Source organism: Pristiophorus japonicus, unplaced genomic scaffold, assembly GCF_044704955.1.
Source record: "Pristiophorus japonicus isolate sPriJap1 unplaced genomic scaffold, sPriJap1.hap1 HAP1_SCAFFOLD_622, whole genome shotgun sequence".
In the NCBI taxonomy this organism is placed as follows: domain Eukaryota; kingdom Metazoa; phylum Chordata; class Chondrichthyes; family Pristiophoridae; genus Pristiophorus; species Pristiophorus japonicus.
In genome coordinates, this window is record NW_027254534.1 from 17,121 (window position 1) to 89,209 (window position 72,089).

The following is a 72,089-nucleotide window of genomic DNA, read 5'->3' on the forward strand; positions in this document are numbered from 1 at the left end:
TTTTTCCAATGTTTCAGAAAAGTATATGTCCAGTATTTCTGTTTGATTTTATCCTATTCTTCAGATTCCTGTCCCGCCCGTCTGGACTTACAGAAAATCACCAGAATTCTCCCCGGGTTACACACTGACTAATCTCACTGGGCCCATCCTCCCCGCGTTACACACTGTCTGATCTCTCCGGGCCCCCGGGTTAGACACTGTCTGATCTCACCGGGATCCCGGGTTACACACTGTCTGATCTCACCGGGCCCCCGGGTTACACACTGTCTGATCTCACCGGGCCCCCGGGTTACACACTGTCTGATCTCACCGGGCCCCCGGGTTACACACTGTCTGATCTCACCGGGCCCCCGGGTTACACACTGTCTGATCTCACCGGGCCCCCGGGTTACACACTGTCTGATCTCACAGGGCCCCCGGGTTACACACTGTCTGATCTCACCGGGCCCCCGGGTTACACACTGTCTGATCTCACCGGGCCCCCGGGTTACACACTGTCTGATCTCACCGGGCCCCCGGGTTACACACTGTCTGATCTCACCGGGCCCCCGGGTTACACACTGTCTGATCTCACAGGGCCCCCGGGTTACACACTGTCTGATCTCACCGGGCCCCCGGGTTACACACTGTCTGATCTCACTGGGCCCCCGGGTTACACACTGTCTGAGCTCACTGGGCCCCCGGGTTACACACTGTCTGAGCTCACTGGGCCCCCGGGTTACACACTGTCTGAGCTCACTGGAAGTTTCAGTCTATCTCCCGCATGTCCCCAAACCCTGAGCTCCGGGGCTGTGTGTTCAGTCCGGTGTTTTCTCTCACAGACTCACCGCACCCTCCCTGCCCGCCGGCCGAGCGCTCTGCCCCGGCCCCAGCCACCCACCATCAGTCCGGTTCCCTGCGGCCCCCGGTTCCCCACATTGTCCAACTGCTGGTTATAGCAAACTGCTTGGCATCCGGGGACTGGGGGTGGAGAGGGCGGCACCAAGCATGGGCAGTGCCGCCACGGAGCGCCTTCGCTGCATAAATTAATGACCCTTAGAGAGTCCGGACCGTCTATTGGCTGAACGCAGCAGATTGTCAGCCACGCCCACCAATAGGAGTCGGCAGCGCCACAGAGCCCCGCCCACTGTGTTGAAGGCGCGCTGGGCAGCTCGGGGGTCACGTGGCTCCTGATTTGAAAACCGTTAAACCGCCTCAACGCACGCCGAGCGGGTGACGTAACAGCCCCGCCCATATCGCCCTCGACGTTCCTGGTCGCGTCGGTGCTGAGGGGCGGTACCACTCGCAGTGCGCCTGCGCCGGACTCCCAGCTCACTGAATCCCTCACTCCTGCACTATTAATAATAACTTTTCTTTATAGAGCGCCTTTAACGTAGTAAAACGTCCCAAGCCGCTTCACAGCAGTGTTACAGGACACAACACATACATTTGACATCGAGCTACAAACGAAGAAATTACGGCAGATGACCAAAAGCTGGGTCAAAGAGGTAGGTTTTAAGGAGGGTCTGAAAGTAGGAAAGAGGCGGAGAGGTTTAGGGAGGGAGTTCCAGAGCTCGGGGCCCAGGCAGCTGAAGGGCCGGACACCGATGGTGGAGCGATTATAATCAGGGATGGTCAAAAGGGTAGAATTTGAGGAGTGCAGACATCTTGTGGGCTGCAACAGATTCCCGAGATCGGGAGGGGCGAGGCCATGGAGTGATTTGTAAAAAGTGATTTGTGATTATTAACAGCAACAACTTTTAACAGTGAGTCTTGTTTATTTGTACATGGGATGTGCTGGTAACGGAAGAATGACCATAATATGATAGAATGTTACATTAAGTTTGAAAGTGATTTCATTAAATCCAAAACTAGGGTCTTAAATTTAAACAAAGCAAACTTTTTAGCTATGAGGGGTGAGTTACCTAAGATAGATTGGGAAACTACATTAAAAAGTATGAAAGTAGATAAGCAATGCCTCGCATTAAAGAATTAATACATAATTTACAGCAAACATACATTCCTTTAAGGCACACAAACCCCACAGGAAAGGTGGTCCAACTGTGACTAACAAGAGAAGTTAAAGATAGTTGTAGATCAAAGGAAGAGGCTTATAATGTTGCCAAAAAGAGCAGTAAGTCTGGGGATTGGGAGCATTTTAGAATTCAGCAAAGGAGGACCAAGAAACTGAAATGGGAAAATAGAATGAGAGTAAACTAACGAGAGACATAAAAACAGATTGTAAAAGCTTCTATAGTATTGTTAAAAAGGAAAAGATTAGCAAAAGTAAATGTGGGTCCCCTACAGGCTGAGACAGGAGAAATTATAATATGGAATAAGGAAATGGCAGAGAAATTAAACAAATACTTTGGGGAGGAAATTGCGGTCGGAGGCTTCTTTCGGGCGAATGCCTCCGACTGGAATTTTTTAATCAAAATTAACTGGTGGACTCGGAGGAACATAGGATTGTGATCGGAGTCCTATTTTCGCAGTGCAATGTACAGGAACATGGTCTTCCAGGTATATATTCATATCCTGGGATAACGTGGACCTGGACCACCAATGAACATCTAGTATTCTCATTGATAATAATGGGAGCTCCGGTTGTACGAGCTCCCATTGCTATCAACAACATCAACAACTTTATTTTTATAGCACTTTTAACATAGTAAAATGTCCCAAGGTGCTTGCAGTGTTACAAGACAAAGCAAATAAATTTGACACCGAGGCACATAAGAACAAATTACAGCAGATGACCAAAAGCTTGGTCAAAGAGGTAGATTTTAAGCAAAGTCTTTAAAGGAGGAAAGAAATGTCCAGAGGCAGAGAGGTTTAGGGAGGGAGTTCCAGAGCTTCGGGCCCAGGCAGCTGAAGGCCCGGACACCGATGGTGGAACAGTTCTGATCAGGAATGCTCAAGAGGGCAGAGTTTGAGGAACACAGATATCACGTGGCGTTGTGAGGCTGAAAGAGATAAGCGATTGGGAGGGGCGAGGCCATGGAGGGATTTGTAAACAAGGATGTGAATTTTGAAATCGAGGCGTTGCTTAACCGGGAGCCAATGTAGGTCAGCGAGCACATGGATGATCAGTGATCGGGACTTGGAGCGAGTTAGGACACGGGCAGTCGAGTTGTGGATTACCTCAAGTTTACGTAGGGTAGAATGTGGGAGGCCATTCAGAAGTGCGTTGGAGTAGTCAAGGTAAGTAGAGGTAACAAAGGCATGGATGAGAGTTTCGGCAGGAGGTGAGCTGAGGCAGGGCAGATGCGGGCAATGTTACGGAGGTGGAAATAGATGGGATTTAGTTATGCCGCGGATGTGGCCATATGCTCATTTCAGGGTCAAATATGATGCCTAGGTTGTGAACTGTCTGGTTTAGCCTCAGGTAGATGCTAGGGAAAGGGATGGAGTCAGTGGCTGGGGAACGCAGTTCGTGGCGTGGACCAAAGACAATGGATTCAGTCTTCCCAATATTTAATTGCAGAACATTTATGCTCATCCAGTACTGGATGTCAGCCAAGCAGTCTGACAATTTAGAGACCATGGAGGGGTCGAGAGAAATGATGAAGAGGTAGAGCTAGGTGTCATCAGCATACATGTGGAACCTGACTCCGTGTTTTCAGTTTTGGTCTCCTAATCTGAGGAAGGACGTTCTTTCTATTGAGGGAGTGCAGCGAAGGTTCACCAGACTGATTCCCGGAATGGCAGAACTGACATATGAGGAGAGACTGGATTGACTCGACCTGTATTCACTGGAGTTTAGAAGGATGAGAGGGGATCTCATAGAAACATATAAAATTCTGACGGGACTGGACAGGTTAGATGCAGGAAGAATGTTCCAATGTTGGGGAAGTCCAGAACCAGGGGTCACAGTCTAAGGATAAGGGGTAAGCCATTTAGGATCGAGATGAGGAGAAACTTCTTCACTCAGAGGATTGTTAACCTGTGGAATTCCCTGCCGCAGAGAGTTGTTGATGCCAGTTCATTGGATATATCAAGAGGGAGTTAGATATGGCCCTTACGGCTAAGGGGATCAAGGGGTATGGAGAGAAAGCAGGAAAGGGGTATGAGGGAATGATCAGCCATGATCTTATTGAATGGAGGTGCAGGCTCGAAGGACTGAATGGCCTACTCCTGCACTTATTTTCTATGTTTCGGATGACATCGCCAAGAGGCAGCATATAGATGAGAGATCGGAGGGGACCAAGGATAGATCTTTGGGGGACACCAGAGGTAATGATGCGGGGGCGGGAAGAGAAGCCATTGCAGGAGATTTTCTGGTTATGATTAGATAGCTAGGAATGGAACTAAGCGAGTGCAGTCCACCCAGCTGGATGATGGTGGAGAGGCGTTGAAGAAGGATGGAGTGGTTAACTGTGTCAAAGATTGCAGACAGGTTGAGGGGGATGAGGAGAGTTAGTTTACCTTCGTCACATTTACAAAGAATGTAATTTGTGACTTTGATGAGAGAAGTTTCAGTACTGTGGCAAGGGCGGAAACCAGATTGAAGGGATTCATACATGGAATTCTGGGAAAGGTGGGCATGAATTTGGGAGGAGGCAACACATTCAAGGACTTTGGAGAGGAAAGGGAGTTGGAGATGGGGTGGAAGCTAACAAACACAGTGGAGTCAAGAGCTATTTTTTTTTTAGGAGAGGGGTGATGACAGCAGATTTGAAGGAGAGGGGGACAGTTCTTTTTAGGCAGTCCCTCGGAGTCGAGGATGACTTGCTTCCACATTAATATGAGTTCTCAGGTGAATGAAGTCGAATGCGGGACCTACAGTCTCTGTCACAGGTGGGGCAGATAGTGGTTGAAGGGACGGGTGGGTGGAGTGCTTGGGTTGCCGCGCGCTCCTTCTGCTGTTGGCATTTGATCTCCGCTTGCTCCCGGCGAAGAGACTCGAGGTGTTTGGCGCCTTTTCAGTTGTTTCTCCTCCACTTTGAGTAGTCTTGGGCCAGGGATTCCCAGTTGTCAATGGGGATGTTGCACTTTTTCAAGGAGGTTTTGAGGAAATTTCTAAGTTAAATTAACTCAGGCGGAGGCTTTCAGAGTCGTGCTTCGAGAGAATTTTATTTTTAAAAAGCGAGATATCTCGGAGAGCCTGCTTGGACCGTAGCAAGGCAGAAAACTCTCCTGTACAAGCAAATTGTCCCTATCTTTATACAGAAATAGAAAAGGAATCTTATTCATTAGTTCCGTGAGTACAAAGGTCGTCTCGGGAGGCACACACTCTATCTGTCCTGGCATAGTTTCTCCCTGTTCACAGTCTGATAAGCAGAATATCAGGAGACTCCCTTTTAATACCGGATAGTCATTTAATTACATTTCTAAGTTTCAAGGCTAAAAAGTGTGGGTGTTGTTCTAGTCCTATTATTTCTTCAAATATAGCAAAAACAGAATTTAACCCTTCCCTTTACCATAAGCCATAGATTCATAGATTCTTTCTTCCACAGAGGGTGTCCTTGCAGTGTTTCCTCTGCCCACCTGGGGCTCACATGCCGTGTTGGAACTCCGAGTAGAGCACTTGTTTTGGAGTCTAGTATCGGGCATGTGGACAATGTGGCCCATTCATTAGAGCTGATTGAGTGTGGTCAATGCCTCAATGCTGGGGATGTTGGCTTGAGCGAGAACACTGACGTTGGTGCACCTTTCCTGCCAATGGATTTGCAGGATCTTACGGAGGCAGCATTGGTCCTTCTCCAGTGCTTTGAGGTGCCTGCTGTACATGGTCCATTCTCTGAAGCATATAGGAAGGCGGCTTTCACTACTGCTCTGTAGACCATGAAGGGGACAGTACCTGAGGAGAGAGAACCGTTAACAATGTCAACTAACATGGGAGCTAGAAAAGGAAGTTGTGTGGTCATCAGTTTAGTGGGAATAGGGTCAAGGGAGCAGGAAGTGGGTCTCACGGACAAGATGAGCGTGGAGAGATCAGAGAGAAACTAGAGAAAGATGCGAGTTTAGAATTAGGGCAAGGGGGCACCTCAGAGGAACATTGCCCCCATGGGCGAGGGGAAGGAAGGGAACTGGAAGAGGCAGATGATCGGATGGTCTCAATCTTTGAGACAAAGAAGTCCATGAGTTTGTTGGAGGTGAGTGTGGTGGAGACAGGGGAGAAGGGTTTAAGGAGACGGTTAGCAGTAGAGAATAGTAGCTGGGGGTTAGCTTTGCATTCCAGAATGATCCTGGAACAGTGAGCAGTTTTTACAGACAAGAGTAGGACCTGAAAATGCTTTATGTGGTCGAGCCAGATCTCGTGATGAATGGCTAAACAACTTGTCTGCCACATCTGTTCAAGTCTGCGCTCTTTGGACTTGGAGCAAAGGTAAGAGCTGTACCGGGGGGAATGGCCAGGGTGAGAGAGAGAGTAATAACAGGGACTAGGGCATCAAAGGTGGTAGTGAGGGTGTGGGTGAGCAGATCGGTGGCTACAGAAATGTCATGGTGAAAGGAGGGCCAAAGGCTGGACAGTTGGAGTTGATAAGTGCAGTTGTAAGAGAGTTTGAAGAAAGTATTTTCCCGGGGAGGATGCAGAAGGAAGTAGATTTGGGTGGGGGACGGGGGATGTGGGTGGAGAGCGATACAAGGAAATGGTCAGAGATGGCCTTATCTGTAATTGACACGGTAGGAATATCGAGGCCACGAGAAATGGCAAGGTCAAGGGGGAGGCTGTGAGTATGGGTTGAGGAGTTCACTTGAATTGAGATGGAGGTTGAAATCACCGAGGATGAGAAGTCACTTGGTGCTGAGGGAGGAGAGCAGTGAGGATATATCCGCGATAATATTTTAATCTTACTTGGGAGGGCGATAGAGAACGAGAAATTTAAATGAGGTGAGAGGGGTGGAATAAGGTGAGATGTTCAAAGGAGGAGAAAATGCCGGAGGAGTAGGGGGACAGACCAAGGTGGGATTTGATGATGAGAGCCACACCACCGAAGGGAGGGGCGGCTTCATTTAAAGATAATGTGTCATCATCCCTCAGCCAAGTTTCAGTCAGGGCCATGATGTCGATGCAATCATCCACGATAAGCTCATGGATGACAAGGGCCTTGTCCGCAAGTGAACGGACATTCTGCAAGGAGATGCAGAGAGAATCGGTGATGGCTGATCCACTGCTAGCATCCACAGGGTCAGGGATTGGAGGGGTGAGTTGGACGGGGAGGAGATTGGCAAGGTTAGCCCCCCCCCCCCTCCCCAAGCTGGGTGGCAAGGTCGGTGAGAGGAGGATGGGACAGTTGGGGTTGCTGCTCGTGAGGAGACAGTGACGAGAGCCACGTTGGGCCCTTCGGCGGATGCCAAGAGAGGCACAGAGGGAAGCTGCAGGCTTGTCTCAAAGGGAGTCGAGCCTGGGACGGTGGCAGGAGAGTAGGGAGGTCGGAGAGTAATGAAGGGTTAGGGGAGGGATTTGGGAGGGCAGATTTTCCTAGAGAGGAGAGATGAAAGGCGACATGACGACAGAAGAGATTGGTCAGGGAGGGATAGAGAGAAAAGAAAAAGCGGGAGAAGGAAGTGGAAATAGAAGGGAATGGCTCGGGTCTGAAGCGGCAGCAAATAGACACAGGAAAAACTCAGTTTACACAGTGAATAGGGAATACTAGAATAGGGATTCTATGATAGTACTCTCAGTATAATCAAGATCAATTATATTGAAACAAAATTGATTCATATATAGATTAATTATAAGTAAACTTAAAATCAGAACTTGAGTAATTGAAAAGTTAAATCAGTCTCTAGCTGTCTCAGTAAATCATTAAATCAATTCTTGGGTAGATCAAAAGGCACAATGAGAAGTAATCATTTCAAAGACCAATGATCCAACTTCTGTCCTGTGATTGTATGAACTGATGCTCTCCACTCTCTGTCCTGTGATTGTATGAACTGGTGCTCTCCACTTTCTGATCTGTGATTTGTATCAACTGATGCTCTCCCCTCTGTCCTGTGATTGTATGAACTGGTGCTCTCCACTCTCTGTCCTGTGATTGTATGAACTGATGCTCTCCACTCTCTGTCCTGTGATTGTATGAACCAGTGCTCTCCACTGTTGCGCAAATGGCAATTTCGCTAGTCATGTGACTAGTAGTGCCTGAGTTAAATATCAAATTACACACTAGACAAATGACAGTATCGTTAATGTTTGTTTAATACTTGAAAAGTACAACACTCTGCTTAACTCAACTCTGCAGACAAAGCATTACAAAAGGTGTTCCTTGCCACTCAAAATACACTGTTATCCAATACATCCCGGGTGATCAATCCGGTCCTGACACTGTTCCTTCAAGGGTCGCTCCCTGGTCTGTGCTTCTGTTGAGTGTTGTTCCCGGATTCTTGCTCTGGACTGTCCGAACTTGTCTATCTTTATACCTTTTTTGTCCCTCAGTTAACCATGTGTGTTGCTACTAATTGCCTGCTTGTTTCTACAAGACACAGAGACATTCTGCTGTTATCTCAACTTGTCTCTTGCTTCCAAGAGTTATTACCAAGTGGAGTCTTCCTTACTATGTGCGAACCTTATCTTGATCAATTAAGTCCTTTCTTACCACCCCCTGCCGTGGCCACAACTGGTCTACATTGTAAGATTTATCTGCTTCGTCTCTCTCTCTCTTTGCTGCTAAAAAAAAAAGTTTTAAAATTGATACTGCGGCTGTGTGTCTGCTGAACTGGTTCCAGTGGTTTTTCAGCGCTGTTGGCCTATAACTAAGCTGTTTCACTCGCTGTCCGGTGACTCGTTCTACTGGTTTCCAGCTTTGCTGCTCGCTGGCTTGTGGTTTTACTTTTTCTCCACCACTTTGATCTACAGTGACCTGCAACTTGCGTCTATTTCGCCATCAGCTTCCTTTCCCACCACCGACTCTCGTTCCTACAGTAACAACCTCCCTCCTCAAACTCTGGACTTCACTCGCCTGCTACACCTGTCTCTGAATTTGGACAGCGGTCTGGCAATGCTCCCTGCCGGCCCCATCCTACTTACACCAGCTTTGTCCCTCCATGGGACCTCGGACTTTGACCCTGGTCTCCCCACTATTGTCTCCAACCTGCTGCCAGGAAATATGTATCCCATTAATTATCACATGTAACAAGGCCGATGTAACCTGAGCTTTTCCCGTGTCCATTCATGTGTGCACTTTGGCTGCTGCTCGGGCAGAGTCATTCAATACTTTTCAACTTTTTCCCCTTTTCCTTTTCTCTCTATCCCTGCCTGACCGCGCTCTCCTATTGTCGCACCTCCTTTCATGTCCTCTCTTTTGGATACTCTGCCCTCCCAAATCCCTACCCAATCCTTCATTACTCTTTGACCTTCCTACTCTCCTGCCGCTGTCCCAGGCTTGACTCCCTCCTAAACAAGCCTGCAGCTTCCCTTGGTGCCCCTCTCAGCATCCTCCAAAGGGCCCATCGAGACACTCATCGCTGCCTCCTCAGGAGCAGCAAGACCAACAGTCCCATCCTACTCTCTTGCCGACCTTCCCACCCAGTGGGCCACTGGGGGCTAATCTTGCCAATCTCCTCCCCGTCCAACTCCCCCTTCACCCCCCGCCCCCAGCGCTGACCCTGTGGACGTAGATAGTGGGGCAGCCATCACCGAACCCTTCCACATCTCCCTCCAGAATGTCCGTTGGCTTGCAAACAAGGCCCTTCCCACCCATGAGCTTATCGTGGATGATTGCATCGAGGCCCTGATGGAAACTTTGTTCAGGGGTAATGAAACCTTAAATGAAGCCTCCATGTGAATTCCTCAACCCATATTCACGGCCAGGTTCACCAGACTGATTCCTGGGATGGGGGGGGATTGTCCTATGCGGAGAGATTGAGTAGACAAGGCATATATTCTCAAGAGTTTAGAAGAATGAGGTGTGATTTCATTGAAACATAAAAAAATTCTTACAGGGCTTGACAGGGTAGATACAGGGGCAGGATCTTTCCTCTTGCTGGGTAGTCTTGAACCCAAAGGGTCATAGTCTCAGAATGAGGGGTCAGCCATTTAGGACAGAGAAGAGGAGAAACTTTTTCACTGGTGAATCTCTGGTATTCTCTACACCGAAGGCTGTGGATGCTTAGTTGTTGAGTACATTCAAGGCAGAGATCGCTAGATTTTTGGATATTAAGCGAATCAATGGATATGGAGATAGTGCAAGAACGTGGAGTTAAGGTAGATCAGCCATGATCTCATTGAATGGCAGAGCAGGCTCGAGGGGCCGAATGGCCTACTCCTGCTCCGAGTTCTTATGTAAACACTCGCAGGGCAGGGACTGAACAGGTTAGATACAGAATAAAACTCCCTCTACACTGTCCCATCAAACACTCCCAGGGCTAGTACAGCATGATTTATATACAGAGTAAAGCTCCCTCTGCACTGTCCCATCAAACATTCCCAGGGACGCTACAGCACGGGTTAGATATGGAGTAAAGCCCCCTCTACACTCTCCCAGGGCAGACACTGCACTGGTTAAATACAGAATAAAGATGCCTCTACTCTGTCTCAAAAAAACCCCAGTGTAGGTACAGCAGGGGTTCGATACAGAGAAAGCTTCCCTCTACACTGTCCCATTGAACACACCCAGGGCAGGAACAGCACAGGTTAAATACAAAATAAAGATCTCCCTACACTGTCCCATCAAACACTCCCAGGGCAGGTACACAGGTATGTTACCAATACCTTCCCGGGATCCTAAGGCTGGGAGAGGTACTGTGGAAGGTATGGGAAGCTCGGACTTGTCCAGGAGAGTAACCGATGGTAAGAGAACTGAAATATTCCAGAGCAATGAGCTGTTAGTCGTGGCTCAGGCGTAGCACACTAGTCTCTGAGTCAGTCGGTTCAAGTCCACCTCCCGAGCCTGGAGCATAAAATTTAGGCCGACATTCCAATACAGTAGAGGGGGAGCGCTGCACTGTCAGAGGTGCCGTCTTTCACATGAGACATTCAACCCCATCTGACCCCTCAAGTGGGCGTAAAATATCTCATGACATTATTTCCAAGTAAGTGGGAATTTTCCCTGGTGTCCTGGCTAACATTTATCGCTCGACCAACATCATTAAAACAGATTATCTGGTCATTATCACATTGCTGTTTGTGGGAGCCTGCTGTGTGCAAATTTGTTGCTGCATCTCCGACACTACAGCAGCAACTGCATTTAAAAGTTACTTCATTGGTTGTAAAGGGCTTTGGGAATTCCTGAGGTGGTGAAAGGCACTTTATAAATACAAGTCTTCCTTTAACAAAGGAGAAAAGGTTCAAAAATGGAACAGTCGGTAACAGGACATCAATTAGTCTCCTCTTGGAGAAATCAAGGAATCGACTCACTGTATGTAGGAAACAAAGCTGATTTATTTAACAGTTGTTTGACAGAGGGTGCAGAAAAGATTGACAAGAATGATTCCAGGGATGAGGGACTTCAGTTACATGGATAGACTGGTGAAGCTGGGGTTGTTCTTCTTAGAACAGAAGGTTGAGAGGGGATTTGATCGAGGTGTTCAAAATTATGAGGGGCTGGACCGAGTAGAGAGAAACTGTTCCGATTGGCGGAAGGGTCGAGAACCAGAGGACACAGCTTCAAGATAATTGACAAAAGAACCAAAGGCGACATGAGAAAAAAATTTGTGCAGCGAGTGGTTAGGATCTGGAAAGCACTGATTGCAAGGGTGGTGGAGCTAGACGCAATCATCGCTTTCAAAAAGGGAATTGGATAAGTCCCTGAAACTGGGCTACGGGGTAAGGGCGGGGGACTAGCTGAAGTGCCCTTGCAGAGAGCCGGCATGGGCCGAAAGGCCTCCTTCTGTGCTGTAACCATTCTATGATTCTGTGATATCCAGAAAATTAAACTCCAGCCCAGTTATAAGGATTAATTACATCAGCAGCAACAAACCCCAATGGTCCGAGTGAACATGGTTCAGTCCTGGATGTGATTAATGGCAAAAATAACAGCAGAATCCAACCCCTGCAGTCACTTGTGAACTCGCTGGTGTCTCAGCAGGTTGGACAACTGAGTGAATCCCTTCCCACTCTCAGAGCAGGTGAATGGCCTCTCCCCGGTGTGTACTCGTTGGTGTTTCATCAGATCATTTCTGCTTTTAAAGCCCTTTTCACAATCAGAACATTTAAATGGCCTCTTATTGGTGTGAACTTGCTGGTGTGAAGTAAGGTGGGATGAACGAGTGAATCTCTTCCCACACACGGAGCAGATCAACGGCCTCTCCCCACTGTGAATTTGCTGGTGTATCAGCAGGTTGGATGAACGAGTGAATCCCTTCCCACACATGGGGCAGGTGAACGACCTCTACCCAGTGTGAATGCGCCGATGAGTTTCCAGCCGGGAGGGGGATCTGAATCGCTTCCCGCAGTCCCCACATTCCCACAGTTTCTCTGTGGTGCGGGTGTCCTTGTGTCTCTCCAGGTTAAACGATCAGTTAAAGCCTCGTCCACACACTGAACATGTGTACGGTTTCTCCCTGCTGTGAATGGTTTTTCAGGCTGTGTAACTGGTTCAAGCTCTTTCCAGAGTCAGTGCACTGGAACACACTCACTCGGGTTTGTGTGTCTCGGTGCTTTTCCAGTCACACTGATGTTTGAAATCTTTTCCCACAGACAGAACAAACAAACATTTCTCCTACTTTGAAAGGCCAATAATATTCAAGTCCTGATGAATGGAGTGACTCTGTCAGATCTTGACATCATGTTTGGTTCGAGTTTCCCATCTGCAAATGCTCATCTAATATCCTGTAAAATGGGTTTACAAAAGTCAGCACTGGAAGTGTAGGATAGAAATTGAGGACAGACAATTCTAATTGCTATGGAACATTCTTTCCTCTCTTGTTCCCCCAAAGCTGTAAATCCCCATCCCACACACTCTCCCTCCTCCCTGTGCTGAAATCCAAACCCATCACACCATCTCCAACATGTATTTCCTCCATCCTCAGTTTTCTCCCTCCCTCTGCTCTAGTTGGGTTCAGTTCTTCACCCGCTGTGTGCAAAGTGAGAATAAAATCAATGAGGCAATGATTTTCTCTCCTGGTCACTGGGACGTTGAAGCCCCACTCACTCGCTGCTCCTGTACCAAGATGGCCGTGGAGGTGCTGTAACCCAAGCCTGTCGGGGAGAAAGCCACGAGCAAGATGGCCGCGCAGGCACCCTGATCCCTCTCTGTCCAAGATGGCGGCCAGTTACCCCGGGCAAACACGAGACTTGCGGACTGTTATTGACTGTGGGCTTTTATTCCATCAGATAGGCAGGTCATGCAGGTGTTCCCTAAGTGCATCTCACTCTCCAACCAATATTCTGTTGAGTACCAGTGAGGGTGATGATTCCTCTGGGGAGTAAAGCCAGAGCCAAATCCACAGCACCACAGGTGGCTCAGCTGTACTGAGGGGGCGGGGGGGGGTAAAGAAGAGTGGGAGAGCAATAGTGGTAGGGGATTCGATAGTTAGGGGAACCAACAGGCATTTCTGCGACCGCATACGTGACTCCAGGATGTTGTGTTGTCTCCCTGGTGCCTGAGTTAAGGATGTCACTGAGCGGCTGCAGAACATTCTGAGGGGTGAACAGCCAGAGGTCATGGTCCATATTGGTACCAACGACATAGGTACAAAGAGGGATGAGGTCCTATAGGCAGATTTTAGGGAGTTAGAAAAGAGATTTTTATAAAAAAAAGGACCTCGGAGGAGAAAAAGGAATAGGCCGAGTAATTACAGGCCTGTCAGCCTAACCTCAGTGGTGGGAAAATTATTGGAAAAAATCCTGAAAGATAGGATAAATCTGCATTTGGAAAGGCAATTATTAATTAGGGACAGTCAGCACGGATTTGTTAAGGGAAGATCGTGTTTGACTAAACTGATTGAATTTTTTTGAGGAGGTAACCAAGAAAGTTGATGAGGGTAGTGCATACGACGTAGTATATATGGACTTTAGCAAGGCTTTTGATAAGGTCCCACATGGTAGACTGATCATGAAGGTTAAAGCCCATGGGATACAGGGCAAAGTGTCAAGTTGTATCCAAAATTGGCTTGGAGGTAGGAAGCAAAGGGTAATGATTGATGGATATTTTTGTGACTGGAAGGATGTTTCCAGTGGGGTTCCACAGAGTTCAGTACTAGGTCTCTTACTTTTTGTGGTATATATCAATTATCTAGATTTGAATATAGGGAGTATGATTAAGAAGTTTGCAGACAACAATAAAATTGGCTGTGTGGTTGATAATGAAGAGGAAAGTCATGGGCTGCAGGAGGATATCAATCTACTGGTCAGGTGGGCAGACAGTGACAAATGGAATTTAATTCAGTGAAGTGTGAGGTGATGCACTTTGGGAGGGCTAATAAGGAACGGGTATACACATTAAACGGTAGGCCATTTAATAGTGTAGATGAACAAAGGAACCTTGGAGTGCTTGTCCACAGATCCCTGAAAGTAGCAGGCCAGGTGGATAAGATGGTTAAGGCGGCATACGGAATCTTTGCCTTTATTGGCCGAGGCATAGAATATAAAAGGGAGGTTATGCTTAAATTGTATAATACTTTGGTTAGGCCACATCTGGAGTACTGCGTACAGTTCTGCCCACCATATTATGGGAAGGACGTAATTGCACTAGAGAGGAAGCAGAGGAGATTTACGAGGATGCTGCCTGGAATGTAGAATCTTAGTTATGAGGACAGATTGGATAGGCTGGGTTTGTTCTCATTGGAACGGAGGAGGTTGAGAGGAGACTTCATTAGGTGTACAAAATATTGAGGGGGGACATAGTGGATAGTAAGGGTCTATTTCCACTGGTCGATGGGATCTATTATGAGGGGCATTGTTTTAAGGTTGTTGGTGGAAGATTTAAAGGAGATTTGAGGAGAGGGCGGGCTTCTTTACGCATAGGGTTGTGGGGATCTGGAACTCGCTGCCTAGAAGAGTGATGGATGCAGAAACCCTCACCACTTTTAAGAGATGGTTGGATGGGCACTTGAAGTGCAGTAACCTGCAGGGTTACGGATCGAGAGCTGGTAATTGGGATCAGACAGACTGACCTTTTGTTGGACGATGCAGATATAATGGTAAGTACTGCAGGGAATAGAATACGGCCAGGGTGATCTCCTGAACTAGTTTCGATCACCTGGATGGGTCAGAGAGGAATTTTCCCAGATTTTTTCTCCCAAAATTAGCCTGAGTTTTTATCTGGTTTTTGCCTCTCCCAGGAGATCACATGGCTCGGGTTGGGGTGAAGTGTAGATGTTTTCAGTATAAGGGGTGTTGCAGTGGTGTGAGGCGGACTGGTTGGCCTAGGTGCTCTTTGCCTTTCCGTCATTGTTCATAGGTTTACATGTAACCTTTAGGATTGCTGACCAAGGGCAATACGGCTCTTTGTCGGCCGATGCGGATACGATGGGCTGAAATGGTCTCCTTCTGTGTTGTAAATTTCTATGTTTCTATTCTCCGAATTACTCCCGCGCGAGTGAGTACAAAAATGGGAGGATAGAGCAGATGAATGCGTGGCTGGAGAGATGGTGCAGGAGGAAGGGCTTTAGATTCCTGGGGCATTGGAACCGGTTATAAGAACGGAACAAATAGGAACTGGAGTAGGCCATACGGCACTTTGAACCTGATCCGCCATTCAGTAAGATCATGGCTGATCTGATCATCGACTCAACTCCATAACCCCATATCATTTAAGAAATTGTCCATTTCTGTCTTAAATTTATTCAATGTCCCAGCTTCCACAGCTCTCTGAGGTAGCGAATTCCACAGATTTACAACCCTCAGAAGAAATTTCTCCTCATCTCTGTTTTAAATGGGCGGCCCCTTATTCTAAGATCAGTTCTTGTCTTCCCCCATCAGTGGAAACATCCTCTCTGCATCTGCCTTGTCAAGCTCCCTCATAATCTTACACATTTCAATAAGATCACCTCTCATTCTTCTGAACTCCAATGAGTAGAGACCCAAACTACTCAACTGTTCCTCAAAAGGCAACCCCCTCATCCCCGGAATCAACCTAATGAACCTTCTCTGAACTGCCTCCAAAGCAAGTATATCCTTTCTTAAATATGGAAGCCAAAACAGCACGCAGTATTCCAGGTGTGGCCTCACCAAAACCTTGTATAGCTGTAGCAAGACTTCCCTGCTTTTATACTCCATCCCCTTTGCAATAAAGGCCAAGATTCCATTGGCCTTCCTGATCACTTGCTGTACCTGCATACTATCCATTTGTGTTTCATGCACAAGTACCCCCAGGTCCCGCTGTACTACAGCACTTTGCAATCTTTCTCCATTTAAATAATAACTTGCTCTTTGATTTTTTTCTGCCAAAGTGCATGATCTCACACTTTCCAACATTATACTCCATCTGTCAAATTTTTGCCCTCTCACTTAGCCTGTCTGTCTTTTTGCAGATTTTTATTGTGCCCTCCTCACAGATTGCTTTTCTTCCCATCTTTGTATCATCAGCAAACTTGGCTATGTTACACTCAGTCCCTTTTTCCAAGTCGTTAATATAGATTGTAAATAATTGGGGTCCCAGCACTGATCCCTGCGGCACCCCACTACTTACTGGTTGCCAACCAGAGAATGAACCATTCACCCCAACTCTCTTCTGTTAGTTAGCCAATCCTCTATCCATACTAATATATTACCTCCAACCCCGTGAACTTTTATCTTGTGCAGTAACCTTTTATGTGGCACCTTGTCAAATGCCTTCTGGAAGTCCAAATATACCACACCCACTGGTTCCCCTTTATCCACCCTGTTCATTACATCCTCAAAGAACTCCAGCAAATTTGTCAAACATGACTTCCCCTTCATAAATCCATGCTGACTCTACCTGACCGAATTTTGCTTATCCAAATGTCCTGCTACTGCTTCTTTAATAATGGACTCCAACATTTTCCCAACCACAGATGTTAGGCTAACTGGTCGATAGTTTCCTGCTTTTTGTCTGCCTCCTTATTTAAATAGGGGCGTCACATTTGCAGTTTTCCAATCTGCTGGGACCTCCCCAGAATCCAGGGAATTTTTGGTAAATTACAACCAATGCATCCACTATCCCTTCCGCTACTTCTCTTAAGACTCTAGGATGCAAGCCATGAGGTCCAGGGATTTATCTGCCTTTAGTCCCATTATCTTACTGAGTACCACCTCCTTATTGTGATTGTGTTAAGTTCCTCCCCACCCGATAGCCCCTTGACTATCCACTGTTGGAATATTGTTTTGTCCTCTACCGTAAAGACTGATACAAAATATTTGTTCAGAGTTTCTGCCATCTCCATGTTCCCCATTACTAATTCCCCGGTCTCGTCCTCTAAGGGACCAACATTTACTTTAGCCACTCTTTTCCTTTTTATATACCTATAGAAACTCTTGCTATCTGTTTTTATATTTTGTGCTAGTTTACTTTCATAGTCTATCTTCCCTTTCTTAATCATTTTTTTAATCGTTCTTTGCTGACTTTTAAAAGCTTCCCAGTCTTCTGTCCTCCCACTAATTTTGGCCACTTTGTATGCTCTTGTTTTTAATTGGATACCGTCCTTTATTTCTTTAGTTAGCCACGGATGGCTATCTTTTTTCTTACACCCTTTCCTCATCACTGGAATATATTTTTCTTGAGAGATGTGAAATATCTCCTTAAATATACACCACTGTTCATCAACCGTCCTAAACTTTAATCAATTTTCCCAGTCCACTTTACCCAACTCTGCCCTCATACATAGAAACATAGAAAATAGGTGCAGGAGTAGGCCATTCAGCCCTTCGAGCCTGCACCACCATTCAGTAAGATCATAGCTGATCATCCACCTCAGTACACCTTTCCTGCTTTCTCTCCATACCTCTTGAGACCTTTAGCCATAAGGGCCATATCTAACTCCCTCTTGAATATATCCAATGAACTGGCATCAACAACTCTCTGCGGTAGGGAATTCCAGAAGTTAACAACTCTGAGTGAAGAAGTTTCTCCTCATCTCAGTCCTAAATGGCTTACCCCTTATCCTTAGACTGTGTCCCCTAGTTCTGGACTTCCCCAACATCGGGAACATTCTTCCTGCATCTAACCTGTCCAGTCCCATCAGAATTTTATGTTTCTACGAGATCCCCTCTCATCCTTCTAAACTCCAGTGAATACAGGCCTAGTCGATCCAGTCTCTCCTCATATGTCAGTCCTGCCATCCCGGGAATCAGTCTGGTGAACCTTCGCTGCACTCCCTCAATAGCAAGAACGTCCTTCCTCAGATTAGGAGATCTTAACTGAACACAATAATCCAGGTGAGGCCTCACCAAGGCCCTGTACAACTGCAGTAAGACCTCCCTGCTGCTATACTCAAAACCCCTAGCTATGAAGTCCAACATACCATTTGCCTTCTTCACCGCCTGCTGTACCTGCATGCCAACTTTCAATGACTGATGTACCATGACACCCAGGTCTCGTTGCACCTCCCCTTTTCCAAATCTGCCGCCATTCAGATGATATTCTGCCCTCGTGTTTTTGCCCCCAAAGTGGATAACCTCACATTTATCCACATTATACTGCATCTGCCATGCATTTGCCCACTCCCCTAACCTGTCCAAGTCACTCTGCAGCCTCTTAGCATCCTCCTCACAGCTCACACCGCCACCCAGTTTAGTGTCATCTGCAAACTTGGAGATATTACACTCAATTCCTTCATCTAAATCATTATTGTATATTGTAAATAGCTGGGGTCCCAGCACTGAACCCCACTAGTCACTGCCTGCCATTCTGAAAAGGACCCGTTTATCCTGACTCTCTGCTTCCTGTTTTCCAACCAGTTCTCGATCCACGTCAGTACATTACCCCCAATACCATGTGCTTTAATTTTGCACACCAATCTCTTGTGTGAGACCTTGTCAAAAGCCTTTTGAAAGTCCAAATACACCACATCCACTGGTTCTCCCTTGTCCACTCTATTAGTTACATGCTCAAAAAATTCCAGAAGATTTGTCAAGCATGATTTCCCTTTCATAAATCCATGTTGACTTGGACCGATCCTGTCACTGCTTTCCAAATGCGCTTCATAGTCCAAATACCTTCATAGTCTCCTTTATTTAAGTTTAGTATGCTGGTTAGAGATCCAACTTTCTTACCCTCCTTCTGAATTTGAAATTCAATCATGTTATGATCACTCATTCCAGGGGGATTCTTTACTTGGAGATTGTTTATTAATCCTGTCTCATTACATAGGACCAGATCTAAGATAGCCTGCCCCCTGGTTGGTTCCATTACATACTGTTCAAGGAACACGTCCCTTATGCACTGTATGAACTCCTCCTCAAGGCTACCCTGACCAATTTGATTTGTCCAATCAATATTGAGGTTAAAATCACCCATGATTATTGCTGTTCCCTTTTTACAAACCCCCACTATTTCCTGGTTTATGCTCCGACCAACAGAGTTGCTACTGTTAAGGGACCTATAGACTATGCCCACCAGTGACTTTTTCCCCTTATTATTCCTTATCTCCACCAAAACTGTTTCAACACCCTTATCATTTGAGCCAATATCGTTTACTATTGCAGTGATTCCATCCTTTACCAATAGAGGTACCCCACCTCCTTTTCCTGTCTGTCTATCCTTCCGGATTGTCAAGTACCCCTGAATATTTAATTCCCAGTCCTGGTCACCTTGCAACCACGTCTCTTTCATGGCTATCAGATCGTACCCATTTGTCTCAATTTGTGCCGTCAACTCATCTATTTTGTTACAAATATTACGTGCATTTAGACAAAGTGCCTTTAAGTTTGTTTTTTTACCCTTTTTTCCTGCTTGTTTCCTCTCTTTCAAACTCACTTTCTTTATTTTTGCTTTCTAACTACAGCTTTACTCCTCTCCTACTGAATCTATTTTCAGGTTCTCATCCTCCTGCCAAGCTAGTTTAAACCTGTAATGAAACAGTGGTCTGCCTTTAAAGAAGAAATAGTTGAGGTACAGTTGAGTACATTCCCACTGGTGGGAAAGGTAGGGCAACTAAAGTCAAGGCTCCCCGGATGACGAAACACCTAGAGAACATGATCAAGCAGAAAAAGAGCATGTATGACAGATGTGAGGTTGCTAATACATCTGAGAATAGGCTATAGAAAGATCAGAAGGGAAGTGAAGAAGAAAATAAGAGGGGCAAAGAGAGGGTATGAGAATAGAATGGCAACCAACATCAAAGGTAATCCAAAAGTCTGGAGTTTAGAAGAATGAGAGGTGATCTCATTGAAACATTCAAAATTCTGAAGGGTATTGACTGGGTGGATGCTGAGAGGTTGTTTCCCCCGGCTGGAGTGTCTGGAACTAGGGGGCACAGTCTCAGGATAAGGGGTAGGCCATTTAAGACTGAGATGAGGAGGAATTCCTTCACTCAGAGGGTTGTGAATCTTTGGAATTTGCGGTCCCAGACGGCTGTGGATGCTGAATCTCTGAATATATTCAAAGCTGAGATATAGATTTTTGGAGTCTAGTGGAATCAAGGAATATGGAGATCAGGCAGGAAAGTAGAGTTGAGGTCGATGATCAGCCATGATATTGAATGGCGGAGCAGGCTCGAGGGGGTGTTGGGCCTACTCCTGCTCCTACTTCTTATGTTCTTTTTCAGGCATATAAATAGTAAAAGGGTGGGGCTGATTAAGGACCAAAAAGGAGACCTATGCATGGAGGCAAAGGGTATGGCTGAGGTACTAAATAAGTACTTTGCATCTGTCTTCACCAAGGAAGAGGATGCTGCCATAGACAGTGAAGGAGGAAGTTGTGGAGAGTGGAATACACTCAACTGTACCTCAACTATTTCTTCTTTAAAGGCAGACCACTGTTCCATTACAGGTTTAAACCTGAATGGATAGAAATTGATAGAGGTATTAAAAAGGCTGGCTGAACTTAAAGTAGATCAATCACCAGGAGCGGATGGGATGCATCCTAGGACGCCGAGGGAATTGAGGGTGGAAATTGCAGAAATATTGGCCATAATCCAAACCTCCATAGATACGGGGGTGGTACCAGAGGACTGGAGAATTGTAAATGTTACACCATTGTTCAAAAAAGGTGTAAAATTAAACCCAGCAACTCCAGGCCAGTCAGATTAACCTCAGTAGTGGGGAAGCTTTTAGAAACAGCGATCAGAGACAAAATTAATATAGTCACTTGGATAGGTGTGGATTAATTAAGGAAAACCAGCACAGATTTGTTAGAAGGCAAATCGTGATTAATCAACTTAATTTGAGTTTTTTGATGAGGTAACCGAGAGGGTTGATGAGGGTGATGAGGGTAATGCGGTTGATGTGGTGTACACGGGTTTCCAAAAGGTGTTCAACAAAGTTCCACATAAAAGGCTTGCCAGCAAAGTTGAAGCCCATGGAATAAAAAGGACAGTGGCAGCATGGATACAAAATAGTCTAAGTGACAGGAAACAGAATAGTGGTGAATGGTTGTTTTTTAGACTGGGGGAAGGTATACAGTGGTGTTTGCCAGGGTCCTGTTCTAGGACCACTGTTTTTCTTGATATATATTAATGACTTGGGGCACAATTTCAAAATTTGCACATGACACAAAACTTGGAAGTATAGTGAACAGTGACGAGGAGAGTGATAAACTTCTGGAAGATATAGATGGGCTGGTAAAATGGGTGGACATGTGGCAGGGGAAATTTAACCCAGAAAAGTGTGAAGTGATACATTTTGGTAGAAAGAATGAGAGAAAATATAAACTAAATGGTACAATCCTAAAGGGGTTGTATGAACAGAGAGGCCTGGGGGTATGTATGCAAAAATTGTTGAAGGTGGCAGGGCAGCTGGAAAAAGCAGTTTAAAAAGGCTGACAGGATCCTGAGCTTCATAAATAGAGGTAGAGTACAAAAGTGTGGAAATTATGATGAACCTGTATAAAACACTGGTTCAGCCCCAACTGGAGTATTGTGTCCAATTCTGGGCAACGCACTTTAGGATGTGAAGGCCTTAGAGAGGGTGCAGAAAAGATTTATGAGAATGACTCCATGGATGGGGACTTCAGTTATGTGAATACTTGTTCTCATTGGAGCGGAGACGATTGAGAGATTTGATAGAGATGTTCAAAATCATGAGCGATCTGGACACAGTATATAGAGAGACACTGTTCCCATTGGTTGAAAGGTCGAGAACCAGAGGACAGAGTTAAGGTGATGGCAAAAGGACCAAAGGCGACACAGAAACTTTTTTTATGCGGCGAGTGGTTAAGATCTGGAATGCACGGCCTGAAAAGGTGGTGGAGGCAGACTCGATCTTTTCTTTCAAAAGGAGTTGGATAAATATCTGAAGAGATAAAGTTTGTAGGCAGGGGAGAGGGACTAGCTGAGAGCCCACATGGGCTTGATGGGCCGAATGGTCTTTTGTGTTGTAACCATTCTATGATTCTAAGTTCTTTCTCTGCTGGTCACTGGGATCCTGAAGCCCAGGAGATGTTGGGACAGATGACCAAAAGATTGGGCAAGGAAACATAAGAAATAGGGGCAGGAAGGCCATTCGGTCCCTCGAGCCTGCTCTGCCATTCAATGAGATCATGGCTGATCTTCTACTTCAACTCCACTTTCACATCCAATCCCCATATCCCTTGATTCCCTTATTATCCGAAAATCTATCCATCTCTGTCTTGAATATACTCAAAGATTGAGCCTCCACAGCCCTCTGGGGTAGAGAATTCCAAAGAATCACCACCCTCTGAGTAAAGAAATTTTGCCTCTTCTCAGTCCTAAATGGCCAACCCCTTATTCTGAGACTGTGACCGCTGGTTCTAGATGCCACAGCCAGGGGGAACATGCTCTCTGCATCTACCCTGTCAAGCCCTATGAGAATTTTACACGTTTCAAGGAGATCACCTCTCATTTTCTAAACTCTTGAGTGTGTAGGACAATCCCCCCCCCATCCCAGGAATCCATCTGGTGAACCTTTGTTGCACTTCCTCTATGGCAAGTATATCCTTCCTTAGGTAAGGAAACCAAAACATAGAAAATAGGTGCAGGAGTAGGCCATTTGAGCCTGCACCGCCATTCAATGAGTTCATGGCTGAACATGCAGCTTCAGTACCCCATTCCTGCTTTCTCGCCATACCCCTTGATCCCCCTAGTAGTAAGGACTTCATCTAACTCCTTTTTGAATATATTTAGTGAATTGGCCTCAACAACTTTCTGTGGTAGAGAATTCCACAGGTTCACCACTCTCTGGGTGAAGAGGTTTCTCCTCATCTCGGTCCTAAATGGCTTACCCCTTATCCTTAGGCTGTGACCCCTGGTTCTGGACTTCCCCAACATTGGGAACATTCTTCCTGCATCTAACCTGTCTAAACCCGTCAGAATTTTAAACGTTTCTATGAGATCCCCTCTCATTCTTCTGAACTCCAGTGAATACAAGCCCAGTTGATCCAGTCTTTCTTGATATGTCAGTCCTGCCATCCCGGGAATCAGTCTGGTGAACCTTCGCTGCACTCCCTCAATAGCAAGAATGTCCTTCCTCAAGTTAGGAGACCAAAACTGTACACAATACTCCAGGTGTGGCCTCACCAAGGCCCTGTACAACTGTAGTAACAAGCTCGGGATCTTTTACATCCACCTGAGAGAGCAGACACGACCTCTCAGTTTAACGTCTCATCTAAAAGACGACACCTCTAACAGAATGGCATTCCCTCAGCACTGTGCTGGAGTGTCAGCCTAGATTTTGTAAAGCTCCCTCTACACTGTTCCATCAAACACTCCCAGGGCAGATACAGCACAGGTTAGATTCAGAGTAAAGTTCCATCAAACATGTAGAAAGTGAGTTTGAAGGACAGAGGAAACAAGCAGGAAAAAGGGTAAAAAAAACAAATTTAAAAGCTCTTTGTCTAAATTCACGTAGCATTCGTAACAAAATAGATGAGTTGACGGCACAAATAGATACAAATGGGTATGATCTGATCGCCATTACAGAGACGTGGTTGCAAGGTGACCAGGACTGGGAACACAATATTCAGGGGTATTTGACAATTCGGAAGGACAGACAGAAAGGAAAAGGAGGTGGAGTAGCATTGTTAATAAAGGATGGGATCAGTGCGTTCGTGAGAAACGATATTGGCTCAGAGTATCAAGAGGTTGAATTAGTTTGGGTAGTGATAAGGAATAATAAAGGGAAAAAGTTGCTGGTGGGCGTAGTCTGTAGGCCCCCTAATAGTAGCTACATGATTGGATGGAGCATAAATCAAGAAATAATGGAGACTTGTAAAAAAGGAATGACAATAATCATGGGTGATTTTAACCTTCACATGTTTTGGTCTCTGTAACTAAGGAAGGAAATACTTGCATTGGAGGCTGTTCAGAGAAGGTTCACTAGGTTGATTCTGGAGATGAGGGAGTTGACTCATGAGAATAGGTTAAGTAGGTTGGGCCTATACACGTTGGAGTTCAGAAGAATGAGAGGTGATCTTATTGAAACTTATAAGATAATGAGGGAACTCGACAAGGTGGATGCCGAGAGATTATTTCCACTCATGGGGGGAAACTAAAACTAGGGGACATAGTCTGAAAATAAGGGGCCGCTCATTTAAAGCTGAGATGAGGAGAAATTTCTTCTCTGAGGGTTGTAAATCTGTGGAATTCTCTGCCCCAGAGACTAACCTCTGCTGTACATGCCCTGGAAGTGTTTGATGGGACAGTGTAGAGGGAGCTTAAATCTGTATCTATCCCAGGCTGCATCTGCCCCCGGGAGTCTTGGAAGCGACAATGTAGAGGGAGCTTAAATCTGTATCTAATCTGTACTGTACCTGCACTGGGAGTGTTTGATGGGACAGTGTACGGCGAAACAAAGAGATCAAACAGTTTCCTCTACAATGTGTCTTGCTTTCTCTCCCTGTCTCGCTCCCTCTCCCAGTGTATCTCCATCTGTCTCTTTTCTTTGATTTTGATCTCACTGTCTCCCTCATTCTCCCTCTCTCTCTCTGTCTCCCTCTCTCTCTGTCTCGCTTACTTCAACTGTATCGCTCCCAGTCTCTGCCCCACTCTCTGCCAGTCATTTGAACATAAAGGCAAAAAAGCATAAGACCCCCTGGGGTAGAGCATTCCAAAGAGCCACAATCCTTTGAGTGAAGAAATTTCTCCTCATCTCAGTCCTAAATGGCTGACCCCTTATTCTGAGACTGAGTCCTAGTTCTAGACTCCCCAGACAGTCTGTCCACAATACTCCAGGTGTGGTCTCACCAGGGCCCTATATAATTGCAGTAGGACATCTTTATTCTTGTACTCAAATCCTCTTGTAGTAAAGGCCAATATACCATTTGCTTTCCTAATTGCTTGCTGTACCTGCATGTTAACTTTGTGATTCTTGTACAAGGACACCCAGGTCCCTCTGAACACCAACATTTCCCAATCTCTCTCCATTTAAAAAATACTCTGCTTTTCTATTTTGCTGACCAAAGTGGGTAACTTCACATTTCTCCACATTACATTCCATCTGCCATGTTCTTGGCCACTACTTTAACCTGTCTGTGTCCCTTTGCAGCCTCTTTGCATTAACCTCACACATTACTTTCCCACCGAGCTTTGTATCATCAGTCAACTTGGATACAGCACACTCGGCCCCCTCATCTAAGTTATTGATACAGATTGTGAATAGCTGAGGCCCAAGCATCCATCCTTGCGGTACCCCACTGGTTACAGCCTGACAACCTGAAAATGACCGTCAATCCGTGTAATATATTGCCCCCAATCCTATGGGTCCCAACTTAGTGTCTCGCTGTGTCCCCGCCCCCACCCTCTCTGTCAGTCTCTCTGTCTGTCTGCCTCTCTCGGTCAGTCACTCTCTCTCTCTCTCCCAGTGTATCTCCATCTGTCTCTTTTCCTCTATTTTGATCTCACTGTCTCCCTTGGTCGAGCTCCCCCTCTCCCTCGCTGTCTCTCACACTATCTCTCCTACATCTGTCTCTCTGTCTCTCTCGTCTCCCGCTGTCTCTCTCCTTCTGTCTCCCTACATCTATCTCTCTGTCTGTCTCTAGTCTCCCACTGTCGCTCTCTCTCTCTCTGTCACTCACTCCATCTGTCTTGCTGTCTCTGTCTCTATGTCTGTCTCCCTCTGTCTTTCCCTCTGTCCATATCTCTCTCCCTCTCTAGCATAACTAAAACCACCTCCGTAACATCGCCCGGCTTTTGGTGTTTCGGACAGGGGGGTAATACCCCTTTGGAATTTTGTATTCCTTACTGTCACTTTTGATTAGCTCACGCTTTTCGAAGTTTACTACTCAGCCATTCTTGCCCTTGTCCTTTAGATTTTTGGTGTTATGGACAGAGGGGTAATGTCCCCTTGGAGTTTTGTATTCCTTACTGTCCCCTGTAAATTGGTTTAGCTGTTTTTTTAGAAATTATGCTACTCGATCTTTCTTGTTCTTAGTCTTATCACTTCCTTTATTTGGGTTATCTCTTGTTCCTTATGTTCTGGTGTTCTATGTTATAATCCCTGTGCCTCTGTGTCGTTCTGGACCCTGGGGCATGTTGTTCCTTTGGAATTGTTTGTGTGTCGGTGGGGGGGAGGGCGGTTTATTCTTGGATTTTCTAGGGATTGGTGTTTTGTCTCTCATTTCTAAGTTAAGATTTTTTATTTTATTATTCCTACCTTGCTGTGCATATGTGTTTCGTTCTAGACACTGATGCAATTTAGTATCTTTAGGTTTTAGGTCTGTGTTGGGTTTGGTCTTGGGCTCTGACGGCTTAGGTTTTGTGGTGTTTGGGTCTTGACTAATCCTTGTGGGGTTATGTTTTAGATTAGGGTTGATTGGCTGTTTGGTTCTGGGTTAGGGTTTGGTATTGGGGCTCCAATTTGGTTAATATGTTTCCAGGTAGGGATCTGTTTTAGAAACATAGAAACATAGAAAAATAGGTGCAGGAGTAGGCCATTCGGCCCTTCGAGCCTGCACCGACATTCAATAAGATTATGGCTGATCATTCCTTTAGTACCCCTTTCCTGCTTTCTCCCTATACCCCTTGATCCCCTGAACCGTAAGAGCCATATCTAACTCCCTCTTGAATATATCCAGTGAACTGGCATCAACAACTCTCTGCGGCAGGGAATTCCACAGGTTAACAACTCTCTGAGTGAAGAAGTTTCTCCTCATCTCAGTCCTAAATGGCCTACCCCTTATCCTAAGACTATGTCCCCTGGTTCTGGACTTCCCCAACATCGGGAACATTCTTCCTGCATCTAACCTGTCCAGTCCTGTCAGAATCTTATATGTTTCTATGAGATCCCCTCTCATTATTCTAAACTCCAGTGAATAAAGGCCCAGTTGATCCAGTCTCTCCTCATCCCTGGAATCAGTCTGGTGAACCTTCGCTGCACTCCCTCAGTAGCAAAAACGTCCTTCCTCAGACTAGGAGACAAAAACTGAACACAATATTCCAGGTGAGGCCTCACTAAGGCCCTGTACAACTGCAGCAAGACCTTCTTGCTTCTAATATTCAAATCCCCTAGCTATGAAGGCCAACATACCATTTGCCTTCTTTACCGCCTGCTGTACCTGCGTGCCCACTTCCAGTGACTGATGAACCATGACACCCAGGTCTCGTTGCACCTCCCCTTTTTCTAGTCTGCCGCCATTCAGATAATATGCTGCCTTTGTGTTTTTGCCCCCAAAATGGATAATCCCACATTTATCCACATTATACTGCATCTGTCATGCATTTGCCCACTCACCTAACCTGTCCAAGTCACCCTGCAGCCTCTTAGTGTCCTTCTCACAGCTTACACCGCCACCCAGTTTAGTGTCATCTGCAAACTTGGAGATATTACACTCTATTCCTTCATCCAAATCGTTAATGTATATTGTAAAGAGCTGGGGTCCCAGCTCTCCACTAGTCACTGCCTGCCATTCTGAAAAAGATCCGTTTATCCCGACTCTCTGCTTCCTGTCTGCCAACCAGTTCCTTATCCATGTCAGTATATTACCCCCAATACCATGTGCTTTGATTTTGCACAACAATCTCTTGTGCGGGACCTTGTCAAAAGCCTTCTGAAAATTCCAAATACACCACATCCACTGGTTCTCCCTTGTCCACTCTGCTAGTTATATCCTCAAAAAATTCCAGAAGATTCGTCAAGCATGATTTCCCTTTCATAAATCCATGCTGACTTGATCCGATCCTGTCACCGCTTTCCAAATGCGCTGCTATTTCGTCCTTAATGATCGATTCCAACATTTTCCCCACTACTGATGTCAAGCTAACTGGTCTATAATTACCCGTTTTCTCTCTCCATCCTTTTTTAAAAAGTGGTGTTACATTAGCTACCCTCCAGTCCATGGGAACTGATCCAGAGTCAATAGACTGTTGGAAAATGATCACCAATGCATCCACTATTTCTAGGGCCACTTCCTTGAGCACTCTGGGATGCAGACTATCAGGCCCCGGGGATTTATCGGCCTTCAATCCCATCAATTTCCCTAACACAATTTCCCGCCTAATAAGGATATCCTTCAGTTCCTCCTTCTCATTAGACCCACTGACCCCTACTACCTTCGGAAGGTTATTTGTATCTTCCTTAGTGAAGACAGAACCGAAGTATTGGTTTAATTGTTCTGCCATTTCTTTGTTCCCAATTATAATTTCACCTGAATCCGACTGGAAGGGACCTACATTTGCCTTTACTAATCTTTTTCTCTTCACATATTTATCGAAGCTTTTGCAATCAGTTTTTATGTTCCCTGCAAGCTTCCTCTCGTACTCTATTTTCCCCCTCTTAATTAAACCCTTAGTCCTCCTCTGTTGAATTCTAAATTTCTCCCAATCCTCAGGTTTGTTACTTTTTCTAGCCAATTTATATGTCTCTTCCTTGGCTTTAACACCACCCTTAATTTCCTTTGTTAGCCATGGTTGAGCCACCTTCCCAGTTTTATTTTTACTCCAGACAGGGTTGTACATTTGCTGACGTTTATCCATGTAATCTTTAAATGTTTGCCATTGCTTATTCACCGTCAACCCTTTAAGTATCGTTTGCCAGTCTATTCTAGCCACGTCACACCTCATACCGTTGAAGTTACATTTCCTTAAGTTCAGGACCCTAGTTTCCGAATTAACTTTGTCACTCTCCATCTTAATAAGGAATTCCACCATATTATGGTCACTTTTTCCCAAGGGGCCTCGCACAACAAGATTGCTAATTAGTCCCTTCTCATTACACAATACCCAGTCTAGGATGGCCAGCTCCCTGGTTGGTCCTCGACATATTGGTCTAGAAAACCATCCCTAATACACTCCAGGAAATCCTCCTCCACCTCATTGCTACCAGTTAGGTTAGCCCAATCAATGTGTAGATTAAAGTCGCCCATGATTACTGCTGTACCTTTATTGCACACCTCCCTTATTTCTTGTTTGATGCTGTCCCCAACCTCACTACTACTATTTGGTGGTCTGTACACAACTCCCACTAGCGTTTTCTGCCCTTTGGAATTCCGCAGCTCCACCCATACCGTTTCCACATCATCCAGGCTAATGTCCTTCCTTACAATTGCATTGATTTCATCTTTAACCAGCAACGCCATCCCGCCTCCTTTTCCTTTCTGTCTATCCTTCCTCAATGCTGAATACCCTTGGATGTTGAGTTCCCAGCCTTGGTCCACCTGCCTCGGGCCATGTCTCCATGATGCCAATCACATCGTATCCGTTAACTGCTATCTGTGCAGTTAATTCATCCACCTTATTCCGAAACTCCTCGCATTGAGGCACAGAGCCTTCAGGCTTGTTTTTTTAACACACTTTGCCCCTTTAGAATTTTGCTGTAATGTAGCCCTTTTTGTTTTTTGCCTTGGGTTTCTCTGCCCTCCACTTTTACTTTTCTCCTTTCTATATTTTGCTTCTGCCTCCTTTTTATTTCCCTCTGTCTCCCTGCATAGGTTCCCATCCCCCTGCCATATTAGTTTAACTCCTCCCCAACAGCACTACCAAACACTCCCCCTAGTATATTGGTTCCGGTCCTGCCCAGGTGCAGATCGTCCGGTTTGTACTGGTCTCACCACCCCCAGAAGTGGGACCAGTACAAAGTTCAGTTCAGGGTTGGGTTTTAGGGCTTGGTTTTCATTCATCGGTTGTTTGGGTTGTGCTTAAGTTTTTAGGGGTGGGTGTTACCGTGTTTTGGGCAGTGGCGGAGGTGGGGGGGGTGTTGTTACCATGTTTTCGGCAGTGAGGGGTGGGGTTACCGTGTTTTGGGCAGTGGGGGTGTAAATGTGGATTCTTTTCCCTCAATCTGGTACAGCGAAATCACTGAGTCAAATACCGATTCTGCTTTAAACAAAGCGAGCATTTATTTCAAAAGCAAATCCCGATCGGGGACTTTATCAGACAGAAGGAATGCAACTCTGATAGATCGCACTCACTTCCTACGGACAAAGTGATGTTACATTGTAAAGGCACGACGGTTATACATTTTCGGAAAAAGATAACAAGATACAATATGAGTGACATCCTAGTTCAGCCTATCCTCTTTGATCCCTCTTTCCCTTTGTCCACTCATAAGCCGATCTAAGAATGGTCTGATTTTACACAGGCCCATTATTCTCTTACTGTTAATGTTTCAGGTTAGCAATGTGAGTTAGTACGACCTTGAGGTTTGTTTTGCAAGCTGTGGGTTTTGTTTCAAAATGTGTTAGTGTTGTAACATTTTGCAGTCTCGAGTCTGAGATGTCATGGCTATTCCTCCATGAATTCTTTGTTAGCTTACACTGTCCCTATACAATTCCCACGTTCTCAACTTAAATGTCTCTATACATTTTTAAATATTCACAGGGGGGTGGTGTTACCATGTTTTGAGAGTGGAGGGGGGATGTTACCGTGTTTTGGGCAGTGGTGGGGGAGCGTTGGTGGCTGGGGTTAATTGTTGTCATTGGTGGGATGGTGTCTTGGGTCAATCGGTGGTTTGTGTGTTTGGGCCTAGTGCTGATGATCAGCCTCGGCTGGATTTCTGTGTGGCTCGGGAGGGAGGCGGGTTGGAGCAGAGGTCCTGTTGTTCCCGGGGAAGGGATCAGTCTCTGGGTTTTTTAGGGGGTTGATTTTAAGTCGTTGTTATGTTCTTTGTGGAGATTTAGTTTTGTACTTTGGTGGACTGATTTTTATTTTTGGATTTTTAATTTAATTATTTAATAATAAAAAAAATTACATTGTTGTAACTATTTTTAGGTGAGGGTTCTTTTTATGAATGATTGGGCTGTAGGGTGGGGAAGGGGATTATGGGCCTTAAATTGTGAATGGTTTTGGTGGGTTGATCAGGATCCGTGCCGTGTTGACTGACCACGTGGGGAGGTGGGGGGGGGGGGGGTGGGGAATTTAGGAAGCATTTTTTTTCTTGTTTTTCAATTTATTTTCGTATGTGTACACTACGGTTCGACGGCAATAATTATCGGTTGGTGGTGGGTGAGGTCAGGGGGACAACAAGGGGGAACAGAGAAATCACGGTACCACAGCAGACAATTATCTTATTTAGTTCTAGTTAGTAGTACAATTAGAGCTGGTACAGGAAAGATTTTTTTAGAAGCAGAGAAAAATGAGAGAGGTTTTTTTAAAGACAGCACCGTGGATCTGAAATCTGGATAGAGTGAGAGAGAAATCCACCAGGGAGGGGGGAGAAAAAGGTCAGGGGGATTTTTTGGGGGAGGATTTATAAAACTCACTTCACGATCCGTCGTCTAGGTGGCTGATTGTAGTCTATAGACCTAACGTTTCACATTTACTGGGGCTTCATCTGAGGCCAGGAAAAGCAAACGGGTGCGGGGGTGGGGGGGGTTAGTGTGGTGGGGGTTCAAGAGTCACGCGAGTTTTCGATCGAAAAACGTACAGTGAGAGGTTATGGAGAATTTAGAGCTCCTTACCTTCCACTAGGTCAGTCAAAACGAGAAGGGCTGTGAGGAGGGAAAAGAACTATTTAAACCTTTGTTTCTCTCAATGATCAGGTGTCAATTGTTTGCTTTGTCTGGTCTTCTGGTTCTTCTTTCTCCTTCTGATGTGTTCTCTCTGTGTGGTCTGTTGTCCTACCTGTTTGTTAGGTGAAAATGTAGAGTCCGCCTTCTCTTTGTTAGTGTGTAGTATGTGATGCCTCACCTAGTTGAATGTCCATGGTTTGGAGTGGGGATTTTTTGTTAGGCGGGGTCTAATGTTTTAATTTCTTAGTGCTTTGTTTGTTTCCTTTCTGCCGTATATCTCATTTTCCCTTACTTTTCATAAATATTTGTTTTTTTGATTTAAATAATTTTTAAAAATGTATAAAAAAAAATTTTGTTATTGTTTAGGGGTTGGTTCTGTTATTTTTATTACTGTCTTAGTTTTGCTATCTGTTTTTATATTTCGAGCTAGTTTACTTTCATAGTCTATCTTCCCTTTCTTAATCATTTTTTTAGTCATTCTTTGCTGGTTTTTAAAAGCTTCCCAATCTTCTGTCCTCCCATTAGTTTTGGCCACGTTGCATGCCCTTGTTTTTAATTGGATACCATCCTTTATTTCTTTAGTTAGCCACGGATGGCTATTTTTCCTTTTAACCCTTTCCTCCTCACTTGAATATATTTTTCTTGAGAGTTATGAAATAGCTCCTTAAATGTACACCACTGTTCATCAACCGTCCGACACTTTAATCTATTTTCCCAGTCCACTTTAGGCAACTCTGCCCTCATACCTTTGTAGTCTCCTTTATTTAAGCTTCCTACGCTGGTTTGAGATCCAACTTTCTCACCCTCCATCTGAATTTGAAATTCAACCATGCTATGGTCACTCATTCCAAGGGGATCCTTTACTAGGAGATTGTTTATTAATCCTGTCTCATTACACAGGACTAGATCTAAGATAGCCTGCCCCCTGGTTGGTTCTGTTACATACTGCTCAAGGAACCTGTCCCTTATGCACTCTATGAACTCTTCCTTAAGGCTACCCTGACCAATTTGATTTGTCCAATCAATACGGAGGTTATAATCACCCATGGTTATTGCTGTTCCCTTTTTACAAGCACACACTATTGGTTTATACTCCGACCAACAGAGTTGCTACTGTTAGGGGGCCTATAGACTACGGCCACCAGTGACTTTTTTCCCCTTATTATTCCTTATCTCCACCCAAACTGTTTCAACATCCTGATCATTTGAGCCAATGTTGTCTCTCACTATTGCAGTGATTCCATCCTTTATCAACACAGCTATTTTGTTTCCCTGGAGTTCCTATTATGAATTTCAGAAACTTCGGTGCCAAGTGGACCAGGTGTTTAAAGGTCATTCATTTCCCTCTTTCCATGTTGCTGTTAGTTAAAGGTACAGAGATTGATTTCCCCCTCATTATGCATCTTTAGTAGTTAAACAAAAATCCTTCCTATTCGTAGTGAGTCACTCTGCACTGGGAGAGATGGCTGGTGACTTCAGCCTTTAAAATACTCCTCTTGTTCAAATCCCTGTGTAAAGAATGTAAAGCCCTTACTCTACAGCATGAAACCATACGAGGCACATTCTGGGACAAGGTCACTCTGTGATCTGCTCTCTTTATTTACAGGACTCCAAAGACGATGACCCTGTGTAGGACCTCCCTTTTTATACCTGTGTGATCAGGTAAGGAGTGTCTCTCACAAGTTCAAGATGTGCATCTAGGTTGAATGTATACAGTAATACAGTGGTGTTACATTGTGGTTACATACATGACATCACCTCCGCCCCCCCCCCCCCCCCCCCCCAAAGTCATATCGGGATCATAGGTCTAGTCTTTCAGGTGGTCTACGCTCCCTCGTGGAGCGCTGCAGTTGGGGCTCTGGTTGTTGGACACTCACGTGAGTGTCTGTCACCTGTGGTGATTCCGGCCTCTCCGGGCTGACCGCAGGGACTGTGCATTCTTCTGATTGCTCTTGTTGCTCGTTCACTGGCGGTGTTGTGAAATCCATCTCATGGTCTTCTTCAGGTTCCTCCGTGTCGGTGCTGAACATTTTTTTTTACTTGGTCCAGATGCTTACGGCATATCTGACCATTGTTGAGTTTTACCACGATGACCATATTCCTCTCTTTGTCAATTACAGTGCCCTCAAGCCATTTGGGCCCCACGGCGTGATTGAGGACGAATACAGGATCATTTATTTCTATACACCTCCCCCCTCGAATTACAGTCATGGTACTCATTTTGAGACTTGCGCTTGCCCTCAACTATGTCGGTCAGGACTGGGTGAATGAGGGACAGCCGAGTTTTGTGTCCGTTTCATTAGTAGCTCTGCGGACGGGACCCCCGTGAGCGAGTGCGGACGGGATCTATAGGCCAGCAGGAGGCGCGACAGGCGGCATTGTAGGGAGGGTCCTTGAATCCTGAGCAACCCTTGCTTAATGATTTGGACCGCACGTTCCGCCTAGCCATTGGAGGCCGGCTTGAACGGCGCAGTCCTGACGTGGTTGATGCCATTGCCCGACATAAACTCTCGGAATTCGTAGCTTGTGAAACATGGTCCGTTATCACTAACCAGGATGTCTGGCAAGCCATGGGTTGCAAAGATCGCATATAGGCTTTCCACAGTGGTGGATGACATGCATGAATTCAGAATGATGCACTCGAACCATTTCGAATACGCATCTACCACAATAAGGAACATCTTACCCATGAATGGGCCCGCATAGTCAACATGAATGCTTGACCATGGCCTGGTGGGCCAGGGCCACGGGCTGGGCGGGGCCTCCCTGGGGGCATTGCCCGGCTGGGCACACGTGTGCCTGCGAACACAATGTTCCAGGCCACCAAACGTGTGACCGGCAATAGCCTTCATCAGCACAATGCCTGGGTGCTCGCTGTGGAGTTCCCTGATGAATGCCTCCCTGCCCTTCTGGGGCATAACTACCCGGCTGCCCCATAGTCGGCTTGGATGGAGAGCTCATCCATCCGTCTGTGGAACGGTCTGACCTCCTCAGGGCATGCTCCGTGTGCGGGCGCCCAATCCCCAGTCAGGACACATTTCTTAATCAGGGATAGGAGGGGATCTCTGTTCGTCCAGATTTTGATCTGGCAGGCTGTGATGGGGGAGCCTGCGCTGTCAAAGGCATCGACAGCCATGACCATCTCGGCACTTTGCTCCGCTGTCCCCTCAGTGGTGGCCAGTGGAAGCCTGCTGAGCGCGTCAGTGCAATTTTCAGTGCTGGGCCGGTGCCGGATGGAGTAGTCATAGGCAGCCAGCGTGAGAGCCCATCGCTGTATGCGAGCTGATGTGTTGGCATTGGTGGCCTTGCTGTCTGACAATAGGGATGTTAATGGCTTGTGGTCCGTCTCTAATTCAAACTTCCTACCAAAGAGGTACTGATGCATTTTTTTTACACCATAGATACACGCAAGCGCTTCCTTCTCGACCATCCCATATCCCCGTTCTGCTTGAGAGAGCGACCTGGAGGCATAAGCCACAGGTTGTAGTTGACCCTCAGCATTGCCCTGCTGCAACACGCACCCAACCCCATAGGACGATGCATCACATGTCAGAACCAATTTTTTTACAGGGGTCGTACAGGGTCAACAACTTGTTTGAACAAAGTAGGTTTCGCGCCTGATCAAAAGCCCGTTCCTGACAGTCCCCCCAAAACCAATCGCAATCTTTATGCAGGAGCACGTGTAGCGGCTCCAACAACATGCTCAAGTTCGACAGAAAGTTCCCGAAATAGTTCGAGTCCCAGGAATGAACGCAACTCCGATGTGTTGCAGGGCCTGGGTGCTCGTCGAATCGCCTCTGTTTTGGATTCGGTGGGCCGAATCCCATCTGCAGCAACCCTCGTGCCCAGAAACTCAACCTCAGGAGCTAAGAACAGACATTTAGACTTCTTGAGTCGCAGGCCTACCCGGTCCAGTCGGCATAGCACCTCCTCCAGGTTGTGGAGATGTTCCTCGGTGTCTCGATCCGTGATGAGGATGTCGTCCTGGAATACGATCATTCCAGGAATGGATTTAAGCAGGCTTTCCATGAATCATTGAAAAATTGCGGCCGTTGATCTAATGCCAAACAGGCACCTGTTATAAACGAACAGTCCCTTGTGCGTGGTGATGGTGGTCAGTAGTTTAGATTCGTCGGCCAGTTCCTTGGTCATATAGGCTGAAGTGAGGTCAAACTTGGTGAACAGCTTGCAGCCTGCCAGCGTGGCGAAGAGGTCCTCTGCTGTCGGGAGCGGGTATTGATCTTGTAGGGACACCAGATTGATGGTCTCCACAGATCCTGACAGAGCCATCCTCTTTTAGGACGGTCATGATGGGGCTCGTTCAGTCGCTGAATTCAACAGGCGAGATGATGCCCTCTCTCAACAACCGGTCCAATTCGCTCTCGATCTTTTCCCGCATCACATATGGCACCGCTCTGGCTTTGTGGTGCACTGGCCTGGCGTCTGGGGTGATGTGTATCACTACCTTAGTGCCTTTGAAAGTCCCGACGCCCGGTTGGAATAGTGAATCGAATTGTTGTAGGACTTGTGAGCACGAACTTCGCTCCACAGACGACATTGCGTGAACATCCCCCCATTTCCAGTTCATCTCAGCTAACCAGCTCCTCCCCAACAGTGCTGGACCATTGCCCGGGACAATCCAGAGTGGCAGCCGATTCACTATCCCATTGGGTGTGACAGCCAACATTGCACTGCCTAGTACCGGAATGATTTCTTTGGTGTAAGTCCGTAATTGTGTCTATATGTGCTAATTTGGGTCTGTTGGCTTTAAGTGGCCATAGCTTCTCAAATTGCTGAACGCCCATGAGTGACAGGCTGGCCCCAGTGTCCAGCTCCATGCGTACAGGGATGCCGTTTAATAAATTGATGGCGTTCTGGTGTATGAGCTGTGAATATTCGCCACATGGACCCGCTAAGCTTCGGCATCCATCGATTCGCCCCAAAAGTCATCCTGCCTCAAAGAACCCTCTTCTGGTCCATCCGCCTCATATATTAGTCTGGTTGCAGGCTTCCTGCACATTTGAGCTAAATGGCCACTGAGATTACAGTTCCTGCAGACAAACTGTTGAAATCTGCAAGATCTAGCTGAGTGTTTTCCCCCACACCTCCAGCATGAGTTAAAGTTTCTATTGTTGGGAACAAAGGGACTATGGCCAGGCATTCCTCGCTGACTGTCCCTTTGACTGCTCTTAAGTACCCTATTAGTGGGTGTCAATGGCCCCGTCCCGAGCCACATTGTCCACTGTGATGGCGTGAATGTCCGTTCAGCCTGCCATTGTCTGTTACAGTCCTACTCTGGGGTCTATTGCTGCCTGGGGAATGTTGGACTGCCCCTGCCTGCCTGAGTCACATTGATGATGTTGACTCCCTGATCCATCACCGCGTTAGAGGCAGAGTTGCGCGCGTATATTATTTTCGTGTCTTCCTCCCCCGCCATGAAAGTTTGAGCCATCAACGCCGCCGCTTCTAAGGTCAAATCCTTGGTCTCAATTAATTTGTGGAAATTCCCGCATGACCGATGCCCTCGATAAAGAAATCCCTTAGCAAATCCCCGTGCAGGCGTCTGTGAACTTAGAGGCTGGCCAAACGCCAGAGGTCCGCTACGAAGTCCGGTATGCTCTGTCCTTCATGACGTCAGTGGGTGTAGAATCTGTGTCAGGCTATATGTATGCTACTCGCCGGTTTGAGGTGCTCCCCGATCAATTCAGTAAGTTCTTCAAAGGTTTTGTCCGCCGGCTTTTCGGGTGCTAGTAAGTCCTTCATGAGCATGAAAGTCTTTGGTCCGCAGCCGATCAAAAGATGAGCCCTTCGCTTGTCAGCCGCTGCATCATCTAGCCATTCTTTCGTAATGAAGCTTTGCTGAAGCCTCTCGACAGAATCGTCCCAGTCTTCCCCAGCACAGTACCGTTCCTCTGTGCTACCGGTGGCCATTCTCGTGAATTCCCGTTTCTTGTCGCCAATGTAAAGTCCTTACTCTACAGCATGAAACCACACGAGGCACATTCTGGGGACAAGGTCACTCTGTGACCTGCTCTCTTTATTTGCAGGACTCCAAAGATGATGACCCTGTGTGGGACCTCTCTTTTTACACCTGTGTGATCAGGTAAGGAGTGTCTCCCACAAGTTCACCCCTTGTCAAGGTGTGCATCTAGGTTGAGTGTATACAGTAATACAGTGGTGTTACATTGTGGTTACATACATGACACCCTCCAAGGCCTTGCCCCTCCCTATCTCTGTAATCTCCTCCAGCCCGCCAACCCTCTTAATAAGGAGAAATAATTTTCAGTGTCAGAAGGGTCGGTAACCAGAGTGGAGTTGAGGTAGAAGATCAGCCATGATATTACTGAATGGTGGAGCAGGCTCGAGGGGCCAATGGGCCTAATCCTGCTCCAATTTCTTGTGTTCTTAAAGGGTAATGGAAATGCAGAACTCGATGTTTCCCATATAACTGAGGCTGGGGGCCAATTGATCAGGCTCAAGGGGCCAAATGGCCTATTCCTGTTTCTATGTTCCTACTTACAGTGACGACTTTTGTAAACAGCTTTTACAGGGGTTTAGAAGGAGAGGATACGCCGAGGGGATTAAACCTGGGCCCCTCCTGTTAATGTGACTCAGTCACACTGGTCGGTGCCTTTACCCACTGAGCCATTGGGAGGAGGCTCCAGTGACCCTGCTGGAAAATGCACGTGTGAGGCCTCGGGTGAGGACAGGGGAATAGCTTGTCGACACTCACTGTCGAGGTTCACACGTGGACATTGGGCACATGGGTCACATATTGGAGAGAAACTGGTGAGTGTAGAACTGAACCCAGCCAGAGTCAGCACCTTCAGGGGAGGAGAACCAGTGAGTGTAGAACTGAACCCAGCCAGAATCAGACATTAGTGAACCAGTTGGGTTTTTACGACAATTCGGTCGCTTTCATGGTCACTTTGTTCTAGTGCCAGCCCCACAAATTAGCAGGCTCATTAAGTTCAAATTACTAATCTGCCTCTGTTTTCTCTCTCTCACTCCCTTTTTCCTGTTTTAAATTAATTTTACAGGGTATTAGAAGGGGAGGATTTGCAGACGGGAAACTCAAATCGCAGACCGCATCAAGATCTGACAGCGTCACTCGATTCATCGGGACCCGAATATCATCGGCCTCTCAATATGGAAGCAAAAAGCACCGTTGACAGTGGGGAGAAAGTGTACACGTGTTCTGTGTGTGGACAAGGCTTCAGCCAAATCTCTGGCCTATTGAGACACAAGCGCAGTCACACCGGGGAGAGGCCGTTCACCTGCTCCGAGTGTGGGAAGGGATTCGCTCGTTCATCCCACCTTCTGATACACCAGCGAGTTCACACTGACGAGAGACTTTTTAAGTGCCCGGACTGTGGGAAGAGCTATAAACATTCCGGGGAACTGACATACCATCAACGTGTTCACACCGGGGAGAGCCCATTCAGGTGCTCTCACTGCGGGACTGGGTTCAGTCGATCATCTAAACTCGCTATACACCAGCGCACTCACACTGGGGAGAGGCCGTTCACCTGCTCTGTGTGTGGGAAAGGATTCAGTCGGTCAGGTAGCCTGCTGAGACACCAGCGAGTTCACACTGGGGAGAGGCCGTTCACCTGCTCTGAGTGTGGGAAGGGATTCACTGATTCATGCAACCTGCTGAGACACCAACGAGTTCACACTGGGGAGAGACCGTTCACCTGCTCGGAGTGTGGGAAGGGATTCACTCGGTCATCTGACCTGCTGAAACACCGAGTGCACACCGTGGAGAGGCCCTTCACCTGCTCTGATTGTGGGATGGGATTCACTCAGTCATCCAACCTTCTGAGACACCAGCGTATTCACACTGACGAGAGACCTTTTAAATGCCCGGACTGCAGGAAGTGCTATAAAAATTCAGCAGAACTGAGCTGCCATCAACGTGTTCACACTGGGGAGAGACCGTTCAGGTGCTCCGTGTGTGGGAAGGGATTCATTCGGTCATCCGACCTTCTGAGACATCAGCGAGTTCACACTGCAGAGAGGCTGTTCACCTGCTCCGAGTGTGGGAAGGGATTCGTTCAGTCATCCGACCTTCTGAGACACCAGCGCACTCACACTGGGGAGAGACCGTTCACCTGCTCAGAGTGTGGGAAGGGATTCACTCGGTCATCCTTCCTCACTGAACACCAGCGCATTCACACTGGGGAGAGGCCGTTCACCTGCTCAGAGTGTGGGAAGGGATTCACTCAGTCTTCGATCCTGCTGAAACACCAGCGAGTTCACAAGTGACTGCAGAGGTGGGATTCTGCTGTTCTTGCTACTGTTAATCACATCCCGGACTGAACCATGTTCATTCTGACAGTTGGTTTATTTTTCTGCTGATGACTCCTATAACTGGGCTGGAGTTTAATATTCTGGATGAATGGGAAATAAATCAGCTTTGCTTTTCACACATTGCTGTGGATTTTTGTCTTTCCCACCTGAGTGTTTAGCATCACCTGGCGAACTCAGAGAGGACAATCTGGGGGGAGGATTGTACGGTGGGAACAGAACTTCAGCCTGGACACAGTCCTTCAGGGCCACACTGAGGGGGCCAAATGGCACTTTGGTCTTTCTCGTCTATCATCACCGACAACAAAGTCGCCGTGCGGGGTTAATCTTGAGCTGTGTCAGAAATGTGTCCCAGCCGCTCTCTTCCATGGTTTGGCAATGCTAAATAGTATATACTTCAATGCAAGGAAGATGATACAAAAGTTGACTGTGTGGTTGATAGTGAAAAAGAAAGCTATAGACTGCAGGAAGATATCAATGGACTGGTCAGGTGGACAGAACAGTGGCAAATGGAACTCAATCCGGAAAAGTGTGAGGTAATGCATTTGTGTAGGGCTAACAAGGCAAGGGAATACACAATAAATCGTAGGACAATGAGGTGTAAAAGAACAAAGGGACCTTAGAGGGCATGTCCACAGATTTCTGAAGGTCGCAGGAAGTAGATAAGGTGGTTAAGAAGGCATGCAGAATACTTGCCTTTATTAGCCGCGGCACAGAATACAAGAGTAGGGAGGTTATGCTTGAACTGTATAAAACACTACTTAGGTCACAGCGAGAGTACTGTGTGCAGTTCTGGTCACCACATTATAAGAAAGATGTCATTGCACTAGAGAGGGTACAGAGGAGATTTAGGAGGATGTTACCTGGACTGGAGAATTTAGCTATGAGGAAAGATGGGATAGGCTGGGGTTTTTTTATGGAATAGAGGAGGCTGAGGGGAGACCTAATTGAGGTGTATAAAATTATGAGGGGCCTAGATAGAGTGGATAGGAAGGACCTATTTCCCTCAGCAGAGGGTCAACAACCAGGGGGGCGTAGATTATAAAGTGGTAGGAGGTTTAGAGGGGAGATCTCTTCACCCAGAGGTGGTAGGTGTCTGGAGACCATTGCCTGAAAGGGTGGTAGAGGCAGAAACCCTTGTAGCATTTAAAACGAACTTGGATGTGCACTTGAAGTGCCGTGATCTACAAGGCCACGGACCAAGAGCTGAAAAGTGGGATTTGGCTGGATAGCTCTTTGTCGGCCAGCACAGACACGATGGGCTGAATGGCCTCTCAGTGCTGTAAACTTCTGTGATTCTATGATCCTGTACTTAGTGATGAAGTTTGTAAATTATGAGAAATATAGAAGATTAAGGGGTGATGTAATTGGGGTGTTTAAGATGATTAAAGGAGTTGATTGGGTGGATGGAGAGAAACTATTTCCTCTGGTGAGGGAGTCCACAACAAGGGGACACAACCTTAAAATCAGAGCTCGGCCATTCAGGACTAATGTCAGGAAGCACTTCCTCACACAAATGCTGATTGGCTGTTTCTTCTCTTGTCTGGAGAGTCTAGAACTAGGGGTCATAGTCTCAGGATAACGGACGGCCATTTAGGACTGAGATGTGGAGAAATGTCTTCACTCAAAGGGTTGTGAATCTTTGGAATTCTCTGCCCCAAAGAGCTGTGGATGCTCAGTCATTGAGTGTATTCAGGGCCGAGATCGATAGATGTTTGGACACTGAAGGAATCCAGGGATACGGGGAAAGTGGAGTTGAAGTACAAGATCAACCTTGATCTTATTGAATGGCGCGGCAGGCGAGAGGGGCCGTACGATCTACTCTTGCTCCTATTTCTTATGCTCTTACAGCGTAGTGGAAATCCGGAACTCTGTTCCCCATAAAATTGAGGCTGGGGCTAATTGAAAATTCCAAAACTGAGATTGATAAATTATTCTTCGGCAAGGGTATTAAGGGCGATGGAACCAAGGCAGGTAGATGGAGTTAAAATACTGATCAGCCACGATCTAACTGAATGGCACAACAGGCTCAAGGGGCTGAATGGCCTTTTTCTGTTCCTCTGTTCCTACACAGTGATGACTTTTGTAAACAGCTGTTACAGGGGATTAGAAGGGGAGGATATGCAGACAGGATTAAACCTGGGCCCCTCCTGTTCCTATGATTCAGTCACACTGGGTGTTACCTTTACCCATTGGGAGGAGGCTCCAGTGACCCTGCTGGAAAATGCACGTGTGAGGCCTCAGGTGAGGACATAGAAACATAGAAACTAGGTGCAGGAGTAGGCCATTCGGTCTTTCGAACATTCAATAAGATAATAGCTGATCATTCACCTCAGTACCCCTTTCCTGCTTTCTCTCCATACCCCTTGATCCCTTTAGCCGTAAGGGCCATATCTAACTCCCTCTTGAATATATCCAATGAACTGGCATTAACAATTCTCTGCGGTAGGGAATTCCACAGATTAACAACTCTCTGAGTGAAGAAGTTTCTCTTCATCTCAGTCCTAAATGGCTTACCCTCATCCTTAGACTGTGTCTCCTGGTTCTGGACTTTCCCAACATCGGGAACATTCTTCCTGCATCTAACCTGTCCAGTCCCGTCAGAATTTTAGATGTTTCTATGAGATCCCCTCTCATCCTTCTAAACTCCAGTGAATACAGGCCCAGTCAATCCAGTCTCTCCTCATATGTCAGTCCTGCCATCCTCGGAATCAGCCAGGTGAACATAGAAACATAGAAAATAGGTGCAGGAGTAGGCCATTCGGCCCTTCTAGCCTGCACCGCCATTCAATGAGTTCATGGCTGAACATGCAACTTCAGTACCCCATTCCTGCTTTCTCACCATACCCCTTGATTCCCCTAGTAGTAAGGACTTCATCTAACTCCTTTTTGAATATATTTAGTGAATTGGCCTCAACAATAGAACCTTCGCAGCACTCAATAGCAAAAATGTCCTTCCTCAGATTAGGAGATCAAAACTGAACACAATATTCCAGGTGAGGCCTCACCTGTACAACGGCAGTAAGACCTCCCTGCTCCTGTACTCAAATCTCCTAGCTGTGAAGGTCAAAATACCATTTGCCGCCTTCACTGCCCTGCTGTACCTGCATGCCTACTTTCAATGACTGATGTATGTACCATGACACCCAGGTCTCGTTGCACCTCCCCTTTTCCTAATCTGCCGCCATTCAGATAATATTCTGCCTTCGTGATTTTGCCCCCAAAGTGGATAACCTCACATTTATCCACATTATACTGCATCTGCCATGCATTTCCCCACTCACCTAACCTGTCCAAGTCAACCTGCAGCCTCTTAGTATCCTCCTCACAGCTCATACTGCCACCCAGCTTAGTGTCATCTGCAAACTTGGAGATATTACACTCAATTCCTTCATATAAATCATTAATGTATATTGTAAGTAGCTGGGGTCCCAGCACCGAGCTCTGCGGCATTCCTCTAGTCACTGCCTGCCATTCTGAAAAGGACCCATTCATCCCGACTCTGCTTCCTGTCTGCCAACAAGTTCTCTATCCACGTCAGCACATTACCCCCAATACCATGTGCTTTAATTTTGCACACTAATCACTGTCGAGGTTCACACATGGAGATTGGGCACATGGGTCACATAGTGGAAAGAAACTGGTGAGTGTAGAACTGAACCCAGCCAGAGTCAGCACCTTCAGGGGAGTAAAGGGAGGGGAACCAGTGACTGTAGAACTGAACCCAGCCAGAATTGGTAGTGAAAACTGGGAGTGGAGGAGAAACAGTCTAGGAGATGTGCGATGTGCTTGGATTTCAGCACAGCAGGAGGGACAATGTGTGGGACAGGGATTTACAGCTTTATGGGAACAAGAAAGGAAAGAATCTTCCATGGAAAGTACATATGCCTATTCTGAATTTCTGTCCTGTACTTTCAATGATGAGTTTTGAAATCTCCTTTCACAGTGTATTAGAAGGTGAGATTTGCAGACAGGAAACTCAAATGAAACATCACGTCAAGATCTGATGTAGTTATTCGATTTCTCAGGACTTGAATATCATCAGCCTTTGAATGTGGAAGGAGAAATGTTTCTCTGTTCTGTCTGTGGGAACAGATTTCAAACATCAGTGTGACTGGAAAAGCACCGAGACACACACACCCGTGTGAGAGTGTTCCAGTGCACTGCCTGTGGAAAGAGCTTTAACCAGTTACACAGCCTGAAAAAAACATCGCACCATTCACAGCAGGGAGAAACCATACATGTGTTCTGTGTGTGGACGAGGCTTCAACTGATCATTCTACCGGTTTCCAGCTTTGCTGCTCGCTGGCTTGTGGTTTTAATTTTCTCTGCCGCTTCTCTGGACTCTGGGGAGGTACCAGCGGATTGGAAAGCAGCTAATGTAACGCCTCTGTTTGTTTAAAAAAAGGGGGCAGACAAAAGGCAGATAACTATAGGCCGGTTAGTTTAACATCTGTAGTGGGGAAAATGCTTGAAACTATCATTAAGGAAGAAATAGCAGGACATCTAGATAGGAATAGTGCAATCAAGCAGACGCAGCATGGATTCATGAAGGGGAAATCATGTTTAACTAATTTACTAGAATTCTTTGAGGATATAACGCGCATGGTGGATAGAGGTGTACCGATGGATGTGGTGTATTTAGATTTCCAAAAGATATTCGATAAGGTGCCACACAAAAGGTTACTGCAGAAGATAGAGGTACGCGGAGTCAGAGGAAATGTATTAGCATGGATAGAGAATTGGCTGGCGAACAGAAAGCAGAGAGTCGGGATAAATGGGTCCTTTTCGGGTTGGAAATCGGTGGTTAGTGGTGTGCCACAGGGATCAGTGCTGGGACCACAACTGTTTGCAATATACATAGATGACCTGGAAGAGGGGACAGAGTGTAGTGTAACAAAATTTGTAGATGACACTAAGATTAGTGGGAAAGCGAGTTGTGTAGAGGACACAGAGGCTGCAAAGAGATTTGGATAGGTTAAGCGAATGGGCGAAGGTTTGGCAGATGGAATACAATGTCGGAAAGTGTGAAGTCATCCACCTTGGGGGGAAAAAAAACAGTAAAAGGGAATATTATTTGAATGGGGAGAAATTACAATATGCTGAGGTGCAGAGGGACCTGGGGGTCCTTGTGCATGAATCCCAAAAAGTTAGTTTGCAGGTGCAGCAGGTAATCAGGAAGGTGAATAGAATGTTAGCCTTCATTGTGAGAGGAATGGAGTACAAAAGCAGGGAGGTCCTGCTGCAACTATACAGGGTATTGGTGAGGCCGCACCTGGAGTACTGCGTGCAGTTTTGGTCACCTTACTTAAGGAAGGATATACTAGCTTTGGAGGGGTATAGAGACGATTCACTAGGCTGATTCCGGAGATGAGGGGGTTACCTTATGATGATAGATTGAGTAGACTGGGTCTTTACTCCTTGGAGTTCAGAAGGATGAGGGGTGATCTTACAGAAACGTTTAAAATAATGAAAGGGATAGACAAGATAGAGGCAGAGAGGTTGTTTCCACTGGTAGGGGAGACGAGAACTAGGGGGCACAGCCTTAAAATACGGGGGAGCCAATTTAAAACCGAGTTGAGAAGGAATTTCCCAGAGGGTTGTGAATCTGGAATTCTCTGCCCAAGGAAGCAGTCGAGGCTAGCTCATTGAATGTTTTCAAGTCACAGATAGATAGATTTTTAACCAATAAGGGAATTGAGGGTTATGGGGAGAGGGCGGGTAAGTGGAGCTGAGTCCACAGCCAGATCAGCCATTATCTTATTGAATGGCGGAGCAGGCTCAAGGGTCTAGATGGCCTACTCCTGTTCCTAATTCTTATATTCTTATTGACCTACGGTGACCTCCAACTTGCATCTGTTTCGCCATCAGCTTCCTTTCCCGCCACCGACTCTGATTCCTATGGCAACAACCTCCCTCCTCGAACTCTCTGCCCCTCAAATAGCCTCTGGACTTCACTCGCCTGCTCCACCTGTCTCTGAATTTGGACAGCGGTTCGTCGATGCTCCGTGTCGGCCCCATCCTGCTGACACCGGCTTTGTCCCTCCATGGGACCTCGGACTTTGACCCTGGTTCTAGCCTCTAGCCCGTTTTAAGTAGGGCCTGTCCCAATGGAACAGCTCCGTCTTTCCCTAGTACTGGTGCCAGTGTCCATGAAGCAAAACCCTTGCCTCCCACACCACTCTTTGAGTCACACTTTTAACTTTCCAATCTGCTTATCCCTGTACCAATTGCCGCGTGGCTCACGTAACAATCCAGAGATTATTACCTTTGAGGTTCTGCTTTTTAATTTGGACCCCGACTCCTTCAGCAGAACCTCATTTCTAGTTCTACCTATGTTGTTGGTTCCTACATGGACCACGACAACTGGATCCCCCCCTTCTCACTCCAAGTTCTTCTCCAGCTGTGAGGAGATTCTTTAGCCCTGGCACCGGGCAGGCAACACAACCTTCGAAACTTCCGGTCGCGTCTGCAGAGAACAGTATCTATCTCTCTGACTATACTGTCCCCCAACACAACTACATTCCCTTTCAAAGTGTCCAGATAACTCCCCCCACCCTGATGCCCCACAATGTCTGCACCTCAGACTCCAGCTCAACAACTCTGAGCTGAAGCTCCTCAGGATGCATGCACTTACTGCAAAGGTGTTTGTCCGGGATCACAATGCTCCCCACAAACTCCCACATGCTGCATTTGTGACACACCACCTGCACTGCCAGCCCTATATCACCATGTTCTATTTAATTAAATGTTATTACATTTGTATTTAAGTAACTTATTTTACAGTTTAGTTCTTTGATTTCTTACTTGATCTGCATTGAGTAATGGATAATGACATTAAATATCTACCTGTAACACAAAGCATTACAAACAGTGTGGCAAAAAGCTGCAACTCCTTCCCCCTCTTCTCCCAATTCCCACTCTTTCCAAGTTCCCAAATAAACCATTCTGTTTAAGTACACTCCGTTTAAGACCGCACTGTGCAGACCACTCAAGGAGTGGTGAGGGAGTCCACAACAAGGGGAAATAACCTTCAAGTCAGAGCTAGGCCATTCAGGGGTGATGTCAGGAAGCACTTCCTCACACAAATGCTGAGAGGCTGTTTCTCTTGGCTCGAGAGTCTAGAAATAGGGGTCACAGTCTTGGGATAAGGGGTCGGCTATTTAGGACTGAGATGAGAAATGTCTTCACTCAGGGATGTGAATCTTTGGAATTCTCTAATCCAGAGGACTGTGGATGCTCAGTCATTGAGTATATTCAGGGCTGAGATAGATAGATTTTTGGGCACGAAAGGAATCAAGGGATACGGGGATAGTGAGGGAAAGTGGAGTTGAGGGAGAAGATCAGCCATGATCTTATTGAATGGCGGAGCAGGCTCGAGGGACCGCATGGCCCACTCCTCCGATTTCTTATCCTCATATGTTCTTCAAGGGTAGTGGAAATCAAGAACTCTGTTCCCAATAAAACTGAGGATGGGGGATAATTGAAAATTACAAAACTGAGGTTGATAGATTCTTCTTCGGCAAAGGTATTAAGGGCGATGGAACCAAGGCAGGTAGACGGAGTTAAAATACTGATCAGCCATGATTTAATTGAATGGCGGAACAGGCTCAAGGGGCCGAATGGTCTTTTCCTGTTCCTATGTTCCTGATGATATTTGTAAACAGCTTTTACAGGGGATTAGAAGGAGAGGATATGCAGACAGGATTAAACCTGGGTCCCTCCTGTTCCTATGATTCAGTCACACTGGGCGTTACCTTTACCCACTGAGCCATTGGGAGGAGGGTCCAGTGACCCTGCTGGAAAATACACGTGTGAGGCCTCAGGTGAGGACAGTGGAATAGCCTGTTGACACTCGCTGTCGAGGTTCATACAGGGAAATTGGGCACATGGGTCATGTATTGGTGAATGCAGAATGGAACCCAACCAGAGTCAGCACCTTTTAGGGGTGGAGAGGGAGAGGAACCAGTGAGTGTAGTACTGAACCCAGCCAGAGTCAGCACCATCAGGGGTGGAGAGGAAGAGAAGGGTAAAATAGTAGCAATTTGTGCAATATGCCTTGTTCTCTCCCTGGATCTTAAACTACTGAACTCACTCTTCCTCTAAAACTTCAGCTTGGTGTCCCTCAGTCCCTACTCCTTGATTTACCACACCTTCTCTCTCTTTCCCCCTGGATGTGTTCCACACTCTGGACCTTGGGCCTTCCCCAGGGATTCTCAGTATGAAGAGGGGGAATGTGTGTTGAGACAGGATGTCCCAGCTCTCCACCTTTAAAGGGACACGGAGAGGACCAGCTGGGCTGAATGGCCTGCTTTATGACATCACTGCAGTGCCTCGCAACCAACCTCACTGAGCCCTGCTCATTGTGGACTGGCAGTGTTTGATGGGACAGTGTAGAAGGAGCTTTACTCTGTATCTAACCCGTGCTGTACCTGCCCTGGGAGTGGTTGATGGGACAGTGTAGAGGGAGCTTTACTCTGTATCTAACCCGAGATGTACCTGCCCTGGGAGTGGCTGATGGGACAGTGTAGAGGGAGCTTTACTCTGTATCTAACCCATGCTGTAGCTGACTGCAGAGTGCTTCAGGCAGACAATATGATCTCAGAATATCCCATTCCCCAGCACTGACATCATCACCTCGATGAGAACATCATTTAACCCAAAGATAAGAGAAACCCATCACCTGGACACAGATGCAGAGGGACAGTGAGTGTCCCGAACATTGTTGTGCAGTGTGCTCGATAGTTCCTCCCTGGGTCTGAGCCTTTTGGTGATGATTTGAATTTGATGTCCTCGAGTTACTGACTCACCGACTGGTGGAAATAGTTTTTCCTCATTTACCTGATCACATTCTGACCACCTCCCTCAGATCTCCAATTCTCCTTTGTTCTAATGAAAAGAGCCCCAGTTTCTCCAATCTCCCCTGATAACTAAAGGCTCTTGTCCCTGGTATCGTCTCAGTGAATCTCTCTGCACCCTCTCCATGGCCTCGACATCCTTCCTGGTGTAAGATCCCCAAAACCTGACACAATATTCGAACTGCAGTCGAACCAATGATTAGTACAGGTTTACATGACCTCTGCCCTTTTGTACTTCACACCCCTATTTATAAAACTTAGGATCACATGTGCTTTTTAACCACTTCATCAACTTGTCCTCCCACTTTTAAAGGTTTGTGTATCTGAAGCCCTTCTAGGTTTTAGAGATATTAACATAACATGGCTAAAATACATCTCATGGGATTAAGGGTAATATATTAGCATGGATTGAGGATTGGTTAATGGACAGAAAACAGAGTAGGAATGAACGGGACTTTTTCATAGAATCAAAAAAATGTACAGTATGGAAGGAGGCCATTTCGGCCCATCGTGTCTGCACCTGCCGACCAAGACCTTTGCTTAAAAAGGGAGAAAGGGATAGACCGAGTTATTACAGGCCAGTACGCTAACCTCAGTGGTGGGAAAAGTATTGCAAAAAATCCTGACGGAAAGAATAAATCTTCATCTGGAAAGACATGGATTAATCAAGGACAGTCAGCATGGATTTATTAAGGGAAGGTCATGCCTGACTAACTTGATTGAATTTTTCAAGGAGGTAACCAGGAGGGTCGATAAGATCAGTGCGTATATTGTAGTGCAAATTAATCTTAGCAAATCTTTTGATAAGGTCCCACATGGCAGATTGGTTATGAAAGTAAAAGCCCATGGGATCCAAGGTAAAGGGGCAAGTTGGATCCAAAATTGGCTCAGAGGAAGGAAGCAAAGGGTAATGGTTGATGGGTGTTTTGTGACTGGAAGTCTGTATCCAGTGGGGTTCTGCAGGGCTCAGTGCAGGGTCCCTTGCTTTTTATGGTATGTATCAATGACTTGCACCTAAATGTTGGGGGTATGATTAAGAAGTTTGCAGATGACACTAAAATAGGCTGTGTAGTTGATAATGAAGAAAGCTGAAGAACAGTGACAAATGGAATTCAATCCGGAGAAGTGTGAGGTAATGCATTTGGGGAGGTCTAATAAGACAAAGGAATACACATTAACTGGTATGGCATTGAAAGGTGTAGAGGCACAAATGGACCTTGGAGTGTAGGTTCACAGATCCCTGAAGGTAGCAGGCCAGGTAGATAAGGTGATTAAGAAGGCATGTGGAATACTTGCCTTTATTAGTCGAGACATGGAATATAAGAGCCAAGGACATTATGCTTGAACTGCATAAAACACTGGTTAGGCCGCAGCTGGAGTACTGTGTGCAGTTCTGGTCACCATATTACAGGAAAGATGTGATTGCACTGGAAAGGGTGTAGAGGAGATTTACGAGAATGTTGCCTGGTCTGTAGAACTTTGGCTATGAGGAAAGATTGGATAGTCTAGGTCTGTTTTCTTTAGAACAGAGGAGGCTGAGGGGAGACCTGATTGAAGTGTATAAGATTATGAGGGGCCTGGATAGAGTAGATAGGAAAGACCTGTTTCCCTTGGCAGAGGGGTCAACAACCAGAGGGTCTAGATTTAAAGTAATTGGATGGAGATATAGAGGAGACATGAGGGGAAATGTATTTACCCAAAGGGTGGTGGGAGTCTGGAACTCACTGCCTGAAAAGGTGGTAGAGGCACAAACCCTCACCACATTTAAAAATACTTGGATGTGCACTTGAAGTGCCGTAACCTGCAGGGCTACGGACCTGGAGCTGGAAGATGGGATTAGGCTGGATAGCTCTTAGTCGGCCGGTATGGACACGATGGGCCGAAATGGCCTCCCTCCGTGCTGTAAATTTCTATGGATTCTATGACATAAACTGGCTGATATAATGTGTATAGCGTGAAAGAGAAGTTTAGTCTGAGTTAGAAACTCGACAATCGATTCGGTGCAGACAGGTTGCCATGGCAACACTGATAAGACATTCCATTCACTGAATCCACTGTTGGAATCTGTAATCAGATCAGGGGAATGAACAGGGTTTGTCTGTCAGTAACCACAATGCAAGCTGAAACCAGAGTGAATGTCACAATAGATTAGATTTATAATGTGTGATGTTTATCCCTATAATTGTGAAACTATAAGAAATAACAACTATCAGCAGGCAGGGTAGTTTAGAGATAATGAGAAAATTACTGAAGAAAAGTAACTGCTGGGAACCAGGGAAAGTGTCCTTGTAAATCACAGATTAGAGAAGTTCCAGCTGTCTTTTCCCAGCTTCCTGCCCAAACCCAGCAGAGAAGACACAGAAGAGTCAGGTGTCAGAGGTGGATCACTGCAGTGTATAAAAGTGAGGGGAGACTGATGTAAGGGGACAGTCAGGACTGGAGACACCGGAGATCAAGCTCAGGGCGCCCGAGGTTCCATCCAGCGGGCTGACCTTGTGTCAGTTACTGTGGGCACACGGGACTTGCATGTTTACTCTGATTGATGGGTCAATATAAGTTACGGTGGAGGACAGAGAATCTGCTCATCTTACATTTATTTGCTAAGGTAATAGTTTCTGACACTGGACTTGCTAATTAACAGGACAAGGCATTAGCTAGAATCTAACACCTCTTTCCTATTCTGCTTCTCTACTGCTTTTACATTTTTACCATTTAATGTACTTTTCTTAAAATTTCCTTGTCCCAAAATGTATCACCTCACATTTCTCTCTGTTACATTTCAGCTGACATCTACCTGCCCCATTTACTAACCTGTGTATTCACACTGAAACTATGTACAGTCCTTTCAGTTGGCCATGGGCCCTTTTTTGGTCTCCTCTGGAGATTTTGATCGTGTGCCCCATATACCCAAGCCCAAATCATTTCTCTATATTGAGCAGAGCAATGGTCCCAACACTGACCCTGGGGACACCACTGTTTACATTTCTCGGATCTGAAGAGCATCCATTAACCACTATTCTCTGTTTTCTGTCCTATACCCAACTTCCTCTCCACGCTGCCCCACTCCCTTTAATAACATGAGCCTTAATTTGATCAACAAGCCTCCTGTCCGGCACCTTATCAAACACCTTTTGACAATCCATCTACACAACATCCACTGCATTTCCTTTCTCACTGCACTGTTATTTCCTCAAATAATCCCTGCTGTCTGTCCTGAACTAATCCATTTCACTACCAAACATTGCAATGTTTGCCCCACCCAACAGGGTTTCTTCTGTTGAAAGCCACAACAGAAAGATCCACAAAGCGGCGACTCGTCAGGGAGCGTCTGCAAATGAAGCAGAAACATGGAGTGGTCAGGGGGTGCCTGTAAATGAAGGAGAAATGGTGACAGGCCAGGGAGGGTCTGTAAATGAAGGAGAATTGGTGATTGGTCAGGGAGGGTCTGTAAATGAAGGAGAATTGGTGATTGGTCAGGGAGTGTCTGTCAGTGAGGGAGAAATGGCGAATGGTCAGAGAGGGTCTGTAAATGAAGGAGAATTGGTGATTGGTCAGGGAGCGTCGTAAATGAAGGAGAATTGGTGACAGACCAGGGAGGGTCTGTAAATGAAGGAGAAATAGAGACTGGTTTCCCTCTCTCTCTTGTCCCCTGTCATATGCAATATATGTGGAGGATTTTTATGAAAACTGATCAAAAAAGAATTTTACAGAAAATAACTGATTTCACATCTTATGTAATATAGTTATAAATTGGGATGGTTCAAAGGAACTTCTTTGTCCATATTTGTAAAGCAACAAAGAGTGGGCGGGAGAGAAAATCATTGACTCATTGATTTTGTTCTCACTCTGCACACAGGGGCTTTCTCAGCATCTCTTCTGAAGGTGCTGGTAATTGCCGGGGAGACGGTTTACAGCCCATAGAATTGTAACAGGTGGGCCCAGATTTAGATCACCCTGTTCTCTGAACTGCTCAAGTCCCACTCCAGAGACTTGAGCACAAAAGTCCAGGCTGGCACTCCAGTGCAGCACTGAGGGAGCACTGCACTGTCAGATGTCGTCTCTTGTGATGCGACGTTAAACCGAGAACCCGGCTGCAACTCGAGTGGATTTAAAAGATCCCATGGAACTATATCGAAGAAGAGCAGGGGAGTTACCTCGGCGTCCTGGCCAATATATATCCCTCAATCAACATCACGAAAATACGTTATCTGTTCATTGCTGTTTGTGGGAGCTTTCTGTGCACAAATTAACTGCCACGTTTCCTACATTAAAATAGGAAATACAACACCTGCCCTTTCACCTCCTCCCTTCCCACCATCCAGGGCCACAGACACTCCTTCCAGGTGAAACAACGATTTATTGTACTACTTTGAATTTAGTATACTGTATTCGCTGCTCACGATGCAGTGTCCTCTACATTGGAGAGACCAAATGCAGATTGGATGATCGCATCGCGGAACACCTTCGTTCAGTCGCAAGCGTGACTCTGAGTTTCTGATCGCTTGTTATTGAAATTCTCCCGACCACTCCCTCTCTGACCTCTCTCTCCTCGGCCTCCTCCACTGTTCTAATAACGCTCGAGGCACAGAATTTCACCTTCCGGACTCAACATTGAGTTCCACAATTTCACCATAACCACCGCTCCCATTGTTTAGTACAGCAGCTGTTGGTAATGATCTCCAGTTACACCTCCTCCAGACCCATCTTTTGTTTCTTGTCCCATCACCATCTCCTTTTGCCTTGCTGCATCATCCCTTTTGTCATTTAATCACTCCTGTCTTTCCTCCCCTCTTTCCCTGCCTCTGCACTAATTTAAAACTTATATTCAAGACTGAGATAGATAGATTTTTGGAGTCTCGAGGAATCAAGAGATAGGGAGATGGGGCGGGAAAGTGGAATTGAGGTTGATGATCAGCCATGATCTTATTGAATGGCGGAGCAGGCTCGAGGGGCCGGAGGGCCGACCCCTGCTCCTATTTTCCAGTTCTGATGAAAGGAAAGTGACCTGATACGCTAACTCTATTTCTATCTCTACAGATGTTGCCTGAGTATTTCCATTATTTTCTTTTATATTTCAGGTGACCAGTGAGTGTAGAACTGAAACCTGCCAGAGTCAGCACCTTCAGGGGAGGAGAGGGAGGGGAACCAGTGAGTGTAGAACTGAACCCAGCCAGAATCAGCACCTTCAGGGGAGGAGAGGGAGAGGAACCAGTGAGTGTAGAACTGAACCCAGCCAGAATCAGCACCTTCAGGGGAGGAGAACCAGTGAGTGTAGAACTGAACCCAGCCAGAGTCAGCACCTTCAGGGGAGGGGAACCAGTGAGTGTAGAACTGAACCCAGCCAGAGTCAGCGCCTTCAGGGAAGGGAGAGGGAGGGGAACCAGTGAGTGTAGAATTGCACCCAGCCAGAGTTGGTGGTGAAAACTGGGAGCGGAGGACAAACTGTCTTGAGACGTGCGATGTGTTTGGCTTTCAGCACAGGGAGGAGGGAGAGAGTCGGATGGGGATTTACAGCTTTGGGGGAACAAGAGAGGAAAGAATGTTCCATAGAATCTAGAATTGTCTGTTCTATACTTAGTGATGAGTTCTGTAATCTCCTTTTACAGGATATTAGAAGGGGAGATTTTCAGACTGGAAACAGAAACCAAACATCACGTCAAGATCTGACAGTTACTTGATTCCTCAGGCCTTTGAATGTGGCAGGAGAATTATTTGCTTGTTCTGTCTTTGAGAAAATATTTCACAAATCGGCATGACTGGAAAAGCACTGAGACACACACATCCGCGTGAGTGTTCCAGTGCACTGACTGGAAGGAGCTTTAACCAGTTACACAACCTGAAAAAACATTGCACCATTCACAGCACGGAGAAACCATTACACGTGTTGTGTGTGTGGACGAGGCTTCAACTGATCATCCAAACATGGAGAGTCACAAGGACACCTGCACCATGGAGAAACTGTGGAAATGTGGGGACTGTGGAAAGGGATTCAGTTACCCGTCTGAGCTGGAAACTCATCGATGCAGTCACACCGGGGAGAGGCCATTCACCTGCCCCATGTGTGGGAAGGGATTCACTCGGTCATCCCATCTGCTGAGGCACCAGCGAGTTCACACTGGGGAGAGGCCGTTCATCTGCTCTGACTGTGGGAAGCATTTCACTCAGTCATCCAACCTTCTGACACACCAACAAGTTCACACTGGGGCGAGCCCATTCACTTGCTCCATGTGTGGAAAGGGATTCCCTTCATCATCAACCCTGCTGACACACCAGCGAGTTCACACTGGGGAGAGGCCATTCACCTGCTGAGTGTGGGAAGGGATTCACTCAGTCATCCAACCTGCTGACACACCAGCAAGTTCACACTGGGGAGAGACTGTTGATCTGCTCTGAGTGTGGGAAGGGATCCACTAGTTCATTTAACCTTCTAACACACCAGCAAGTTCACACCAGGGAGAGCCTATTCACCTGTTTGGAGTGTGGGAAGCGATTCACTCAGTCATCCACACTTCTTACTCACCAGCAAATTCACACTGGGGAGAGGCCGTTCACCTGCTCAGAGTGTGGGAAGGGATTCACTCATTCATCCATCCTGCTGACACACCAGCATGTTCACAAGTGACTGCAGGGGTGGGAGTCTACTGTTATTGCTGATGTTAAGCACATCCTGGCTGAACCATGTTCATTCTGACAGTTGGGGTTTGTTTCTGCTGATGTTAATGACCCCTGTAACTGGGCTGTTTAATATTTTGATATTTCAAATAAAACAGTGTGTCGATATTTAATGTCTCCAAGATAAGAGGAGACTAATTGATGTCCTGTTTCTGACTGCTCTATTTTGGGCCTTTTTTCAATTCTAACTCTACATTATTTCAGTTCTCAAACCTGTTCGTTACTCTCAGGGACAAGTCCCAGCTCCCCCTACCTTCCAGAGTGCCTCTCCTTGCCTTGGTATCCAGGGACGGTCTCGGTAACATGCCCGGGATCACTAAACACAAAACACAGTTTGTTAATCATGTTCAGCTACTGGACTTAGCGTGTGCCTCACAGCATCTCTCTCACCTTCGCTGTGTGAATAGAGCAGCATGCCTGCAAACCTCGTCTTGAATTTAAATCCACTCAGCAAATGTATTTAACAAAATATAAACAAGTAAATACATCACGGCCCAATAATCCAACTCCTTATTGACAGCAGGAAGTCTGTTGTCTAACTCCTCGAGTGAACAAAATAAAGAGCCCACCTGCAAACCTCGTCTTGAATTTAAATCCACTCAGCAAATGTATTTAACAAAATATGAACAAGTAAATACATCACGGCCCAATAATCCAACTCCTTATTGACAGCAGGAAGTCTGTTGTCTAACTCCTCGAGTGAACAAAATAAAGAGCCCAAATGTAAGAGCCCCTCGAATCCTTTAATACCTTTCAAATCGTGACCAGTTCCTTATTGTAGAATTCTCTGTCCCTGTGGGAGTCAATATCGGTCAAAAACTGCTGATTGAAAACTTATAAAAAATGTTCTCTTTTTCAGCGTTTCAAGCTGACCTGTTCCTTCTCTGAGAATCTCCAAGGAGACTCTTTGATTTGAACACATCTCTCTTTTATATCCACCATTAGAGTTACGGGGAATTCGAATACATGACCACTCAAATTTAAAAGAGCCCATCAGTCATATACAGACTGAACCAAACACACAGCTCGGTGTCAGTATGAACTATTCCTCTCACCAGCCTGTAAATGAAACCTGTAATACTGAGGCTAAAATTCCCCCTCCGTGTGCTGGGGGTGCAGGCAGTGCTGGGCAGAAGGAGCAGCAAACTGGCTTCAGAGCTGACTTTTTCCTTTCCCGGGGTTTTGCGATGAGCATATGCTGGGGCCCATTGAGCTTTCACTGCTCCTGACAGGGTAGATGAGAGAGGATGTTTTCCCTCATGGGGGAACCGAGGGGCCATAGTTTCAGAATAAGGGGTTGCCCATTTAAAACAGAAATTAGGAGGAATTTCTTCTCTGAGGGTGGTGAATCTTTGGAATTCTCTACCCCAGAGAGCTGTGTAGGATGGGTCTTTGAACATATTTAAGTGATGATACAGATTTTTGAAGGAGAACGGAGTCAAGGGCTTTGGGGAGCGGGCAGGGAAGTGGAGTTGAGGCCAGGATCCCATCAGCCATGATCTTATTGAATGGCGGAGCAGGCTCAATGGGCCAAATGGCCTACTCCTGCTCCTATTTCTTATGTTCTCTGGGATATTTCCAAGCATGTTCTCACTGCCCCTGGAATTTTAATGCATTGACCCCCTGGGTGTGAGGCCAGCACTCTGTGCCATTAAACACTGGAGTGAAGCCGAGTCCTGCAGCCACACAGTCACTAGGTGCTAACTGTCTTGAGTGACCTTGGGGCGATTAGTCCCACTTTTGGGCTGGTTGTGGTTTCTTCCCGCTTCCCTTGGATTGCATTTTTATTTGTTCCCTCTGGTTTGGTTTCACTTTCATTGCTGGACATACCACTCAAAGCACTTTATCCGATCTGCCCCTGGGAATGAGCAGACTCCTCCCTCATTTCCCACACTGCACCGTCTCGCTTCCTCTTTCCCCCTTAGTTGTGTTGCACACTCTGGGCCCTGGCCCTTCCCCGGGGATTCTCAGTATGAACAGGGGGGATGTGTGTTGAGACAGGATGTCCCAGCTCTCCACCTTTAAAGGGACAAGGAGAGGACCCGCTGGGCTGAATGGCCCTGCTTTATGACATCACTGCAGTGCCTAGCAACCAACCTCCCTGAGCCGGAGCCGCAGGTTGTTGTTCGGGGCCTGAGGCCCACAGCGGGTGTGTGTGAAGCGGATAATGCGGAATGTTGTCTCTTGGACGGGCGGGGCCTGTGCACGCACTCGGTGTGTGTGAAGTCCGCGGCCGGCCCCCCGGGGTTTATTAACCCGTTCCCTCCCTCCGCCCATCTCTCACCTGCTGCCTCAGACACAGCCGCCCCACCGCGCATGCTCAGCTCACATTGCCCGGGTGATTGACAGCAACTCCGGACCAATAGAAAGAGCGGGGGCGGGGCTGGAGGATCGAGCGGGCAGTTGGTCCTCCAACCAATCGAAGTGTGCGAGAGGCGGGGCTGAGCCTGGTTGTGGGCGGGGCCCAGCCCGGGTGTTGCTGCCAATGACCAGACTGACGGACCTGGGCGGCGCCACAAGATGTTCCCCCGGGATCGCAGCAGCTTCTCAACCCCCGGCCGCGGGCCCTCAATAAGCTGCTAACCGGCCCAATGATTCAGGCCTGAACAGCAGAGGCTGCGGGATCCTTGTCCCATCCGTCAATCACACCATCCTGCTGAAGGAAAGTTCCAGAACAAACTGCCCGCCCAGCACCACGTGTGCTCGGCCTGACTGACGGGAGCTCGGACCAATAGGAAGAGCCCCGGCAGAGATGGGCGGAGCGAGCTGGCGGCGGGTCCTCCAACCAATGGCGGCGCAGCAAGGGGGCGGGGCCTGGTGCCCAGCTCAGGTGTGCGGGGGCCGATTGTGACGCGCTGTCCCCAGGTGAGAGCAGCTGAGTGAGCCCAGAGCTGGGACTGGAATCTGGGTGAGGGGCCACAGTGAGCACAGAGCTGGGGCTGGAATCTGGGAGAGGGGCCACAGTGAGCACAGAGCTGGGGCTGGAATCTGGGAGAGGGGCCACAGTGAGCACAGAGCTGGGGCTCGAATCTGGGAGAGGAGAGCTGGGACTGGAATCTGGGAGAGGGGCCACAGGCAGCACAGAGCTGGGGCTGGAATCTGGGAGAGGGGCCACAGGCAGCACAGAGCTGGGGCTGGAATCTGGGAGAGGGGCCACAGGCAGCACAGAGCTGGGGCTGGAATCTGGGAGAGGGGCCACAGTGAGCAGAGAGCTGGGACTGGAATTTGGGAGAGGGGCCACAGTGAGCACAGAGCTGGAGCTGGTATCTGGGAGAGGGGCCACAGTGAGCACAGAGCTGGGGCTGGAATCTGGGAGAGGGGCCACAGTGAGCACAGAGCTGGGGCTGGTATCTGGGAGAGGGGCCACAGTGAGCACAGAGCTGGGGCTGGAATCTGGGAGAGGGGGCCACAGTGAGCACAGAGCTGGGATTGGAATCTAGGAGAGGCCACAGTGAGCACAGAGCTGGGGCTGGTATCTGGGAGAGGGGCCACAGCGAACACAGAGCTGGGGCTGGAATCTGGGAGAGGAGCCACAGTGAGCGGCCTTTCAAAGGGCCAGAGGGACATCAGCATCACCTGATAAGTTATTCAAATACACATTTCCTGCAGTATCAGAGACAGCCTCTGTCACTTTGCAAAAACTGTTTAATAATGGCCCGGAATTTGTGGTCAGCAGTGAAGCAAATACTTTCACCCCCGGCCCCAAAGTAAGCTTCCCACAAAGATGTGGCAATCTCTGTCGAGATGTTCGTGTTTTCCGACGTGTTATTCAAATCAACAGAGTGCAGTGGGAATCCCCGAGCGCGAGTTGCTGTGATGTCAACAAGCTGCCGAAACAGCCAATCAAAATTCTCAACACGAACAAAGAAGTGGATAAGCTCTATAAATGTTTACTTCTTAGAAAAATGTTACAACAAAACAAAGATTGGGGCTCCCATATGGGGAAACAGCGAACCTGAAATAAAGATGAACAAACTTTAAAAAAAGGCTTCTTAAATTTAATGTTTATTATAATGGATAAATTTAACACTGCACAATTTTATTCTTAAAACTGACTGATTTGACATTATCGCACTCACCAGGTGTCATGTCAGTTGATTCAACAAACTCACAAAGACACTTCAGTTGGGTGTAAAACTTTATTTGTCCAAAGTCCATCCGAATTTAACCAAGCATCACAGTCTTAGCTAGACATCAATCCTACGACACCTGCTCTACCACAAGCCGTCAGTGATTACACCCTCATGACCCGGGTAGAACCTCGGCTGAGTCAAGGAGCTGGGCTCCGTTCTCCCAATATGATGGGTAACTAATTACATAGAATATACGGCACAGAAACAGGCCCTTCAGCCCAACCAATCCATGCAGGCATTTATGCTCCACTCGAACCTCCTCCCATCCTTCGATATCTGACACTATCAGCATAATCCTCTATTCCCTTCTCCCTCATGGTCTTGTCTAGCCTCCCCTGAAATGCATCTATATTATTTGCTTAAACCACTCCCTGTGGTAGCGAGTTCCACATTTTCACCATTCTTTGGGTAATGAAGTTACTTCTAAATTCTCTATTGGATTTCTTGGTGGCTATCTTATATTGATGGCCTCTAGTTATGCCCTTTGCCACAAGTGGGAACATTCTCTCTGTATCTACTCTATCAAAACCTTTCATAATTTAAAAATACCTCTATTCGGTCACCCCCCCCTCAGCTATCACCTTTCAAGAAAAAAGAAACTCAGCCTGTTCATCCTTTACTGATAAATATAACCTCACATTTCTGGTATCATCCTTGTAAATCTTTGTTGCACCCTCTCTATGCCTCTATAAACCTTTTTATAATATGCTGACCAGAATTATACACAAGCATGCTCCAACGAAGGTTCGATACAAGTTTAGCATTACTTCTCTACTTTTCAATTCTATCCCTCTATAAATAAACCCTCGTGCTTGGTTTGCTTTTTTATGGCCTTATCAACCTGCGTCGCTACTTTTAGTGATTTGTGTACTTGTATTTTTAAGTTCCCTTTGCTTTGCAACCCCATTTAGATACATATTTTCCATGCAATATGTGACCTCCTTATTTTTCTTAACAAAATCTTACACTTATCTGTATTGAAATCATTTACCAATTATATGTCCATTCTGCAAGTTTATTAAAGTCTTCTTGTAACGTGTTGCGTGTTGCTGTCATCCTCAGTATTGACTATTCCCTACACCCACCCCCCCAATTTTGTGGCATCCGCAAATTTATTCCCCTTAACCACCCCCCCCCCCCCCCCCCACTTATATAATTGTTCCTGTGTATAACTCGGGTCTATGTATAACTCGGGTCAGTGAACATGAGAACACGGCAGTAGAACCACAGCTGCTTCAGAGACCCCTCTCTTATTTCCACTGTCTCAAAGCTGCAGACTGTTCACTCCTTTCTTTCTCCAGTGCCTTCTATCACCTCTCTGTCTCTGTCTTCACCTGATCTTCCTCTTCTGGCCGCTTTGCTCAGAAACATGTTTTCCTGAGGCTTTTGTGTCAGCAAAGCACTTGTGGGGCCACGAGACTGGCTGCATGTTCGACCTCAGGCTAACTTTGCTTACCCATGATGCTAGTGTTAGCCACTTTCTCATTGTTTAGCACGAAATTCCGGCATAAAAGGAGCATTTATCTTCCAACAGACGTATATACAGAATATTAAACTCCAGTCTAATTATTCTGGGTTATTATCAGCATCAACAAACCCCCTAAAATACCATAATTAACATGGGTCAGGCCTGAGTGTGATTAATTGCAGAATCAGACCACTGCAGTGAAGTGTGAACTCGCTGGTGTCTCAGCAGGTCAGATGGACTGGTGAATCACTTTTCACTCAGGGCGCAGGGGAACGGCCTCTCCCCGGTGTGAAGCCACTCATGTTTCAGAAGGCCGGATGATTGTGTACACGTCTTACCTCAATGAGAGGATTTGAACGGGCTCTCGTCAACGGTCTTTGGAGCTCCTGAAGCTCTTCTCACTGTCGGAACATTTAAACGGTGCCTCCTCGCTGTGAACTCACCAGGGTCGCTGACCTCCCAAACCTCTTCCCGCAGTGAGAGCAGCTGAACGGCCTCTCCCCGGTTGATGCATCTTTAGTTCCTCAGTGCTTTTAAAGCTCCTCTTGCATTCGGGGCATTTATAGGGTCTCTCGTCAGTGTGAACTCGCTGGTGCACATGCAGGTAGGATAAATGAGTGAATGCCCTCCCACACACGGAGCAGGAGAACGGTCTCTCCCCGGTGTGAATCTGCTGGTGTGTCAGCAGATTGAATGACTGAGTAATCGCTTCCCACATACTGAGCAGGTGAACGGCCTCTCCCCAGTGTGAATTCGCTGGTGTACCAGCAGGGTGGATGAACAAGTGAATCGCTTCCCACACACGGAGCAGGTGAACGGCCTCTCCCCAGTGTGAACTCGCTGGTGTACCAGCAGGGCGGATGAACACGTGAATCGCTTCCCACACACGGAGCAGGTGAACGGCCTCTCCCCAGTGTGAACTCGCTGGTGTACCAGCAGGGCGGATGAACACGTGAATCGCTTCCCACACACTGAGCAGATGAACGGCCTCTCTGCAGTGTGAACTCGCAGGGTGTACCAGCAGGGCAGATGAATGAGTGAATCGTTTCCCACACACTGAGCAGATGAATGGCCAGTGTGACAGCGCTGGTGCTGTATCGGGTTGCTGGACCATTTAAAGCTCTGCTCACAGTCAGAGCATTGAAAAGGTCTCTCCTCGCTGTGAACCAACTCGTGTGACAACAGATTGTAAGACTGTGTAAACCTCTTCTCACAGTGAGAGCAGGCGAACGGTCTCTCCCTGGTGTCTCAGCAGTTTCCACGAGTGGTTAAATCCCTTCACACACACGGAGCAGATGAATGGCCATTTTCTGGTGTAACTGTGTTGATGAGTTTTTAGCTGAGACACAGAGTTTACTCTCGTCCCACAGTCCCCACATTGATGGGGTCTCTCCACAGTACGGCTGCACTTGTGTCTCCCCATGCTGGATGGTCGGCTGAAGGAGTGTCCACAAAGGGATCACGCGTAAGGTTTGTCCGTTCTCAGATTGCTGCTTTCCACTTCCATATGCCGACAATATTCAGGCCCTGACTCTGTCAGATCTTGACGTGATCTTTGCTTCAATCTTCCCTTCTGCACGTCCTCTCCATGTAATGCCCTGACATTACTAATGACTGTAAGTGCAGGAGAGAATTTCAGAATACACAATTTTCAATCTTACATTTTCTTTATGTTTTGCCCAAAATTGCTCTCCCTCCTCTCTGCACTGAAATCAAGATGTATCACAATCCCACTGTCCCTTTAACAACAACAACTTGTATTTATATAGTGCCTTCAATGTAGTAAATTGTCCCAAGGCATTTTACAGGAGTATTGCAACACAAACAATTTGACACTGAGCCACACAAGGAGAAATTAGGATATTTGATGTAGGTTTTAAGAAGCATCTTAAAGCAGGAAAGAGAGGTAGAGAAGCAGAAGTTTAGGGAGGGAGTTCCAGAGCTTAGGGCCCAGGCAGCTGAAGGCACGGCCACCAATGGTTGAGTGATTATAATCAGGGATGCTCAAAAGGGCAGAATTAGAGGAGCAGAGACATCTCAGGAGGTTGTGGGGCTGGAGGAGATTACAAAGATAGGGAGGGGCGAGGCCATGGAGAGATTTGAAAATGAGGAGAATTTTGAAATCAAGGTGTTGTTTAACCGGGAGCCAATGTCGGTCAGCGAGCACAGGGGAGATAGGTGAATGGGACTTGGTGCGAGTTCGGACATGGGCAGCCGAGTTTTGGATGACCACAAGTTTACGTTGGGTAGAAAGTGGGAGGCCAGCCAAGAGTGAATTGGAATAGTCAAGTCCTGAGGTACCAAAAGCATGCATGTAGGTTTCAGCAGCGGATGAGCTGAAGAAGGCGGAGACGGGCGATGTTACAGAGATGGAAATAGGCAGTCCTAGTTAGACTGCGGATATGTGGTCGGAAGCTCATTTCGGGGATAAGTATGGCACCAAGGTTGCGAACAGTGTGGTTCAGCCTCAGACAGATGCCAGGGAGAGGGATGGAGTCAGTGGCTAGGGAACGGAGTTTGTGACGGGGACCGAAAACAATGGCTTTGGTCTTCCCAATATTTAATTGGAGAAAATTTGTGCTCATCCAGGACAAGCAATCTGCCAATTTAGAGGCCATGGAGGGATTGAGAGAAGTGGTAGTGAGGTAGAGCTGGATGTCATCAGTGTACATATGGAAACTGTTGCTTTGGTTTTGGATAATATCACCAAGGGGCAGTATATAAATGAGAATTAGGGGGCCAAGGATAGATCCTTGGGGGACACCATAGGTAACGATGCGGGAGCAGGAATTACATAGGATTACATCGGATATACGACACAGAAGCAGGTCATTTGGCCCCACTAGACCCGGCAGCGTTAATGCTCCACTCGAGAATCCTCCCATCTTTCCTCATCTAAATCTATCTGCATAACCCTCGATTCCCTTCTCCCTCATATGCTTGTCTCGTCTCTCCTTAAATGTATCTATACTATTCACTTCAACCACTCCCTGTGGTAGTGAGTTCCACATTCTCACCACTCTTTGGGTAAAGAAGTTTCTTCTGAATTCCCTATTGGATTTCTTGTTGACTATCTTATATTGATAGCCTCTAGTTATGCTCTTCCCCAGTAGTAGAAACATTCTCTCTCTGACCACTCTATCAAAACCTTTCATAATTTAAAAGACCTCTATTAGGTCACTCCTTGGCCTTTTTCAATAGAAAAGAGACCCAGCCTGTTCATCCTTTCCTGATATGTATACCCTCACATTTCTTGTATCATCCTTGTAAATCTTTTCTGCACCCTCTCCAATGCCTCTATATCCTTTTTATATGGTGACCAGAACTGTATACAGTATTCTAAGTGTGGTCTGACCAAGGTTCAAAACAGGTTCAGCATAACTTCCCTACATTTCAACTCTATACCTCTAGAAATAAACCCGAGTGCTCAGTTTGCCTTTTTATGGCCTTGCTAACCTGTGTCGTAACTTTTAGTGATTGGTGTATTTGTACTCTGAGATCTCTTTGTTCCTCTACCTCACCCAGACTCGCTCCCTTCCAGTAATAAGCGACCTCCCTATTCTTCCCACCAAAATGTAATACCTCACAGTTATCTGTGTTGAACTACATTTACCAATTATATTCCCATTCTGCAAGTTTATTAATGTCCTCCTCTAATTTGTTGCAGGCATCCCCAGTATTGACTATTGCTCCCAATTTGGTGTCATCCGCAAATTTAGAAATTGTGTTTTTGATTCCAAAGTCTAAATTGTTAATGTAAATTGCGAACATGTGGTCCCAGCACTGATCCTTGTGTAACACCACTGCCCACCTTCTCCCACTGTGGATAGCTACCCTTTACCCCTACTCTCTGCTTTCTGTCTTGAAGCCAGCGAGCTATCCATTCTGCTACTTGTCACCTGACTCTGAAGAGAAGCCATTGCAGGTGATTCTCTGGCTACAATTAGATAAGAATGGAACCAGGCGAGTGCACACCCACCCAGCAGGATGATGGTGGAGAGGCATTGGAGGAGGATGCAGTGGTCAACCGTATCAAAGGCTGCAGACAAGTCAAGAAGGATGAGAAGGGATAGTTTACCTTAGTCACAGTCACAAACAATGTCAGTTGTGACTTTGATGAGAGCTGTTTCAGTACTATGACAGGGTTGGAAACCTAATTTGATGGATTCAAACATGGAGTTGCGGGAAAGATGGGAATGGTTTGGGAGGTGACAACATGTTGACGATCTTTGGAGAGGAATGGAAGGTTGGAGATGGGGTGATAGTTTGCAAGAATGGAGGAGTCAAGGGTTGTTTTTTTGTGGAGCGGGGTGATGACAGATGTGAGGGAAAAGGGGACTGTACGTGAGGGGAGAGAACCATTAACAATGGCAGCGGACATGGGAGCCAGAAAAGGAAGTTGGGTAGTCAGCATATTGGTGGGAATAGGGTCGAGGCAGCAGGAAGTGGGTCTCATGGACAAGATGAGCGTGGAGAAATCATGAGGGGAAATTGGAGAGAAACTAGAAAAAGATATGAGTTTAGGGCTAGGGTAGGAGGGAAGTTCAGAGGAAGTTTGGCCCAGTGGGCTAGGGGGAGGAAGGGAAGTGGCAGAGGCGGCTGAACGGATGGTCTCAATCTTTGAGACAAAGAAGGCCATGAGCTCCTCTCACATTGTCGGAGGAGAGGGTGGAGACTGAGGAGAGTGGTTTAAGAAGATGGTTAGCCATGGACAATAGAAGCCGGAGTTTATTTTTACATTCCAGAATGACTCTGGAATAGTGTTCCTGGAATTAAACACAAGACAGAGACAGAGACAGGGTCAATGAGTGCAGTACATTTGATGTAGTCTATGTAGATTTCAGCAAGGCTTTTGATAAGGTCCCACATGGCTGACTGGTCATGGAAGTAAAAGCTCGTCAGATCCAGGGCAAAGTGTCAAGTTGGATCCAAAATTGGCTCAGAGGCAGGAAGCAGAGGGTAATGATTGATGGGTGTTTTTGTGACTGGAAGGCTGTTTCCAGTGGGGTTCCGCAAAGCTCAGTACTGGAACCTTGCTTTTTGTGGTATATATCAATGATTTAGAATTGAATGTAGGGGGTATGATTAAGAAGTTTGCAGATGATACAAAAAATTGGCTGTGTGGTTGATAATGAAAAAGAGCGTTGTAGACTGCAGGAAGGTATCAATGGACTGGTCAGGTGGGCAGAATAGTGGCAAATGGAATTCAATCCAGAGAAGTGTGAGGTGATGCATTTGGGGAAGGCTAACAAGGCAAGGAAATACATAATAAATGGTAGGACACTGAGAAGCGTAGAGGGACTTTGGAGGGCATGTCCACAAATCCCTGAAGGTAGCAGGACAGATAGATAAGGCATACAGGGTACTTGCTTTTATTAGCCAAGGTAGCATACAAGAGCCAGGGAGGTTACACTTGAACTGTATAAAATACTAGTTAGGCCACAGCTAGAGTACTGTGTGCAGTTCTGGTCACCACATTACAGGAACGATGTGATTGCACTAGATAGGGTACAGAGGAGATTTCTGAGGATGTTGCCTGGACTGCAGAATTTTAGCTACGAGGAAAGATTGGATAGGCTGGGGTTGTTTTCTTTGGACCAGAGGAGGCTGAGGGGAGACCTTATTGAGGTGTATAAAATTATGAGGGGCCTAGATAGAGTGGATAGGAAGGACCTATTTCCCTTAGCAGAGGGGTCAACAACCAGAGGGCATAGATTTAAAGTAATTGGTAGGAGGTTTAGAGGAGTTTTGAGGGGAAGTGTTTTCACCCAGAGGATGGTGGGGGTCTGGAACTCACTGCCTGAAAGGGTGGTAGAGGCAGAAACCCTCTCCACTTCTAAATAGTACTTGGATGTGCACTTGAAGTGCAGTAATATGGACCAAGAGCTGGAAAGTGGGATTAGGCTGGATAACTGCTTGTCGGCCGGCACGGACATGATGGGCTGAATGGCCTCCTTCCGTGCCGTAAATTTCTATACAATGATCATGAGGAAGTTTAAAAAAAACAGTCCCTGACCAGAGATTGCTGGATGCTGACACTCGTTGCTCACAAAGATAGCATGTCCCATTCCTCAGGCTGTAGGAATTCACAGAACAATGGCAATGTATCTTGGAGCAGAGACGGTTAAGTGGAGATGTGATAGAGGTGCTTTTTTTTTTAAGAGCAAACAAGGAGAAAATATTGTCAGTGGAAGGATGGCTGGTAATGAGAAGATACAGATTTTAGATAATTGGCAAAAGAATCCAGAGGGGGAATGAAGAGACAGTTTTTACGCAGTGAGTTTTTATGTTTTGGAATGCACTGCCTGAATGGTTGGCAGAAGCAGATTCAATATTAACTTTCAAAAGGAAATTGGATATATAGTTGAAAGCAGAAATTTGCGGGGCTGTGGGGAAAGAGCAGGGGAGCGGGACTAATTGCGTAGCTCTTTCAGAGAGCTGGCATTAGCATGATGGGCCGAAAGGCATCCTACTGTGCTCTGATTCTGTAACATCAGCTCCTCTCTGCACACTAGCACGGAGAGAACATGGAAGAATCTTTAAATCCAGCCCACTTATTGGGGACTCTTAACATTAACAAGCCCCAGTTGCCTGAATGTGTTCAGTCCTGGATGTGTTTAAAAGCACTGGAAATAATGCAATTGAACCACTGCAGTCATGATGTGGAAATTCTGGTGTGTCAGCAGGTGAGATACCCCAGTGAATCCCTTTCCACACACTGAGGTTGACTTGAATGATCCAGGGTCCAAGGGTTTTGGACATCAGGTAATCAAGCTTACAAGAACATAGATTGTGATAATTCCCTCAGTCTGCAGAATAGAAGTACAGTGGCTTCACAGGCATTCTTCTGGAGTCTGTTCCAACTGACAATGACTTAAATTCAGGGAATGGGATTGTTTGGACCTATCCATTGACCGTCTCCTGAACTCCTGTTAATTCCGGGAGTTTTGTCCATCTGTGACCAGACTATAACCACAAGCCCGTCTGGTTATCGCACCTATACGGTCCCTGAGGTTATTATTAGATTCACACCCAGACACTGGGCCTTTACTTGTCTAGCACTTCATCCCATAACATGGGGCTCAGTAATGTTTCATTCCTCAGAAAATCATCATCATAAGCAGTCCCTCGGGGTCGATGATGACTTGCTTCCAGACCAAAGATGAGCACCCAGGTGACCAATGAACTCATTTTAAACGGTTTAAACATTTTAAAATGCCTGTGCCTGAATTATTTTAATGTGAGCTGGCCGTTGCACACCAGCCACCACACGGACTGGACGGAGCAAGGTCTTGGTCCAGTGGTAAGGGGATCCAAGACAACTGGAGACCAGGCTCTGCCACATGTGCCAATACATACACACAATCTCAAACATACTCCTACTGTCCTCCTTCCTCCCTCCTTCCACAGGGCCCCTCTCTATCTCTATATCCCTGGATCCTTCCACAGGGCCCCTCTCTATCTCTATATCCCTGGATCCTTCCACAGGGCCCCTCTCTATCTCTATATCCCTGAATCTTTCCACAGGGTCCCTCTCTATCTCTATATCCATGGATCTTTCCACAGGACCCCTCTCTATCTCTATATCCCTGGATCTTTCCACAGGACCCCTCTCTATCTCTATATCCCTGGATCCTTCCACAGGGCCCCTCTCTATCTCTATATCCCTGGATCCTTCCACAGGGCCCCTCTCTATCTCTATATCCCTGGATCCTTCCACAGGACCCATCTCTATCTCTATATCCCTGGATACCATTAACTAACAATATTATCGATCTCAGTCTTGAAAGCTCCAATTATCCCAGCATTCACAGCCTTTTGGGGAGATAATTCCAGTTTTTTTTACAGCCTTTTATATGAAAAAGTGTTTCCTGATTTCCCTCCTAAATGGCCTAGCTCTAATTTTAAGATTATTTCCCTTCATGATAAAATAGTTTCTCCATATCTAACCTATCGAATCCTTTGAACATTTAAACACGCTAATCTGTAGCTCAATGTTTTTATTTACTTGATATTGGCACTAATGTGGATCAGAATTGTGCCCCCTATATTCTAGGAAAAAGCAAGGTTTCTGGGAGATATGACTATGTTGAACTGAGGACTGTACACAGCTGGGTTATATCATTGTGTTGTAATCAATGCTCCTATCACACCTAACTCTCATTACTTTCCACAACTTCAAACCATTAGCTTCCTCTTACAACCAGGCTTTAAAAAACCCAAGCTCGGTGGCACCAATTACTTCCTGATTTATTTTGCTTTCTAATGTTTTTAACCATCCTTTGTTCCTGTGTATCTCAAACCATTAATTTCTCAACAAGAAAAAATGAGCTTGTTAGCTGTAGTTAAAGCTTTGATACTTAACTCACTCCAACTGTTTTTTTTTAAACTTTGTTTTAAAATGAGAGGACCTGCTCATACTTTTTTTTTTTTTAAAGTGAAAATTAGTGGCGATAATTAACCTCTGCGTTTGTAATCATGGGTCAGATATTTGAAGTGTTTTACGTCTCTTGTTTTCTCATCCCTATAAATAGTTTCAGAACTTGTTAACGTGAAGTATTACCATGAAGGAACACAGTGCTAAGTTGTTTATACTGTTGGTTGCTAATCCAAAGCTGCAATTATCTTGCAGCTCCGATAACTTCATTTATTTAATATCATCAGAACAAGTAAAGCACAACGACATACTGCTCAGCTTAACAGAAGCTCAACATATTTCTGGTGCCATAAATATAAGATAGTCACTAATAAATCCAGGAGGAAACTCAGGAGAAACTTCTTTACTCAGAGAGTGGTTAGAATGTGGAACTCACTACCACAAAGAGTCGTTGAGGTGAATAGCACAGATGCATTTAAGGGGAAGCCAGATAAACACAAGGGACAAAGCTATACAAAGTTATTTTCATCGGGTTAATTAAAGTAGGGTCAAAAGAGGTTCGAATGGAGCATAAACACCAGTATAGACTGGTTGGGCCGAATGGCCTGTTTCTGTGCTGTATATTCTATGTAATAGCATGAAAAGTCAAATAAAGGGAATTATCAGCACAACAGTTTGAAAGATTATCAGCAGTACAAGAATTTATAAAACATTCATCCGTTCCATGTTCATGTGGGCCCAGCTTTCTGCAGGGCCCTGTGTTACAGAACAGTGTGAACTCGCTGGTGTGTCAGCAGAGTCAAGGACCGAGGGAATTCTTTCTCACACACAGAGCAGGTGAACAGTCTCTTTCCCGCTCTCTCCAGCTGGTGTCTCTTCAGCTCCTGGGACCGTTTAAACTTGTTTCCCAATGCCCGAACGTTTCACTGGCCTGTTCCCAGTGTGAACTCACTGGTGTGTCCGCAGGTGGGTCAGCCGAGTGAATCACTTCCCACACACAGAGCAGATGAACGGCCTCTCCCCAGTGTGAACTCGCTGGTCTGTCAGCAGAGTCGAGGACTGAGTGAAGCTCTTCCCACACACAGAGCAGGTGAACGGCCTCTCCTCAGTGTGAACTCGCTGGTGTGTCAGCAGAGTCGAGGATCGAGTAAATCCCTTCCCACACACGGAGCAGTGAAATAGTCTGTCCCCACTGTGATCACGCTTGTGTGCCATCAGATTCCCGAAGCTTTTAAAGCTCTTCCCACAGTCAGAACATTTAAAAGGTCTCTCATCGGTGTGAACAAGCTGGTGTCCTTTCAGATTCCCGGAGCTTTTAAAGCTCTCCCCACAAACAGAACATGTGAACGGCCCCTCATCAGTGTGAACTCGCTGGTGTCCCTTCAGATCCCCAGAGCTTTTAAAGCTCTTCCCACAGTCAGAACATGTAAATGGTCTCTTATCAGTATGAGTTCGCCGGTGTGTCATCAGGTGGGATGTCCGAGTGAATCTCTTCTCACACACGAAGCAGGTGAACGGCCTTTCCCCAGTGTGAGCACGCTGGTGTGTCAGCAGGGTGGAGGAGAGACTGAATCTCTTCTCACACACGGAGCAGGTGAACGGCCTCTCCCCAGTGTGAGCACGCTGGTGTGTCAGCAGGGTGGAGGAGAGACTGAATCTCTTCTCACACACGGAGCAGGTGAATGGCCTCTCCCCAGTGTGAGCACGCTGGTGTGTCAGCAGGGTGGAGGAGAGACTGAATCTCTTCTCACACACGGAGCAGGTGAATGGCCTCTCCCCAGTGTGAGCACGCTGGTGTGTCAGCAGGTTCCCGAAGCTTTTAAAGCTCTTCACACAGTCAGAACATTTAAATGGTCTCTCGTCAGTGTGAACATTCTGGTGTGTCAGCAGGCTGGATGACTGTTTGAATCCCTTCCCACACATGGAGCAGGTGAACGGTCTCTGTCCAGCTCCCTCCAGCTGGAATTGCTTCAGCTCCTGAGACCTTGTAAAGCTTTTCCCACAGTCAGAATGTTTCACCAGCATGTCCCCCCCATGAACTCACTGGTGCCTCAGCAGGTGGGATGACTGAATGAACTCCTTCCCGCACACGGAGCAGGTGAACAGAATCTCTCCTATTCTCTCCAGCTGATGTCCCTTCAGATCCTGGGAACTTTTAAATCTCGTTCCAAAGTCAGACCATTTAATTGGTTTCTCATCACTGTGCATAAACTGGTGTCTCAGGAGGGTGGAAGAATAAGTGAATCGCTTCAAAAACACGAAGCAGGTCAACCGACCCTCATCAGAGTGGACATGCTGGTGTCTCAGCAGCACGGATGGTGCAATTAATCCCTTCCCACTAATGGAGCGGGTGAACGGTCCCTCCCTACTGCAAATTCACTGGTGTTAATCGCAGCGGTGATCGAGTGAATCCCGTCCCTCACACAGGCAGGTGAATAGGCTCCCCCAGTG

General features: G+C 46.6%; 1 protein-coding gene and 1 pseudogene across 1 annotated transcript in view; one reads left to right on the plus strand and one right to left on the minus strand.

Moving 5' to 3' along the window:
* Positions 1-1,293: 1,293 nt before the first annotated feature.
* On the plus strand, positions 1,294-55,748 carry LOC139255708 (zinc finger protein 420-like; annotated as a pseudogene).
* A 14,098-nt stretch (positions 55,749-69,846) lies between these two features.
* The window catches only part of LOC139255701 (zinc finger and SCAN domain-containing protein 2-like), a 10,694-nt gene continuing 8,451 nt past the window's right edge, over positions 69,847-72,089 (minus strand). Inside the window, exon 3 of the mRNA XM_070873970.1 lies at positions 69,847-72,089. This exon is cut by the window's right edge and continues 212 nt beyond it. Within this exon, the coding sequence (XP_070730071.1) occupies positions 70,623-71,663 (1,041 nt within the window). The 5' untranslated portion in view covers positions 71,664-72,089 and the 3' untranslated portion in view covers positions 69,847-70,622.